Raw genomic sequence first — 72089 nt, 5'->3', positions numbered from 1 at the left:
GCACTGTACATTCAATCAGAGGCAATGACACGTCTCGTATACCACTGTACATTCAGTCAGATGGCATGACACGCCTTACATACAACTGTACATTTAATCAGAGGCCATGACACGTCTCGCAGACCACTGTACGCTCAGTCAGATGCCATGACACGCCTTGCATACCACTGTACACTCAGTCAGATGCCATGACACGTGTCGTATACCACTGTACACTCAGTCAGATGCCATGACACGTCTCGTATACCACTGTACATTCAGGCAGAGGCCATGACACGTCTCACATACCACTGTACACTCAGTCAGATGCCATGACACGTCTCACATACCACTGTACATTCAGTCAGATGCCATGACACGCCTCACATACCAATGTACACTCAGTCAGATGCCATGACACGTCTCACATACCACTGTACACTCAGTCAGATGTCATGACACGTCTCGTATACCACTGTACACTCAGTCAGACGCCATGACACGTCTCGTATACCACTGTACACTCAGTCAGACGCCATGACACGTCTCGTATACCACTGTACACTCAGGGAGAGGCCATGACACGTCTCACATACCACTGTACACTCAGTCAGATGCCATGACACGTCTCGTATACCACTGTACACTCAGTCAGATGCCATGACACGTCTCACATACCACTGTACACTCAGTCAGACGTCATGACACGTCTCGTATACCACTGTACACTCAGGCAGAGGCCATGACACGTCTCACATACCACTGTACACTCAGTCAGATGCCATGACACGTCTCGTATACCACTGTACACTCAGTCAGATGTCATGACACGTCTCGTATACCACTGTACATTCAGTCAGATGCCATGACACGTCTCACATACCACTGTACACTCAGTCAGATGCCATGACACATCTCGCAGACCACTGTACACTCAGTCAGATGCCATGACACGTCTCACATACCACTGTACACTCAGTCAGATGCCATGACACGTCTCACATACCACTGTACACTCAGTCAGATGCCATGACACGTCTCGCATACCACTGTACACTCAGGCAGAGGCCATGACACGTCTCACATACCACTGTACACTCAGTCAGATGCCATGACACGTCTCGTATACCACTGTACACTCAGTCAGATGTCATGACACGTCTCACATACCACTGTACACTCAGTAAGATGCCATGACACGTCTCGTATACCACTGTACACTCAGTCAGATGCCATGACACGTCTCACATACCACTGTACACTCAGTCAGATGTCATGACCCGTCTCTTATACCACAGTACATTCAGTCAGATGCCATGACACGTCTCGTATACCACTGTACACTCAGTCAGATGTCATGACACGTCTCGTATACCACTGTACACTCAGTCAGATGCCATGACACGTCTCACATACCACTGTGCACTCATTCAGATGTCATGACACGTCTCATATACCACTGTACACTCAGTCAGATGTCATGACACGTCTCGTATACCACTGTACACTCAGTCAGATGCCATGACACGTCTCACATACCACTGTACATTCAGTCAGATGCCATGACACGTCTCACATACCACTGTACACTCAGTCAGATGCCATGACACGTCTCACATACCACTGTACACTCAGTCAGAGGCCATGACACGTCTCGCAGACCAATGTACGCTCAGTCAGATGCCATGACACGCCTTGCATACCACTGTACACTCAGTCAGATGCCATGACACGTGTCGTATACCACTGTACACTCATTCAGATGCCATGACACGTCTCGTATACCACTGTACATTCAGTCAGATGCCATGACACGTCTCACATACCACTGTACACTCAGTCAGATGCCATGACACGTCTCACATACCACTGTACATTCAGTCAGATGCCATGACACGTCTCACATACCAATGTACACTCAGGCAGATGCCATGACACGCCTCACATACCAATGTACACTCAGTCAGATGCCATGACACGTCTCACATACCACTGTACACTCAGTAAGATGTCATGACACGTCTCGTATACCACTGTACACTCAGTCAGATGCCATGACACGTCTCGTATACCACTGTACACTCAGTCAGATGTCATGACACGTCTCACATACAAATGTACATTCAGTCAGATGCCATGACTCGTCTCGTATACCACTGTACACTCAGTCAGATGCCATGACACGTCTCACATACCACTGTACACTCAGTCAGATGCCATGACACGTCTCACATACCAATGTACACTCAGTCAGATGCCATGACACGTCTCACATACCACTGTACACTCAGTCAGATGCCATGACACGTCTCACATACCACTGTACACTCAGTCAGATGCCATGACACGTCTCACATACCACTGTACACTCAGTCAGATGCCATGACACGCCTTGAATACCACCGTACACTCAGTCAGAGGCCATGACATGTCTCGCAGACCACTGTACACTCAGTCAGATGTCATGACACGTCTCGTATACCACTGTACACTCAGTCAGATGCCATGACACGTCTCACATACCACTGTACATTCAGTCAGATGCCATGACACGTCTCACATACCACTGTACACTCAGTCAGATGCCATGACACGTCTCACATACCACTGTACACTCAGTCAGATGCCATGACACGTCTTACATACCACTGTACACTCAGTCAGATGCAATGACACGTCTCACATACCACTACATTCCAGTAAGTCATGGGATGAAGATATTGACAATCATTGATTAAGGATTGTTCAAGGATAACGCACCTGCATCCCTGTGGTCCCGACATTATCAGTGTCGTTTACTTGTGTATTTGTCGGCCTTTGCTTGTCAGGCGGATTTCCCCCGAATTGATATTAATATTTAATAACCTCCAATGGAAATATTTGATAGCCCTTGCCTCAGGACACATCTGCCCCTGTGCCTCATCCAACACGAGGTCTCAAAACGTACCTGTTGTCATGGAAATTTATTTCTCATATTTTTTTACATTTGTTTAACCTGTATTGGTCATGTGATGTTGCGTGGTGTAAAGTATTCACTGAATAACTAGTGATGGAATAATAAACATATCCTGATCAATATTGAATTAATTCAAGGGGGATGGGACAGGGATCTCACTAAAATCTTAAACTTAATTCAGTACACGTGACCAACAATGAGATAAGGGACTTTAAGGGAGAAAAATCACATTTTGACTTTTCATTATATTTTAAAACTACAGTGTCTTCGGAATACAAAATTATACTTCACAAACTTCAGTTTATACTAATATATAAAAATAATTGCAGTTTTTAGACATAATGTCTGACGAATTGAAAGTAGACATGTTTGCGGAAAGGTTTTGCAATAATGTTTATATTTCATTACGAACTAACAGTCCGCACACATGGCGATCTTCACTGAAGTAAGTTGACGTTAAATGTCTTCATGACAACTGTATCTGAGCACACGTAAGGTCCCATTTCTCCCGGTTGGTCACATAAATAGATTAATTTTTGAAATTATTTCCAAAGTTATGTTTTAAATCACTAAGGTTATTTCCGCAATATACCACGCCGTCGTAAAGGTGGGAGGGAAACGCTATAACAAACAGTTGTTCCTTCATAACACGTTATACCGTGTTATTGATAAACTGACCTTCACTCACAGAAATCAACCCCGCCTACAGTCTCTGGTACCATGCTATATGAAGACGGAGAATATTTTACCAGCTATAGTATCAGACGTTTTGCAAATATGTACGGGCGTCGGTACAAGTGGTATGTTCAGATTGTATTCATAAAATGTCTGGATTTCTAGTACAAAGGTGTGGACTAGTCCGTTCCATTAGGATATCTCCGCGACCAGGGCCGTGTTCGAGGCCCGTTGTGGTACTTACAGATCTGTTCACGTTATCAGTGTCACGCGGTTCACAATTAACAGGGTCTAGATACCCAAGGTTCAGAGTAATTGAGACCTTATTTATGGTGTCCACATTATCGAGTTTCGGATACACGAGATCAAACTTACGGGTCCAACTTACAGGATAAACGAACGGCGTGTTTTTTATTTCCGAAACGATCTTAGCGCTAAGAAGATCCATGATGCCAGTCACTGGATTGTCTGGTTCAGATTCGATTATTTACAGACCGCCGCCGCCGTTATTGTACATACAGCGACAAACCATGATATGATCTCGTATACCACTGTACATTCAATCAGAGGCTATGACACGTCTCACATACCACTGTACACTCAGTCAGAGGCTATGACACGTCTCGTATACCACTGTACACTCAGTCAGATGCCATGACACGTCTCGTATACCACTGTACACTCAGTCAGATGCAATGACTGGTCTCGCAGACCACTGTACACTCAGTCAGATGTCATGACACGTCTCGCAGACCACTGTACACTCAGTCAGATGCCATGACACATCTCACATACCACTGTACACTCAGACAGATGCCATGACACGTCTCACATACCACTGTACACTCAGTCAGAGGCCATGACACGTCTCACATACCAATGTACACTCAGGCAGAGGCCATGACACGTCTCACATACCACTGTACATTCAGTCAGATGCCATGACACGTCTCACATACCACTGTACATTCAGGCAGAGGCCATGACACGTCTCACATACCACTGTACACTCAGTCAGAGGCCATGACACGTCTCGTATACCACTGTACACTCAGTCAGATGTCATGACACGTCTCGTATACCACTGTACATTCAGACAGATGCCATGACACGTTTTGTATACCACTGTACACTCAGTCAGATGCCATGACACGTCTCGTATAACACTGTACACTCAGTCAGATGCCATGACACGTTTTGTATACCACTGAACATTCAGTCAGATGCCATGACACGCCTTGCATACCACTGTACATTCAGTCAGATGCCATGACACGTCTCGCAGACCACTGTACACTCAGTCAGATGCCATGACACGTCTCACATACCACTGTACACTCAGTCAGATGTCATGACATGTCTCACTTACCACTGTACACTCAGTCAGATGCCATGACACGTCTCGTATACCACTGTATACTCAGTCAGATGCCATGACACGTCTCACATACCACTGTACATTCAGGCAGATGCCATGACACGTCTCGTATACCACTGTACACTCAGTCAGATGTCATGACACGTCTCACATACCACTGTACATTCAGGCAGAGGCCATGACACGTCTCGTATACCACTGTACACTCAGTCAGATGCCAAGACACGTCTCACATACCATACCACTGTACACTCAGTCAGATGCCATGATACGTCTCGTATACCACTGTACACTCAGTCAGATGTCATGACACGTCTCACATACCACTGTAGATTCAGGCAGAGGCCATGACACGTCTCGTATACCACTGTACACTCAGTCAGATGTCATGACACGTCTCACATACCACTGTACACTCAGTCAGAGGCCATGACACGTCTCGTATACCACTGTACACTCAGTCAGATGTCATGACACGTCTTGTATACCACTGTATACTCAGTCAGATGTCATGACACGTCTCGTATACCACTGTACACTCAGTCAGATGCCATGACACGTCTCGTATACCACTGTACATTCAGTCAGAGGCCATGACACGTCTCACATACCAGTGTACATTCAGGCAGAGGCCATGACACGTCTCACATACCACTGTACACTCAGTCAGAGGCCATGACAGGTCTCGTATACCACTGTACACTCAGTCAGATGCCATGACACGTCTCGTATACCACTGTACACTCAGTCAGATGTCATGACACGTCTCGTATACCACTGTACATTCAGACAGATGCCATGACACGTTTTGTATACCACTGTACACTCAGTCAGATGCCATGACACGTCTCGTATACCACTGTCCACTCAGTCAGAGGCCATGACACGTTTTGTATACCATTGTACATTCAGTCAGATGCCACGACACACCTTGCATACCAATGTACATTCAGTCAGATGCCATGACACGTCTCACATACCACTGTACACTCAGTCAGATGCCATGACACGCCTTGCATACCACTGTACACTCAGTCAGATGTCATGATACGCCTTGCATACCACTGTACACTCAGTCAGACGCAATGACATGTCTCACATACCACTGTACATTCCAGTAAGTCATGGGATGAAGATATTGACAATCATTGATTAAGGATTGTTCAAAGATAACGCACCTGCATCCCTGTGGTCCCGACATTATCAGTATCGTTTACTTGTGTATTTGTCGGTCTTTGTTTGTCAGGCGGATTTCCCCCGAATTGATATTAATATTTAATAACCTCCAATGGTAATATTTGATAGTCCTTGCCTTAGGACACATCTGCCCCTGTGCCTCATCCAACACGAGGTCTCAAAACCTACCTGCTGTCATGGAAATTTATTTCTCATAAAATTATTACATTTGTTTAACCTGTATTGGTCATGTGATGTTGCGTGGTGTAAAGTATTCACTGAATAACTAGTGATGGAATAATAAACATATCCTGATCAATATTGAATTAATTCAAGGGGGATGGGACAGGGATCTCACTAACATCTTAAACTTAATTCAGGACATGTGACAACAATGAGATAAGGGACCTTAAGGGTGAAAAATCACATTTTGACTTTTCATTATATTTTAAAACTACAGTGTCTTCGGAATACAAAAGTACAATTCACAAACTTCAGTTTATATTTATTACAGAGACGCATGGCATCAAACATTAGGACTCATGTTTATTTTAATGTAATAATTGCAGTTTTTAGACATAATGTCTGACGAATTGAAAGTAGACATGTATGCTGAAAGGTTTTGAAATAATGTTTATATTTCATTACGAACTAACAGTCCGCACACATGGCGATCTTCACTGAAGTAAGTTGAAGTAAATGTCTTCAAGACAACTGTATCTGAGCACACGTAAGGTCCTTTTTCTCCCGGTGGGTCACATAAATAGATTAATTTTTGAAATTGTTTCCAAAGATTATGTTTGAAATCACTAAGGTTATTTCCGCAATATCCCACGCCGTCGTAAAGGTGGGAGGGACACGCTATAATAAACAGTTGTTCCTTCATAACACGTTATACCATGGTATTGATAAACTGACCTTCACTCACAGTAATCAACCCCGCGTACAGTCTCTGGTACCATGCTATGTGAAGACGGAGAATATTTTACCAGCTATAGTATCAGACGTTTTGCAAATATGTACGTGCGTCGCTACAAGTGGTATGTTCAGATTGTATTCATAAAATGTCTGGATTACTTGTACACAGGTGTGGACTAGTCCGTTCCATTAGGATATCTCCGCGACCAGGGCCGTGTTCGAGGCCCGTTGTGGTGCCAACAGATCTGTTCACGTTATCAGTGTCGCGTGGTTCAGATTAACTGGGTCTAGATACCCAAGGTTCAGATTAATTGAGACCTTATTTATGGTGTCCACATTATCGAGGTTCGGATACACGAGATCAAACGTACGGGTCCAACTTACAGAATAAACGAACGGCGTGTTTTTTTATTTCCGAAACGATCTTAGCGCTAAGAAGATCCAAACTCCAAAGATATTTTGTATTGATTCTATATTTATATGTACATGTAGACGTTGATGAACTGATTCTGTACCTCTACTACCGCTTATAGCAGCCTGAGTGTCAATGAAGGTTCAGATCAGTTCAAACTGTTTTGTTGAAAAGGGGCCCTCGGTCCTGTTGTAGAAAACAACCTTAGCGCTACAACTGTCGTAAGTCTATGTTAAGGTATGGGAGTTACGATCACCTTAACGCTACGATCGCTTTGTGCAACGGCACCCTGGTTTGTCCAAAATATGCCCTTCATTGTATACATGCCAGGGACATGATGGGACAGCACTAACCCTGACATAGCACTGATACAAGTCAACAGTTGAACCGGCTTCACACACGTGTGAAATGATGACGTCACGTGGTGATGCCGGGTTAGAACTGGTGCCCACCAACCTAAGCTTGTCGTCAGAGATGCCAAAATGAATCAGGTGGTGGGGGCTCGGTGACTCGGCTGATAGCGTATCGTTGCTCATAATATTAATCACGCGTGACGATCCGGGGTAGAATAGGTCTTCAGCATCCCATGCTTGCCGTAAAAGGCGACTATGCTTATGGTAAAAAGCGACTAACGGGATCGGGTGGTCAGGCTCGCTGTCTTGGTTGATGCATGTCATCGTATCCCAATTGCGTGGATCGATGCTCATGATGCAAATCACTGGATTGTCTGGTCCAGATTCGATTATTTACAGACCGCCGTCATATAGCTGGAATATTGCTGAGTGCGGCGTTAAACAACAAACAAAACAAGAAACAAAAACATAATATCAATCACTGGATTTTCCGGTCCAGGTTTGATTGTTTTCGGACGCCGTTACATACTTTGAATAGAGCTGAGTGTGGCGTTGAACAACAAGCAACATGACGTGACTCATGTCTTCATAAAATGTCACTGAGCACAACATGACCCAACTATGAGCCAAAGTGAGGAGCGTGACATGTTTTTATAGGAGTCCGGGCAACCGCTGGCATGTCCTATAAATCAAATATCATATACGCCTTGCTGTCTGCCTGGACCGTACGGAGGCTGTTGACACTGTCAGGCATGGAGTTGATACCTCTTAATACCTGTGTAACACGAAACAGGAATTACGTTAATCTGAATTTCGTTATAGTCACACCGCAGTAAGAGGACCGTTATAAATACGACGTGGCGACATGTCCCAACCCACGGCAACAAAACGTCACGTGTCCCGGGACGTCATAGCATGTTCACATTTTGCACTGCGGTGACCTTGAAAGGTATTCAATACTAAAGCTTCCATATCATTTTCTTTAACGCTTAAAAACTATGGCCAATTATTTAAACAAACTAAACAAATTATTTTGTAGTTTTGTTTAGATCAATTGTGAATAAATAAGTAAAGTGCGTATGAAATTTGATTGCATGCATGTACATATATATGTCATATTTTTGTGACATACTTTGAAAATATGTCAGCTAAATCATTCGAAGTACGATGGTTATGTTTAGTGTATGGTATTTACATAATCTGGGGATTTTACTTGTTTCAGAAAGGGTTTTGTCTCAAGTTTAAGCGAAAAACAAATATTTTTTTCCCCAGACAACATTATTTGTTGGTCACGACGCTATATTAAAACCCACGAACATCCCCGCTAACCTGGCAATGCAACAACAATCATCTGATGATGCGGACGGAGGCAAATTGTCACCACATTATCATCTGAAGCCGAAACTCGTTTTTCTTGACGACTAAGGCGTTGATGCATCACAACTTATTCATAGTAGTATTCAAAAGAAAGTGCGTTCTCCCATAGAAAAGTGCATTGCTACAAGTACCAGATGAACATACATTCAGGTGCCGTTATCTTGACAGGGTGTTTGTTCCGTGTGATATACCGTCCTCCAATACGGTGTCGGTCTTATCTCTGCTCAGCAACAATCTCTCCCTCCCTCTTGTCTCGGTCTGACTGTAGCTATAGTGTCACTCTACACAAACTGCGTGCCTTTGCTCAAAGTTCAGCAAGCCCATTTAGGATCAGGAATGTCAATATACGCTGTACTGATCTGAAGGACAGGCGCTGTAACGATGTCCTGTCTTGACTTTCTCATCTGTCACGCTATATGCGTGGATGGCCACTGTCATGTATTGATTGTCTTGTTACACACATGGTCTCACTAGTCACGACTTGATTATCTCACCTGTCACCCTCTGACTCACCTGTCACGTCTTGATTGTCTCACCTGTCACGTCTTGATTGTCTCACCTGTCACGTCTTGATTGTCTCACCTGTCACGTCTTGATTGTCTCTCCTGTCACGTCGTCATTGTCTCACCTGTCACATCTTGATTGTCTCTCCTGTCACGTCTTGATTGTCTCACCTGTCGCATCTTGACTCACCCGTCACGTCGCCATTGTCTCACCTGTCACATCTTGATTGTCTCACCTGTCACGTCTTGATTGTCTCACCTGTCACGTCTTGATTGTCTCACCTGTCGCATCTTGACTCACCCGTCACGTCGTCATTGTCTCACCTGTCACGTCTTGACTCACCCGTCTCGTCGTCATTGTCTCACCTGTCACGTCTTGACTCACCCTTCACGTCTTGATTGTCTCACCTATCACGTCTTGATTGTCTCAGCTGTCACGTCTTGACTCACCCTTCACGCCTTGATTGTCTCTCCTGTCACGTCTTGATTGTCTCACCGGTCGCATCTTGACTCACCCGTCACGTCGTCATTGTCTCACCTGTGACGTCTTGATTGTCTCGACTGTGACGTCGTCATTGTCTCACCCTTCACGTCTTGATTGTCTCACCTGTCACGTCTTGATTGTCTCACCTGTCGCATCTTGACTCACCCGTCACGTCGTCATTGTCTCACCTGTCACGTCTTGACTCACCCTTCACGTCTTGATTGTCTCACCTGTCACGTCTTGATTGTCTCAGCTGTCACGTCTTGACTCACCCGTCACCTCTTGATTGTCTCACTTGTCACGTCTTGATTGTCTCACCTGTCGCATCTTGACTCACCCGTCACGTCGTCATTGTCTCACCTGTCACGTCTTGACTCACCCTTCACGTCTTGATTGTCTCACCTGTCACGTCTTGACTCACCCTTCACGTCTTGATTGTCTCACCTATCACGTCTTGATTGTCTCACCTGTCACGTCTTGACTCACCCTTCACGCCTTGATTGTCTCACCTGTCACGTCTTGATTGTCTCTCCTGTCACGTCTTGATTGTCTCACCGGCCGCATCTTGACTCACCCGTCACGTCGTCATTGTCTCACCTGTGACGTCTTGATTGTCTCGACTGTGACGTCGTCATTGTCTCACCCTTCACGTCTTGATTGTCTCACCTGTTACGTCTTGATTGTCTCACCTGTCGCATCTTGACTCACCCGTCACGTCGTCATTGTCTCACCTGTCACGTCTTGACTCACCCTTCACGTCTTGATTGTCTCACCTGTCACGTCTTGATTGTCTCAGCTGTCACGTCTTGACTCACCCGTCACCTCTTGATTGTCTCACTTGTCACGTCTTGATTGTCTCACCTGTCGCATCTTGACTCACCCGTCACGACGTCATTGTCTCACCTGTCACGTCTTGACTCACCCTTCACGTCTTGATTGTCTCACCTGTCACGTCTTGATTGTCTCAGCTGTCACGTCTTGACTCACCCTTCACGTCTTGATTGTCTCACCTGTCACGTCTTGATTGTCTCACTTGTCACGTCTTGATGGTCTCGCCTGTCACGTCTTGACTCACCCGTCACGTCTTGATTGTCACACCTGTCACGTCTTGACTCACCCGTCACGTCTTGATTGACTCACCGGTCTCATCTTGACTGACTTTCTTGCCACACCTTGATTGTCTCACTTGTCACGTCTTGATTGCCTCACCTCTCACTTCTTGATTATCTCACCTGTCACGCCTTGATTGTCTCACCTGTCACGTCGTCATTGTCTCACCTGTTACGTCTTGATTGTCTCACCTGTCACGTCTTGATTGTCTCACCTGTCACGTCTTGATTGTCTCACCTGTCACGTCTTGACTCACCGGTCTCATCTTGACTGACTTTCTTGCCACACCTTGATTGTTTCACTTGTCACGTCTTGATTGTCTCGCCTGTCACGTCTTGACTCACCCGTCACGTCTTGATTGTCTCACCTGTCACGTCTTGACTCACCCGTCACGCCTTGATTGTGTCACCTGCCAAGTCTTGATAGCCTTACTTGTCACGTCTTGATTGTCTTTCTTGTCACGTCTTGATTGTCTTACTTGTCACGTCTTGATGGTCTTACCTGTCATATCTTGACTGACTCACTTGTCACGTCTTCACTGTCTCGCCAGTCACGTCTTGAATGCCTTACACTGCTCCTGATACAACGACCCCAAAGGATCTTCAAACGCACTAAGTTGTATCCACTGGTTCATTAAACTAATGGGGAGTCACGGTAAAAAATTATCGCCAGCCACACATGCTTGTGATAGGAGGCGACTAAATGGATCGGGTGGGGAGGCTCAGTGGCCGGCTTGATTGCATGACATCGTATCACAATTGTGTGGATCGATGTTCATGATGTCAATCAGTGGATTGTCTGGTCCAGACTGGAATGTTGACAGACCGCCATCATATAGATGGAACATTGTTCTCTGCGGCGTTTAACAGCAAACAAACATATCCAAATTCTTGGATTAATATATATGCAGACGTTGCCGTTATATCCGACCTCGACATAGCCGGTTTTGACTTATAAGTGTGTGGGACTTGTGATTATGAATAGTTATGAATGGCTGGACTATCGCGGTAATGCAACGTCACCACTACACAACAGCGCTACAGTGAGCTTGCCGGTTACACACAACCCCCGTTATACAGCACCGGAAGTACAGTGACCAGTCGACAGTCGGCGTTGTTTGTGAATGTCGAGGTTCGGTTATAACGAAGTGATCTTGTATCTCCCTTGGACCTCGTTTTATCTTCAGTCTCTATATATACATGTCTGTCTGTCACGCCGCTGATTTATGAGATTCCGTATGTCTGTGGACTCAACTTTATTCACTCTCTCCATAAATAAATCGTGACAAAAGCAGCGAGCGTCTCTCGTTTCCTACTCGCGAGGCCTCATATTACCGCAGTAGAATATATTACAATAAAACACATCTTTGTGATGTAAATTAAGAGTGTGTGTTGCATTGTAAAAAGCTGTTTAAATCGGAGGTCTATACATGTTGTGTTGTGTGTGTCGTGGTTTATTTCTCGCAATAAAATAGTTCATTTACAAAAGAGTTTTGTTACGCCCTGATCTATTAAGTGCACTGCTGGTGTCAGAACATACCGACACAATGAGACGCACGGTGTTGACGGAGAGAGACTGTGTGTGTGAGAGAGAGAGAGAGAGAGAGAGAGAGAGAGAGGGAGAGAGAGAGAGACTGTGTGTGTGTGTGAGAGAGAGAGAGAGGGGGAGAGAGAGAGAGAGGGAGAGAGAGAGGGAAAGAGAGAGAGACTGTGTGTGTGTGTGAGAGAGAGGGAGAGAGAGAGACTGTGTGTGTGTGAGAGAGAGAGAGAGGGAGAGAGAGAGACTGTGTGTGTGAGCGAGAGAGTGAGAGAGAGAGAAAAGAGTGAGAGTGTGCGTGAGTGACTGAGAGACAAACAGGCAGAGTGAGAGACACACACAGAGAGGCAGAGTGAGAGACACAGCAAGAGAGAGCTAGAGTGCGTGCGTGTGTGTGTGTGTGTGTGTGTGTGTGCGCGCGTGTGTGATGAGAAGGAATCAGATATTGTGACATAGTTAAACGTAGATGCAAGGTGAAAGAAGTTGAAATGGGGAAGATGAATCCCCTGTCTACCCGTATAACACATTCACACAAATATAGTGCGTCTTGTCAATGATGCGAAAGGGGGGCGAACAGAGGACGGATTGAGAGAGAAAACCACCAATCTGTAGGGAAGACAGGAGACGAGACGGAAGAAGGAAGACGGGAAAAGGAATGCAGAGAAGACACTTAAAGCAGTATGTAGAGAAAAATATATTTTGAAGGAAATGTAAATTACACTAAGGAAAGCGAAGAGGGGGAAATGTGTTGTAAGGAGGGGGTCACCGAGGATAGGCCTATTCAGTAAACGTGTAAGAAATTCACTTTACTTGGATATTGTTCCGAATGAATGAGCATGTACACTGTATAGACAGAAACCACACAGTCCCGGGTCTGTCACTATCTCTGACAACATGTAATTGCCAGCAACAGTGGAATGTGACCCAGTGTCAATCATGTAGTAAAGTGACTTCTGTAGATACCAAGTCAGTCACACCTGTTGTGCGGGGTACGCGTGATTATTACGCTGAAATACACACCGTCTCGCCCACATGCAACTGACAATCAAGCATATCATAATACAATATAATGTTTGTGAAACGACTTTGTCTCGCATGAGCTGCTATCTTAATCCAATAAGGCGGGCGTGTTTATATGGCGATGTGTATGCATGTGAATTTGATATACGACCCACTCACCTATATTTACGAGGCGGATTTGATCCTCTGCAATGGCTTCAAACGCTAGTTGAACATTCTGTAACATCTGGATTTTACTTCTGGGTTTGGTATAAACACGTCCAATCTTTCGAAACTGCAACGTTTCGATTAAAGCCACGAGTTTAACACCATCACAAAGATCGGTGGCCAAATTGTCCACTGTTCGGCCAGTGCTGGTCAATTGTTCGTTCACCCAGTTGGAGAAAGTCTTGTGCTGAATCTGAACCCAAGTATCCTCGGGGCCCTTGGAGGACAGGTTCCCCACCCCCAGGAGGGACGGGGAGGGGTCCTGGCGTTGCTTGTTAGACATGGTCCCGTGGGGAGGGGGCGTTGCGAGCGTCACCTGCCGCTGCTGGTATCGCCGTAGTTGGTTAGGACATCAATACCAACGCCAGTCCGTGAACAGGTAAAGTTACGCTCGGCCTAGCCAGGTAAATCCTTGGATCGATATATCTCTATAATGCTCTTCGTATCAAGGGCGGTAACTCGCAGTTGTCACCCGACCTGATAAAGAATCCGGGTTACGTTTGAACGAGATAAATTATGACAGGATCGTGAACACTGGGGAATAAATCTATTGCTGGTTCTCTTGTGCATTTGTTTTGATTAGAAAATCATTGATTTATTAACTCTGTAAACATTTCTCATCTGACAAGAAAATGCACTCACTTCAGAGCCGCATCATCAAAGAGTGCTTTAGTAATCGTGTGTTGTGTTAAACGGATACACGCATATCTCAAACTCATCAACTGGTTAAGATTTTTTATATTTTGAAAAATTGCTCTTTGATGAAATAATTCAATTGATTTCAAACAAGATTGTTTGTTAATGTTAGGCTAATAAGTAAATACACAAGTGAGACAGACACACAGAAGCTCGTGATTGTGTCAATACTACTACGGCTACGACTACGACTACTATTACTACTACTATTACGACTACTACTACGGCTACTACTACGGCTGCTACTACTACTACTACTACTACTACTACTAACACTACCAGTACTACCTCTCCATATCTTCTCCATAACTATACCCCTCCATAACTGTACCCCTCCATCACTGTACCCCTCCATAACCACCCCCCTCCATCACTGTACCCTTCCATAACTGTAAACCTCCATAACTGTACCCCTCCATAACCACACCCTCCATAACTGTACCCCTCCATAACCACCCCCCTCCATCACTGTACCCCTCCATAACCACACCCCTCCATAACTGTACCCCTCCATAACCACACCCTCCATAACCACACCCCTCCATAACCACACCCTCCATAACTGTACCCCTCCATAACCACCCCCCTCCATCACTGTACCCCTCCATAACCACACCCCTCCATCACTGTACCCCTCCATAACTGTACCCCTCAATAACCACACCCTCCATAACTGTACCCCTCCATAACCACACCCTCCATAACTGTACCCCTCCATAACCACACCCTCCATAACCACACCCTCCATAACTGTACCCCTCCATAACCACACCCTCCATAACTGTACCCTTCCATAACTGTACCCCTCCATAACTGTACCCCTCCATAACCACACCCCTCCATGACTGTACCCCTCCATAACCACACCCTCCATAACTGTACCCCTCCATAACCACACCCTCCATAACCACACCCTCCATAACTGTACCCCTCCATAACCACACCCTCCATAACTGTACCCCTCCATAACAACACCCTCCATAACTGTACCCTTCCATAACTGTACCCCTCCATAACTGTACCCCTCCATAACCACACCCCTCCATGACTGTACCCTTCCATAGCCAGGACCCTCCATAACTGTACCCCTCCATAACCACACCCTCCATAACCACACCCTCCATAACCACACCCCTCCATAACCACACCCCTCCATAACCAAACCCTCCATAACTGTACCCCTCCATAACTGTACCCCTCAATAACCACACCCCTCCATAACCACACCCCTCCATTACAACACCCCTCCATAACCAAACCCTCCATAACCAAACCCCTCCATAACCACACCCCTCCATAACCATACCCCTCCATAACCATACCCCTCCATAACCACGACCCTCCATAACTGTACCCCTGAATAACAATACCCCTCCATAACCATAACCCTACATAACAACACCCCTCCATAACCACACCCCTCCCTTACCATAACCCTCCATAAAAATACCCCTCCGTAACCACACACTTACATAACCACACCCCTCCATAACCACATCCCTCCATAACCATACCCCTCCATAACAATACCCCTCAATAACCATAACCCTCCATAACCACACCCCTCCATAACCACACCCCTCAACAACCATACCACTCAATAACCATACCCCTCCATAACCACATCCCTCAATAATCACACCCCTCCATAACAATACCCCTGCATAACCACACCCCTCCATAACAATACCCCTCCATAACCATAATCCTCCATAACAATATCCCTCCATAACCATACTCCTCCATAACAATACCCCTATATAACCTTACCCCTCCATAACCATAAGCCTCCATAACCATACCCCTCCATAACAATAACCCTCCATAACAATAACCCTCCATAACCATAACCCTCCATAACAATAACCCTTCATAACCACATCCCTCCATAACCACACCCCTCCATAACCACACCTCTCTATAACCACACCCCTCCTTAACCATACCCCTTCATCACTACACCCCTCCATAACCACAACCCTCCATAACCACACCCCTCCATAACCATACCCCTCCATCACTACATCCCTCCATAACAATACCCCTCCAAAACCATACCCCTCCCTAACCATACCCCTCTATAACAATACCCCTCCAAAACCATACCCCTCCATAACGATATCCCTCCATAATAATACCCCTCCATAACCACACCCCTCCATAACCACACCCCTCGATAACAATACCCCTCCAAAACCATGCCCCTCCATAACCACACGTCTTCATAACCACACCCCTCCATAACCACACCCCTCCATAACCATACCCCTCCATAACCAAACCCCTCCATAACAATACCCCTCCATAACCACACCCCTCCATAACAGCACCCCTCCATAACCACACCCCTCCATAACCACACCCCTCCATAACCAAACCCCTCCATAACCATACCCCTCCATAACCACACCCCTCCATAACCACGCCCGTCCATAACCACACCCCTCCATAACAATACGCCTCCATAACCATACCCCTCCATAACCACACCCCTCCATAACAATACCCCTACATCACTACACCCCTCCATAACCATACCCCTCCATCACTACACCCCTCCATAACCACACCCCTCCATAACTGTACCCCTCCATAACCACACCCCTCCATAACCACACCCTCCATAACTGTACCCCTCAATAACCACACCCTCCATAACCACACCCTCCATAACTGTACCCCTCCATAACCACACCCTCCATAACTGTACCCCTCCATAACCACACCCTCCATAACTGTACCCTTCCATAACTGTACCCCTCCATAACTGTACCCCTCCATAACCACACCCCTCCATGACTGTACCCTTCCATAGCCAGGACCCTCCATAACTGTACCCCTCCATAACCACACCCTCCATAACCACACCCTCCATAACCATACCCCTCCATAACCACACCCCTTCATAACCAAACCCTCCATAACTGTACCCCTCCATAACTGTACCCCTCAATAACCACACCCCTCCATAACCACACCCCTCCATTACAACACCCCTCCATAACCAAACCCTCCATAACCATACCCCTCCATAACCATACCCCTCCATAACCACGACCCTCCATAACTGTACCCCTGAATAACAATACCCCTCCATAACCATAACCCTACATAACAACACCCCTCCATAACCACACCCCTCCCTTACCATAACCCTCAAAAAAATACCCCTCCGTAACCACACACTTACATAACCACACCCCTCCATAACCACATCCCTCCATAACCATACCCCTCCATAACAATACCCCTCCATAACCATAACCCTCCATAACCACACCCCTCCATAACCACACCCCTCAACAACCATACCACTCAATAACCATACCCCTCCATAACCACATCCCTCAATAATCACACCCCTCCATAACAATACCCCTGCATAACCACACCCCTCCATAACAATACCCCTCCATAACCATAATCCTCCATAACAATATCCCTCCATAACCATACTCCTCCATAACAATACCCCTATATAACCTTACCCCTCCATAACCATAAGCCTCCATAACCATACCCCTCCATAACAATAACCCTCCATAACAATAACCCTCCATAACCATAACCCTCCATAACAATAACCCTTCATAACCACATCCCTCAATAATCACTCCCTAACCATACCCCTCTATAACAATACCCCTCCAAAACCATACCCCTCCATAACGATATCCCTCCATAACAATACCCCTCCATCACCACACCCCTCCATAACCACACCCCTCGATAACAATACCCCTCCAAAACCATGCCCCTCCATAACCACACGTCTTCATAATCACACCCCTCCATAACCACACCCCTCCATAACCATACCCCTCCATAACCAAACCCCTCCATAACAATACCCCTCCATAACCACACCCCTCCATAACAACACCCCTCCATAACCAAACCCCTCCATAACAATACCCCTCCATAACCACACCCCTCCATAACAACACCCCTCCATAACCACACCCCTCCATAACCACACCCCTCCATAACCAAACCCCTCCATAACCATACCCCTCCATAACCACACCCTTCCATAACCACGCCCGTCCATAACAGCACCCCTCCATAATTATACCCCTCCATAACCATACCCCTCCATAACCACGACCCTCCATAACAATACCCCTACATCACTACACCCCTCCATAACCATACCCCTCCATCACTACACCCCTCCATAACCACACCCCTCCATAACTGTACCCCTCCATAACCACACCCCTCCATAACCACACCCCTCCATAACCATACCCCTACATCACTACACCCCTCCATAACCACACCCCTCCATAACCACATCCCTCCTTAACCATACCCCTTCATCACTACACCCCTCCATAACCACAACCCTCCATAACCACACCCCTCCATAACCATACCCCTCCATCACTACACCCCTCCATAACAATACCCCTCCAAAACCATACCCCTCCCTAACCATACCCCTCTATAACAATACCCCTCCAAAACCATACCCCTCCATAACGATATCCCTCCATAACAATACCCCTCCATCACCACACCCCTCCATAACCACACCCCTCGATAACAATACCCCTCCAAAACCATGCCCCTCCATAACCACACGTCTTCATAACCACACCCCTCCATAACCACACCCCTCGATAACCATACCCCTCCATAACCAAACCCCTCCATAACAATACCCCTCCATAACCACACCCCTCCATAACAACACCCCTCCATAACCACACCCCTCCATAACCACACCCCTCCTTAACCAAACCCTTCCATAACCATACCCCTCCATAACCACACCCCTCCATAACCACGCCCGTCCATAACCACACCCCTCCATAACAATACCCCTCCATAACCATACCCCTCCATAACCACACCCCTCCATAACCATACCCCTACATCACTACACCTCTCCATAACCATACCCCTCCATCACTACACCCCTCCATAACCACACCCCTCCATAACTGTACCCCTCCATAACCACACCCCTCCATAACCACACCCCTCCATAACCATACCCCTACATCACTACACCCCTCCACAACCATACCCCTACATCACTACACCCCTCCATAACCACACGCCTCCATAACCACACCCCTCCATAACCACACCCCTCCATAACCATACCCCTCCATCACTACACCCCTCCACAACCATACCCCTACATCACTACACCCCTCCACAACCATACCCCTACATCACTACACCTTCATAACCATACCCCTACATCACTACACCCCTCCATAACAATACCCCTACATCACTACACCCCTCCATAACCATACCCCTACATCACTACACCCCTCCATAACAATACCCCTACATCACTACACCCCTCCACAACCATACCCCTACATCACTACACCTTCATAACCATACCCCTACATCACTACACCCCTCCATAACCACACCCCTCCATAACAATACCCCTACATCACTACACCCCTCCATAACCATACCCCTCCATCACTACACCCCTCCATAACCACACCCCTCCATAACTGTACCCCTCCATAACCACACCCCTCCATAACCACACGCTCCATAACTGTACCCCTCAATAACCACACCCTCCATAACCACACCCTCCATAACTGTACCCCTCCATAACCACACCCTCCATAACTGTACCCCTCCATAACCACACCCTCCATAACTGTACCCTCCATACCTGTACCCCTCCATAACTGTACCCCTCCATAACCACACCCCTCCATGACTGTACCCTTCCATAGCCAGGACCCTCCATAACTGTACCCCTCCATAACCACACCCTCCATAACCACACCCTCCATAACCACACCCCTCCATAACCACACCCCTTCATAACCAAACCCTCCATAACTGTACCCCTCCATAACTGTACCCCTCAATAACCACACCCCTCCATAACCACACCCCTCCATTACAACACCCCTCCATAACCAAACCCTCCATAACCATACCCCTCCATAACCATACCCCTCCATAACCACGACCCTCCATAACTGTACCCCTGAATAACAATACCCCTCCATAACCATAACCCTACATAACAACACCCCTCCATAACCACACCCCTCCCTTACCATAACCCTCAAAAAAATACCCCTCCGTAACCACACACTTACATAACCACACCCCTCCATAACCACATCCCTCCATAACCATACCCCTCCATAACAATACCCCTCCATAACCATAACCCTCCATAACCACACCCCTCCATAACCACACCCCTCAACAACCATACCACTCAATAACCATACCCCTCCATAACCACATCCCTCAATAATCACACCCCTCCATAACAATACCCCTGCATAACCACACCCCTCCATAACAATACCCCTCCATAACCATAATCCTCCATAACAATATCCCTCCATAACCATACTCCTCCATAACAATACCCCTATATAACCTTACCCCTCCATAACCATAAGCCTCCATAACCATACCCCTCCATAACAATAACCCTCCATAACAATAACCCTCCATAACCATAACCCTCCATAACAATAACCCTTCATAACCACATCCCTCAATAATCACTCCCTAACCATACCCCTCTATAACAATACCCCTCCAAAACCATACCCCTCCATAACGATATCCCTCCATAACAATACCCCTCCATCACCACACCCCTCCATAACCACACCCCTCGATAACAATACCCCTCCAAAACCATGCCCCTCCATAACCACACGTCTTCATAACCACACCCCTCCATAACCACACCCCTCGATAACCATACCCCTCCATAACCAAACCCCTCCATAACAATACCCCTCCATAACCACACCCCTCCATAACAACACCCCTCCATAACCACACCCCTCCATAACCACACCCCTCCTTAACCAAACCCTTCCATAACCATACCCCTCCATAACCACACCCCTCCATAACCACGCCCGTCCATAACCACACCCCTCCATAACAATACCCCTCCATAACCATACCCCTCCATAACCACACCCCTCCATAACAATACCCCTACATCACTACACCTCTCCATAACCATACCCCTCCATCACTACACCCCTCCATAACCACACCCCTCCATAACTGTACCCCTCCATAACCACACCCCTCCATAACCACACCCCTCCATAACCATACCCCTACATCACTACACCCCTCCACAACCATACCCCTACATCACTACACCCCTCCATAACCACACGCCTCCATAACCACACCCCTCCATAACCACACCCCTCCATAACCATACCCCTCCATCACTACACCCCTCCACAACCATACCCCTACATCACTACACCCCTCCACAACCATACCCCTACATCACTACACCTTCATAACCATACCCCTACATCACTACACCCCTCCATAACAATACCCTTACATCACTACACCCCTCCATAACCATACCCCTCCATCACTACACCCCTCCATAACAATACCCCTCCATCACTACACCCCTCCATAACAATACCCCTACATCACTACACCCCTCCATAACAATACCCCTACATCACTACACCCCTCCACAACCATACCCCTACATCACTACACCCCTCCATAACAATACCCCTACATCACTACACCTTCATAACCACACCCCTCGATAACAATACCCCTCCATCACCACACCCCTCCATAACCACACCCCTCGATAACAATACCCCTCCAAAACCATGCCCCTCCATAACCACACGTCTTCATAACCACACCCCTCCATAACCAAACCCCTCCATAACCATACCCCTCCATAACCACACCCCTCCATAACAATACCCCTACATCACTACACCCCTCCATAACCATACCCCTACATCACTACACCCATCCACAACCATACCCCTACATCACTACACCCCTCCATAACCATACCCCTACATCACTACACCCCTCCATAACAATACCCCTCAATCACCACACCCCTCCATAACCATACCCCTCCATCACTACACCCCTCCATAACAATACCCCTACATCACTACACCCCTCCATAATATACCCCTACATCACTACACCCCTCCATAACCATACCCCTACATCACTACACCCCTCCATAACAATACCCCTCCATCACCACACCCCTCCATAACCACACCCCTCGATAACAATACCCCTCCAAAACCATGCCCCTCCATAACCACACGTCTTCATAACCACACCCCTCCATAACCACACCCCTCCATAACCATACCCCTCCATAACCAAACCCCTCCATAACAATACCCCTCCATAACCACACCCCTCCATAACAACACCCCTCCATAACCACAACCCTCCATAACCACACCCCTCCATAACCAAACCCCTCCATTACCATACCCCTCCATAACCACACCCCTCCATAACCACATCCCTCCATAACCACACCCCTCCATAACAATACCCCTCCATAAACATAACCCTCTATAACCACACCCCTCCATAACCACACCCCTCAATAACCACACACCTCCAAAAGCATATCTCTCCAAAACAATACCCCACCATAACAATAACCCTCCATAACCATAACCCTCCATAACAATAACCCTCCATAACAATAACCCTCCATAAAAATAACCCTCCATAACCATAACCCTCCATGACCATACCCCTCCACCACAATACCCCTCCATAACCATAACCCTTCATAATCACATCCCTCCATAACCACACCCCTCCACAGCAATACCCCTCCATAACCATAACCCTTCATAATCACACCCCTCCATAACCACACCCCTCAATAACAGTACCCCTCCATTACCATATCCCTCCATAACCACACCCCTCAATAACCATACACCTCCAAAAGCATATCTCTCCAAAACAATAACCCTCCATAACCATAACCCTCCATTACCATAACCCTCCATGACAATAACCCTCCATAACCACACCCCTCCATAACAATATCCCTCCATATCCATTTCCCTCAATAACCATAACCCTCCATCACTACACCCCTACATCACTACACCCCTCCACAACCACACCCCTACATCACTACACCCCTCCATAACCATACCCCTCCATCACTACACCCCTCCATAACCACACCCCTCCATAACCACACCCCTCCAAAACCACACCCCTCCATAACTACACCCCTCCATAACAATAACCCCTCAATAACTACACCCCTCCAAAACCACACCCCTCCATAACCACACCCCTCCATCACTACACCCCTCAATAACTACACCCCTCCAAAACCACACCCCTCCATAACTACACCCCTCCAAAACTACACCCCTCCAAAACCACACCCCTCCATAACTACACCCCTCCAAAACTACACCCCTCCATAACCACACCCCTCCATCACTACACCCCTCCATAACTACACCCCTCCATAACAATACCCCTCCAAAATCTTACCCCTCAATCACCACACCCCTCAATAACAAAATCCCTCCATAACCATACCCCTCCATAACCACACCCCTCCATAACAATACCCCTCCAAAACCATACCCCTCCATCACCACACGTCTTCATAACCACACCCCTCCATCACCACACCCCTCCAAAACAACACCCCTCCATAACAATATCCCTCCATAACCACACCCCTCCATAACCACACCCCTCCATAACAATACCCCCCCCCCCCCATAACCACACCCCTCCATAACCATAACCCTCCATAACCACACCCCTCCATAACAATACCCCTCCAAAACCATACCCCTCCAAAACCACACCCCTCCATATCAATACCCCTCCATAACCATAACCCTCCATAACCATAACCCTCCATAACCATAACCATCCATAACCACACCCCTCCATAGCCACACCCCTCCATAACCACGCCCGGTGCAGATCACACCGCACTCCCTTGAAGACCTAGTGATAAATATTCCACCTTGTATCTGTTCTTGTCATAAGCAAGATGTATTGATGGACCCGTGCAACCCATGCTTGCTGTAAAAGGTGACTATGCTTGTCGCACGATCGGGTGGTCAGACTCGCAGACTTGGTTGATGCATTTTATCGTATCCCAATTGCGTGGATCGATGCTCATGATGTAAATCATTGGATTGTCTGGCCCAGACTTGTTTATTTACAGACCGCCGTCATATAGCTGGAATATTGCTGAGTGCGGCGTTAAACAACAAACAACCTGGTCGGACGGACAGTGGCTACAGCGCTGAGTGAAGATTTGGGTTGATTTACTAAATTAATACAGTCTGTGAAGCCCATTATCGTGTAACCTGCCGAGACGGCTTGACTTGTGCCGAAGGCGACGTCAAACACTCATTTCCCGTCACCGGCAAAGACACTTAAGTAACATTCATGTCAGTCTCGAAGTTTTATTCAACCATAGCAGAAATCTAAACACACACAATGCATCCGATTATATAATAAGCATATATATGTTACGTGGTTACTGTTCATTATAAACACAGGCAGTACAGTACAGTACACACAAGATAAATGGACACTGTCGTCTCGATTAGTCACAGCAGAGTTACATCCCTTAGATGCAGATTCCCGATGCTGATGAAGCAGCCACCCTGTGTGCATCACAGGGCGTAACGATGTCATCATGTGTCCCAGGTGATGTCCTAGTGTCAGCTACACATTATGGGGACAACCTGCCCCTCCAGACCCTAGAAATCGTCGCCCCCTCCCCCAAATGCTGCTGTCAATACTACGGGACAAATATCTTAGGAAACTCTATTTCATTATTTCCTTTCAACTTAATTATTTCAAACAATGAAGCTACAATTATTTATTCTAATTCATGATGAGAATAAAAAAGCAATTCCTCATTAACAGGTGAGTATGTGTTACTGTTTTAGATAAAAATGATAATTGAATCATTGCCTACAGCAGATTCCTGATAGCGGAAACTATTTAGCCCAAGACAGGGAGGATAGATAGATGCTACAAGGTGCTACATAGTATGTGCTGTATCTTCGCTTTAATTACAGTATAATACTATCGAGCGTTTTAACATACTGAAGCGCTGCTATGTACATAGCATTCCTCAGGGTAAGATGCAACATTATAATAGTTATCTATAAAGTATTGCCATTTGTACACATGTGTAAGATGCAACATTATAATAGTTATCTATAAAGTATTGCCATTTGTACACATGTGTAAGATGCAACATTATAATAGTTATCTATAAAGTATTGCCATTTGTACACATGTGTAAGATGCAACATTATAATAGTTATCTATAACGTATTGCCATTTGTACACATGTGTAAGATGCAACATTATAATAGTTATCTATAAAGTATTGCCATTTGTACACATGTGTAAGATGCAACGTTATAATAGTTATCTATAAAGTATTGCCATTTGTACACATGTGTAAGATGCAACGTTATAATAGTTATCTATAAAGTATTGCCATTTGTACACATGTGTAAGATGCAACATTATAATAGTTATCTATAACGTATTGCCATTTGTACACATGTGTATTGATACATCTGACATATGACCAACACTATAATGCTTTTATTTGGGCAGGACATCCTTCTGATATTCCATTTGCACTGTTTGTTCTGTTATCACAGAGTGGAGTTTGGAGTGAGTGAGTGAGTGAGTATGGTTTCACGCCGCTTTTAGCAATATTCCAGCAATATCACGGCGGGAGACACCAGAAATGGGCTTCACACATTGTACCCATTTCGGGAATCGAACCCGGATCAACGGCGTGTCGAGCCAACGCTTAAATTTAACCACTAGGCTACCCGACCGCCCCGTGTCGTTTGGATATAACGTATGGGATACAACAGCTTTTCTGACGGACATTTGCGAGGGGTTTTCAAGGTCATACGAAGGTTAACGCTTACTTCCTAAATAATTTTGTAGAACATATTAGTAGATCTAAATAAACAGAACAGATTTAATAGCCATAAAAAAAAAGAAAAAAGAAAATGCAAAAATTACATCCAGACTATTAAGAACATTTTGGAAGAAGAGTTCCTTTTATATTTTTATGTATGAATACGTATATGTAGACATCTAAACAGAATTATTTGTTATGATATGTATGCAAATAAAAACTCATTTCCATCTTATTTTAAAAATCAGGCTGTAAGTTATATTATATATATCGCTATGTACAATAACGACAACACCTATTAGCTTCTGCGAGTGTTACAGACACTGTCGATAAAAGCGATGTATTTTGTACAAAACTGATGTGACGAAGTTGTCCTCCCTACCCATGACCCCATCACATAACAATGACGTGACGTAGTTTGCGACCTCCGGATTCCGCACAGCTTTGGGACGTCCGGTAATAAAACTGCCACCTCACATCGTCACCTTCGTGTACTGGTAGCGACATCGCAAGTTCTCACAAGGAAGTATTAATTCCACCATTGCTTCATCCTTAAGCGTTTTCAGCCTTTTTGTCTAGCGCCTAGTTTTTTTAAACACTGAGTGATCCATATTGACGTCTTAAGCAGCACTCGGAGGGAAAACAGCCATTAGGGTCATAATTGAACTTAAGGAACAAAGAGTTCATATATTTGAGTGAGTGAGTGAGTGAGTGAGTATGGTTTTACGCCGCTTTTAGCAATATTCCAGCAATATCACGGTCGGGGACACCAGAACTGGCTTCACGAATTGTACCCATGTCGGGAATCGAACCAATGTCTTAAGTGTGACGAGCGAACGCTTTAACCACTAGGCTACCCGACCGCCCCTCATATATTTGACATAAATGAGTGACCTGTGTTGAACACGCCGAATTGATCAGGGTTTCAGGTATATGACGGCGTGTCAGTTTGATGCGGAGAAACTTAGAATGTGACATTGGATGTGACGTCAGTATGGTGCCAGAAGCCAAGCTTCAATGTAAGGGAGAATGCCATCTTCTACTTGACATAATGTCGCCATTTGAACCACTGGACACACATCTGCCCAGTTCACCAAGACAAGGTTCATGTTCAGCAAGTATCAGGTCAATATTCAGAATGAGGTGCCGACGTTACGCAAGACTAAGGCCCGTGAAACCCGTGAAACCCGTGAAACCAAATGATATGTTAGTGTTTGTTTTATAACTATCATATTCTTCGCAGTAACAGAAGCGATAAAGCTGGCCACACAATCAAGAGTTTGAATGACAGCATTGCACCAGCAGTCTCCCACTCAATGTGATGTAGATATAAAACGTCAAGGCCAGAGCATAACCAGTCTCGATTATCCGCCGAAACAGATTCCATTAGGTGTAACAGGCAAAATGGTGAAAATTTGTTGAATGGCTCTCTGACCATCGGTAAAACCTTGTCGCGCTAAGTCTATCTTCTTCAGTTGAAGCTGACACATTCCCCAACTCAATATGGGGGCGCGGGTGGCCCAATCGTCCAAGGCGCCGCAATTCGATGTGCAGAGTTGCGTCCCTTGGACACGTCAGGAACCTATGATTGTGGGTTCGAATCCCGGTTCGCCCCGATTATGTTTCTAGATTTGTCAGCACCATACCCGTGCTCATTGCTTTCACCGAAGTGGTAAACGTCTAAGACCTGCATCACTTCGGGCTTTCCTCCCACATTACGCTGACACGCCGTGATATAACTGGAATACTGTTAAAAGCGGCGATAACTAAACTCGCTCACTCCCTCACTCACTCCATATACTGTATGTGATGAAAGTAAACCTGGTCCCGACGTCTTGTTTTATCACTCGAAGCTAGAACAATCTTCAGGAGTGACTGAGTTGAGGGGACGCCATTCTGACGCAAAGAGGGGCGGTCGGGTAGCCTAGTGGTTAAAGCGTTCGCTCGTTACGCCGAAGACCCGGGTTCGATTCCCGACATAGGTACAATGTGTGAAGCCCATTTCTGGTATCCCCCGCCGTGATATTGCTGGAATATTGCTAAAAGCGGCGTAAAACCATACTCACTGATCACTGACGCAATGATGAAGGACACCGACAAGTACTGATCCCTGCAAACAAGAGGACATCGGCGGACGTTCTAACAAATACATTACTTTGTGATCACTGAAAGGTCACTTCATGCACGTGCATGTGGTTCCATTGTTCCTGATGATCATGTGGGGAGACGTTGTTCATGACTATCCCACATGATCAGATTCTTTGACACACGTCTCGGGGTCAAGGTCAAAGCAGAGGTTAGAAGGACAAACGAACACCAAAACGTCGTTGTCAATGCACCTAATAAACTTGTGGCAGGTGTACGGATGTTTGATGAACGTCCCGTTACTTGAACCGTGACACACATCAGCTGAAACAGAAAATGTTTATATTTTTTAAATCTACATGTTATTTAATGCATTGTATCTTCAGCCTCGTGGGGATCCTGGGGTAATATAGATGTCCAGTTGTCTAAGCGTGCCATAATGATCGACTGATGGGTTACCATGGTAACAATAACTGCAGCCTGTGGGAAATACGTTCAAGCAGTTTGACTGTTTTCTTGTGGCCGTTTACTTTTCACATAATAATAAAAACATTAAAAATGCCTCTTTAAACAAATGGGATGCACTTCAAGTACAAATGCTAGGGTATAATTTGGGAAACAGTATACGTTTGTTGCCCCAAAATTAGTAAATACTATTTTGTTGAAAACCATCTGATTTAATTCTCTCTGCATCTGCGTGCAAACACAAACAGTACCTGGCACGACCAGTATTTCCTCGTGTTGAGATTCCAGAGTAACATTGGCCGCTGTGTCCGCCGTGTCGGTGAACGAAGGGGTGGGAATAACATTGGCCCTGATAGTTGTCGCATTCCACGACAGTTTCGGTGTGACTAGGAACTGGCTCTCAATGATAGTTGAGCAGTTAGCTCGAGTCTGTGTTTGTTGGTAGTCTGTGTAGGCCAACTCAGACCAGGTGTCCTTATCCAGAAGTTCCCATTCTAGAATTCCATTGAATTCTGGATGTCCCGCATCCCACGTGGTCTTCAGGCGGGTCGGTTTGGCCTCCACTATCTCGTTTGGCACGTGCAGAACGGGACCTTGGGACGGAGCTATTAGAGAAAATTAGACCTGTTCAGATGACTATAACGCGGTATTTGAGCAGCGTATCATATGTTGGAGGAAGGACCAAGTGTTGTTGTTGTTTGTTGTTTAACGCCGCACTCAGCAATATTCCAGCTAAATGACGGCGGTCTGAAAATAATCGAGTCTGGGCCACCTTCCAGTGATTGACATCATGAGCATCGATTCACGCAACTGGGACACGATGACGTGCATCAACAAAGTCAGTGAGCTTGACCACCTGATCCCGTTAGTCACCTCTTACGACAAGCGCAGTCGCCTTTTACCGCAAGCATTGGTTGCTGAAGAACTATTCTACCCCGGATCTTCACAGGTCAAGTGATGGAAACTTCAGATAATTAGACATACAACCCCTCCACACACAGAGAGACACAAAACCCCTCCACACACAGAGAGACATACAACCCCTCCACACACACAGACAGATACACAACCCCTCCACACACACAGAGACATACACCCCCTCCACACACAGAGACATACAACCCCTCCACACACAGAGAGACATACAACCCCACCACATACAGAGAGACACACAACCCCTCCACACACAGAGAGACGTACAACCCCTCCACACACAGAGAGACATACACCCCCTCCACACAGAGAGACACACAACCCCTCCACACACAGAGAGACATACACCCCCTCCACACACACAGAGACATACAACCCCTCCACACGCAGAGAGACATACAACCCCTCCACACACAGAGAGACATACAACCCCTCCACACACAGAGACATACAATCCCTCCACACACAGAGAGACATACAACCCCTCCACACACACAGAGACACACAACCCCTCCACACAGAGAGACACCCAACCCCTCCACACACAGAGAGACATACAACCCCACCACACACAGAGAGACACACAACCCCTCCACACACAGAGAGACGTACAACCCCTCCACACACAGAGAGACATACAACCCCTCCACACGCAGAGAGACACACAACCCCTTCACACACAGAGAGACATACACCCCCTCTACACACAGAGAGACATACACCCCCTCCACACACAGAGAGACACACAACCCCTCCACACACAGAGAGACATACACCCCCTCCACTCACAGAGACACACAACCCCTCCACACACACAGAGACATACACCCCCTCCACACACAGAGACATACAACCCCTCCACACACAGAGAGACATATACCCCCTCCACACACAGAGACATACAACCCCTCCACACACAGAGAGACATACAACCCCACTACATACAGAGAGACACACAACCCCTCCACACACAGAGAGACGTACAACCCCTCCACACACAGAGAGACATAAACCCCCTCCACACAGAGAGACACACAACCCCTCCACACACAGAGAGACATACACCCCCTCCACACACACAGAGACATACAACCCCTCCACACACACAGAGACATACAACCCCTCCACACGCAGAGAGACATACAACCCCTCCACACACAGAGAGACATACAACCCCTCCACACACACAGACAGACACACAACCCCTCCACACACACAGAGACATACACCCCCTCAACACACAGAGACATACAACCCCTCCACACACAGAGAGACATACAACCCCACCACATACAGAGAGACACACAACCCCTCCACACACAGAGAGACGTACAACCCCTCCACACACAGAGAGACATACACCCCCTCCACACAGAGAGACACACAACCCCTCCACACACAGAGAGACATACACCCCCTCCACACACACAGAGACATACAACCCCTCCACACGCAGAGAGACATACAACCCCTCCACCCACAGAGAGACATACAACCCCTCCACACACAGAGACATACAATCCCTCCACACACAGAGAGACATACAACCCCTCCACACACACAGTGGCACACAACCCCTCCACACAGAGACACCCAACCCCTCCACACACAGAGAGACATACAACCCCACCACACACAGAGAGACACACAACCCCTCCACACACAGAGAGACGTACATCCCCTCCACACACAGAGAGACACATAACCCCTCCACACACAGACACACAACCCCTCCACACACAGAGAGACATACACCCCCTCCACACACAGAGAGACACACAACCCCTCCACACACAGAGAGACATACACCCCCTCCACTCACAGAGACACACAACCCCTCCACACACACAGAGACATACACCCCCTCCACACAAAGAGAGACGTACAACCCCTCCACACACAGAGAGACATACAACCCCTCCACACACAGAGACATACAACCCCTCCACACACAGAGAGACACACAACCCCTCCACACACAGAGAGACATACACCCCCTCCACACACAGAGAGACACACAACCCCTCCACACACAGAGAGACATACACCCCCTCCACTCACAGAGACACACAACCCCTCCACACACACAGAGAGACATACACCCCCTCCACACAAAGAGAGACGTACAACCCCTCCACACACAGAGAGACATACAACCCCTCCACACACAGAGACATACAACCCCTCCACACACAGAGAGACACACAACCCCTCCACACACAGAGAGACATACACCCCCTCCACACACAGAGAGACACACAACCCCTCCACACACAGACACACAACCCCTCCACACACAGACAGACACACAACCACTCCACACACAGAGAGACACACAACCCCTCCACACACAGAGAGACACACAACCCCTTCACACACAGAGAGACATACACCCCCTCCACACACAGAGAGACATACACCCCCTCCACACACACAGAGACACACAACCCCTCCACACACAGAGAGACATACAACCCCTCCACACACACAGAGAGACATACAACCCCTCCACACACAGAGAGACATACATCCCCTCCACACACAGAGAGACACATAACCCCTCCACACACAGACACACAACCCCTCCACACACAGAGAGACGTACAACCCCTCCACACACAGAGAGACACACCCACCTAAGACACTCACCCACACACTCAATTTTAACATTTGCCTCAGGTATTGTGAGTCATTCTCCTTCTGCTTCACACTATTTTGTGTTGCGCTATTTCTGTACATGCGTATTCAGTACTTACACGTGATTGCGACCCTGAACCTTGAGGTCATCACGGTACCCGGGGTCAAGGTAACCACACACTGGTAATAGCCATGATCGCTGCATACGGGGTGGGAAATCTTCACAATGAATTTGACGTCATTTCCGGACTTGATGACGTCATATTTTACTCTCCGGTCGGTTCTTGTTGCAGATGCTGGATCAGGTTTGGTAGAAAACTTTGCCACCTCCTGCGCATCCGTCGGCCCCGACTCCCCCAGCTTGACGATGGCGACACTCTGCCAGTCCGCCTCCCCCTTGATCAGACAATCCAGCTGCAGCTCCCGCTCCAACATCGTCGACAGGACGTTGGGGGCGGTGACGGTGATGGGAGCTGTGCGGACGGAGACACACTCGATTACCCAGTTACCCAGTGCACTATGTGAAGGTTAAAGCATGACTCCGATGTCATGGTTGGTGGAGTATTATTATGAATCAGAATTTCTGGTCGGATTGGCAAAGTCAAAACAAGATAATTTGGCCAAGATGTTTAACTGAAACTTCAGGTATATCGATGATCTGGTATCGATAATCGTTCAATTACCATCAAATAGCCTTCCACTGATTTACCCACCTGAACTAGAAATAAAGGAGAGCAGTGAGACCGTCTCATCTGTTTCATGTTTGGATCTCAGCATAAAAATTCACAGTGACAAACAACTCTCCACACGACTGAATAACAAGAGGTATGACTTCAACTTTTCATAGTCAACTTTCCCGTTCAACGATTGTTGCTCAAAAGCTGTTTGATCAGAAATACAACTTTTGAGGTCTCAGTAAAGCTTTCAAAACGTTTTATGGTAGACAAGTGGAGAACAATACCAAATATGACGCATCCGTGACAAGTGTGATGCCCGATGCAATTCCCTATTGTGACTTGGTAGCAAACCCGGGTACTCTCCCAATGTCAGTCAATAGATTGGGAGGTACCAAAACTAAGGCACCGAGAACAGTGGGGAGCCGGACAACTTGGTACTTGGGGCGCAAGCGTGACAATTCGAAAGCGAGGTCCGCATATTTGCCATGTTTTCACTGAATCTTGTCAATCTCATTGGAGTCAAAAGGGACAGAAAATTCAATAATTTAAATGATGTCATTGGGTTGTCCAAAAAGGACAAGATCAGATTTGTTGGCCAGGATACGTCTGAGGCTGTATACGGGCCTATTCCGATGAGTTTTGTATGTATCATTTTCCATGACGCTCTCTACATATTCCGGGTCGTACCATAGATGGATCTCTGTGTCAAAACCACAAGCATGGCGAAGACGGTAATAAAATGATCGAGCCACTCCATTATGTCGCTTAAGATATTCTGTTTGTGCCAAAGCTGGGCATCCACTGACAATGTGTTGGACGGTCTCATTAAATTCATTACATAATCTACATTTCATATTTACATTTTGATGCAAAATCACACATTGACGGTTTCGAGTGAGAAGTGATTGGTCCTGAACAGCGAACAGAAAGCATTCAGTTTCACTTTTCAGGCCAGACGACTTCATCCAAGCAAAGGACTCTGCAGGATTGCTGATCTTCACTGCACATAAACTCGATGCAGTGGTCGTTCAGACAGCCTCTCCTTCAAAAACTGAGTCTGGGCCGACTTGATATGGCACTTCAAGCAGTACAGAATTCGAACCATCAACAAAATCAACATTGAGATTATGTCCCACATCCTTGGCTCGTTTACGATAACTGTAGAATGCCTTGTTTTCGTCATGAGTCTTCACATGCTTCACGAGAGAATCATCAGGCAAATAAATGTTATCATTATTATCATTATACATTGATATACCGCAGGAATCCAAGTACTAGTATCTGCTCAAATGCGGTTTTATTTCTTTCCCGACCAGTGTTCCCGTGTGTTTTACGCTTTTGAATCTGCTTTTAGCATACATGTGGTTCAAAGTATGCTGCTGCTATTTATGCTCTAAAGGAAATATAACACCCTGGATAATAGAGGATAGGCGGCGATGGAAGTTTTCACCTCATGTCACCATGGCGTGATCTAGTATTCATAAACACATTTATTATAATCTCGTTGTATAACGAAAATGTATCTTACATCATTTCGAGTGCAATCGTGAAGTTAACAGTCTGTGTCGTGATATTGGTGTACAACTCTCAGTACCGGTTACCGTGACAACAAAAGCTTGTAAAATGACGACTTTGTGGTTGGTATTACATGGTTTTGAGCTAATCAAATACTTCAACGACTTTACCTGGCCTTAAGCCGAAAATGGAAGCCTCGATTCCAGATGTAGGGATCATAGTGACGTCATTGAGGAACTTGGCAGGCTCAAAGGGAGGTAAGTCGCCGATAACTTTGTTGCCATCCCGGGATATCGTTTTCAAAAAATTAGGATCGGGATGATGGAAAAAAGCTGAGGAAGAAAATAACCAAAAAACAGGGTCAGTGATGAAGATAACAGTGTCAGTGATAAATATAACAGTGTCAGTGATGAAGGTAACAGTGTCAGTGATGAAGGTAACAGTGTCAGTAATGAAGGTAACAGTGTCAGTGATGAAGATAACAGTGTCAGTAATGAAGGTAACAGTGTCAGTGATGAAGGTAACAGTGTCAGTGATGAAGGTAACAGTGTCAGTGATGAAGGTAACAGTGTCAGTGATGAAGGTAACAGTGTCAGTGATGAAGGTAACAGTGTCAGTGATGAAGGTAACAGTGTCAGTGAAGAAGGTAACAGTGTCAGTGATGAAGGTAACAGTGTCAGTGATAAAGATAACAGTGACAGTGATGAAGATAACAGTGTCAGTGATGAAGGTAACAGTGTCAGTGATGAAGATAACAGTGTCAGTGATGAAGACACCAGTGTCAGTGATGAAGGTAACAGTGTCAGTGATGAAGATAACAGTGTCAGTGATGAAGGTAACAGTGTCAGTGATGAAGGTAACAGTGTCAGTGATGAAGGTAACAGTGTCAGTGATGAAGGTAACAGTGTCAGTGATGAAGGTAACAGTGTCAGTGATGAAGATAACAGTGCCAGTGATGAAGACAACAGTGTCAGTGATGAAGACAACAGTGTCAGTGATGAAGATAACAGTGTCAGTGATGAAGGTAACAGTGTCAGTGATGAAGATAACAGTGTCAGTGATGAAGACAACAGTGTCAGTAATGAAGATAACAGTGTCAGTGATGAAGACAACAGTGTCAGTGATGAAGGTAACAGTGTCAGTGATGAAGATAACAGTGTCAGTGATGAAGACAACAGTGTCAGTGATGAAGGTAACAGTGTCAGTGATGAAGGTAACAGTGTCAGTGATGAAGATAACAGTGTCAGTGATGAAGGTAACAGTGTCAGTGATGAAGATTACAGTGTTAGTGATGAAGATAACAGTGTCAGTGATGAAGACAACAGTGTCAGTGATGAAGGTAACAGTGTCAGTGATGAAGGTAACAGTGTCAGTAATGAAGGTAACAGTGTCAGTGATGAAGATTACAGTGTCAGTGATGAAGATAACAGTGTCAGTGATAAATATAACAGTGTCAGTGATGAAGGTAACAGTGTCAGTGATGAAGATAATAGTGTAAGTGATGAAGGTAACAGTGTCAGTGATGAAGGTAACAGTGTCAGTGATGAAGATAACAGTGACAGTGATGAAGACAACTGTGTCAGTAATGAAGGTAACAGTGTCAGTGATGAAGGTAACAGTGTCAGTGATGAAGATAACAGTATCAGTGATGAAGGTAACAGTGTCAGTGATGAAGATTACAGTGTTAGTGATGAAGATAACAGTGTCAGTGATGAAGACAACAGTGTCAGTGATGAAGATAACAGTGTCAGTGATGAAGATAACAGTGTCAGTGATGAAGGTAACAGTGTCAGTGATGAAGGTAACAGTGTCAGTGATGAAGGTAACAGTGTCAGTGATGAAGATAACAGTGTCAGTAATGAACATAACAGTGTCAGTGATGAAGACAACAGTGTCAGTGATAAAGATAACAGTGTCAGTAATGAAGGTAACAGTGTCAGTGATGAAGGTAACAGTGTCAGTGATGAAGATAACAGTGTCAGTAATGAAGGTTACAGTGTCAGTGATGAAGGTAACAGTGTCAGTGATGAAGGTAACAGTGTCAGTGATAAAGATAACAGTGTCAGTAATGGAGGTAACAGTGTCAGTGATGAAGGTAACAGTGCCAGTGATGAAGGTAACAGTGTCAGTGATGAAGATAACAGTGTCAGTAATGAACATAACAGTGTCAGTGATGAAGACAACTGTGTCAGTGATAAAGACAACAGTGTCAGTGATGAAGGTAACAGTGTCAGTGATGAAGGTAACAGTGTCAGTGAAGAAGATAACAGTGTCAGTAATGAAGGTAACAGTGTCAGTGATGAAGGTAACAGTGTCAGTAATGAAGACAACAGTGTCAGTGATAAAGATAACAGTGTCAGTAATGAAGACAACAGTGTCAGTAATGAAGGTAACAGTGTCAGTGATGAAGGTAACAGTGTCAGTGATGAAGGTAACAGTGTCAGTGATGAAGACAACAGTGTCAGTGATGAAGGTAACAGTGTCAGTGATGAAGACAACAGTGTCAGTGATGAAGACAACAGTGTCAGTGATGAAGACAACAGTGTCAGTGATGAAGGTAACAGTGTCAGTGATGAAGATAACAGTGTCAGTAATGAAGACAACAGTGTCAGTGATGAAGGTAACAGTGTCAGTGATGAAGACAACAGTGTCAGTGATGAAGACAACAGTGTCAGTGATGAAAACAACAGTGTCAGTGATGAAGGTAACAGTGTCAGTGATGAAGGTAACAGTGTCAGTGATGAAGGTAACAGTGTCAGTGATGAAGGTAACAGTGTCAGTGATGAAGATAACAGTGTCAGTGATGAAGACACCAGTGTCAGTGATGAAGACAACAGTGTCAGTGATGAAGACAACAGTGTCAGTGATGAAGACAACAGTGTCAGTGATGAAGGTAACAGTGTCAGTGATGAAGGTAACAGTGTCAGTGATGAAGATAACAGTGTCAGTGATGAAGACACCAGTGTCAGTGATGAAGGTAACAGTGTCAGTGATGAAGACAACAGTGTCAGTGATGAAGGTAACAGTGTCAGTACTCCTACCAATGTTACTACTGCTTGTTCTACTACCAATGTTACTGCTGCTTGTACTACTACCAATGTTACTACTGCTTGAACTACTACCAATGTTACTACTGCTTGTACTACTACCAATGTTACTACTGCTTGTTCTACTACCAATGTTACTTCTGCTTGTACTACTACCAATGTTACTTCTGCTTGTACTACTACCAATGTTACTACTACTTGAACTACTACCAATGTTACTACTGCTTGTACTACTACCAATGTTACTGCTGCTTGTACTACCAATGTTACTACTGCTTGTTCTACTACCAATGTTACTACTGCTTGTACTGCTACCAATGTTACTACTGCTTGAACTACTACCAATGTTACTACTGCTTGTACTACTACCAGTGTTACTACTGCTTGTACTACTACCAATGTTACTACTGATTGTACTACTACCAATGTTACTACTGCTTGTACTACCACCAATGTTACTACTGCTTGTACTACCAGTGTTACTACTGCTTGAACTACTACCAATGTAACTGCTGATGTTGCTACCACTTCAGCTACTGAGACTTACTTTCATTCTTCACGTTTGCTCCAGATCTGTCAGTTGACCTGATGTTGGGCGTGGTCTGAAAGGGGTTGATGCTCGCAAAGCCTGGGGCAGGGGAGGTTGTGGCGGCACCCATGCGGGACGCGCTACCAAACAGAGCTGTGGGAGAACATTTCAACCTTTTATATCACAAGTACCAGCATATGAGACAGTTGACGTTGTACATGTACGAGTGAGTGAGTGAGTGAGTGAGTGAGTGAGTGAGTGAGTGAGTGAGTGAGTGAGTGAGTGAGTTCGAATCCCGGTTGGCCAGATTATGTTTCTAGGTTTGTCAGCACCATATCCATGCTTGTGGGTTTCACCGAAGTGGTAAACGTCTGAGACCTGCATCATTTCGGGCTTTCCTCCCACATTAAGCTGAAACGCCGCGATATGACTGGAATGCTGTTAAAAGCAGCGTTAAACACAACTCACTCACTCACATAATTTATTGTCATGGCACAGTGAAACAGCATCCGAAATTGTCTCGTACAACACAAGATTTCCATATATTGCGCAATTCCTTTTGTGGGAGATACAGAACCTATCACCCAACCGTCCGATATTTATGGTGTTTATATTAATATGTGCAAGTATTGCACCATGGCGTGTTTATTGTGCACATATTGTCTTTATTCATGTGTTATGTAAAGTACTTCTATTTCAGGATCTGAGGCTAGCATGTTGTATCTGGTTGGAAAGCAAGACACCCTGCATCACGACTGATAGACTGCAATATTATATTAAATGTTAACGTGACCTTCCCAGCCTATAATGTCTCACAATGTGCATACACGACAGCCGGAGACAACATGCTCATAAATGTCACGAGTGCCACAGCCGAAACAGCGGTGTGTAAAGGGCGCTGAGGTCACTCCACAAAGTCAAGGTCACAAAAAACGGCTGCTCGTCGGCATCAGCCAGACACGCCATGTACCTCAATCAACTACAACGTCACACAGCATGAACAACAACACCCGTGACGTTGACATCTTGCTCTTCGGGCGTTAACGTCTTGGGAATAATACAAACATTGAATTGACATTTTCGAGAAAGTGATGCTTTGTACACTCACACTTTTGAAGATGAAAGTGAAGTAGCAAGGCCACTAACATGGCGACCAAGGACATGACCAGGATGCCGAGAAGGACGTATGTCCGAGTTCGCTTTCTCCGAGCCTTCGCTTCCTCTGCTGAGGGGAAGATGACATCAGGTGGGAGTGCCCTGTCAGCGGGAATCTCCGAGTATTCTGCATCCGGGTTTGAGATTGGGTCATCGGCTGGGTGTGACGTCATTTCCTGTTGCGGCCATGTTTTGAGATCCTGAAGCTGGGATTTATCTTCCGCTCTTTGGCTTTGGAGGATCTGCGGGTACAGAATAAAGACGATCGGTTCGTTTATGCTTAAATCTTTCAATAAGTTTCATTGTTCCTTTATGTTCATACATCCTTACCATGACGTAACAGAGCATTCAATAAACTGTTTTTAAAGTGTAAATAAGGTTACCGACATGTCTTTTTTGAAAGAATATCTGAACAGAATACACTAGGAGAAATGGAAATATGAATAAAAACAGTTGCATGTTTTTTATTGTTTGTTTTTCGTTAAGAATAAAGATTTTGTTTGTTGCATGAAAGGATTTTCTGAATGAGTGTCCTATGTCGGTTCTTCATGATCAGACAGCAGATGGTTGAACCAATAGGTCTATATTCATCACAAATTACCACTTTCAAGTTTAGTAGTGTTAAAAACCAATCTTATAAAATGTTCTTATCTACCCTAGACTGATCATTGAGATGTAATACTAGCTTATGTTTCACATTTTTTGTGTTCTATAATACCCTTTATTGTATATTGAACCTGTATTGAAGTGCATGTTTGTTTGTTTTGTTTATTCGTTGTTTAACGCCGCACCCATCAGTATTGTATATGACGGCGGTCTGTAAATAATCGAGCCTGGATCACACAATCCAGTCAATGATATTATGAGCACCGATCCACGCAATTGGGATACGATGACACAGAGCACTTATGCACAGTGAATGCTGCGCTATACAAATGCATAAATTATTATTATTATTATTATGACATTCATCAACCAAGGCAGCGACCCTGACCACGCGATTCTATTAGCCGCCTCTTACAAGCATAGTCGCCTCTTACGACAATCATGGGTTACTGAAGATCTCTTCTAACCCGGATCTTCACGGGTGTAACTGAATGTGTCTAAAGTTTTCAACAATAAAAATTCATAAAATGTCTGGAGCACGTTTTCGTGAACCCAAAGAGTAACTCTGTCTGTAACAGATAACTAATGGCAGATCCGCTGTCTGAGGTACATCACTTTTTATTTTATAATGTTGTGACGCTTTCACCTTGGAAACTCGAATGCAGACGGGAAGGCTATCCTGTAGAACCCGTAGATGTTCCATGGCTCACAAATAGGAGATATTTTCTGTGCGATGAGGGTGTCTTAGACGGACCAACCTGTGAAACTATGCTTCACACGCCGGAGGTAAATGCTGTGTTGTGAGAGTGTATCCCAGACGGCCAGACCGACGACGACGCCATGAGAGCGTTCCCCAAACGGCCAGGGCGGTGGAGACACCATGCCACTCAATCGGGAGGTGTACCCTGAGTGTCACACACGACTAGACAAAGCATCTGTAGTTGCCATAGTAACCCTTCTGTTGGCATTTATATTGGTGGTAGCTGTCTATCATGTACCCTGGGCCGAGAGATCACATCAACACGTGACATGACAAGGGCGGCACGTCAGGGTGTGGGAGACCCGTGTACCACACAAGCAGCAGTTGATAGAAATGTCAGACGCCCTCTGGCCAGTACAGCTCACGCTACAGTGTTTGTGGAGATTTATAGCCGCGTTAAGTGTGAAGACGGAAAGTTGTGCCCATTCTAGGAGAATCACAAATGTTCATGCGGCATAGCTGGGATATTTGTATTTTTCTACAAAGTATATTTGAAACATCAGCGTCATCCACATGTTTACCATCAAACTATTATATATAATGAAGACAGAGGTCTTGAAAAGTATTTCAAAATACATCTTGTGAGTGAGGGAGTGAATTGTATTCAGATACACCACGCCGGCTGTTTATAGTGGACTCTGGACTAGGAGTAATTGAGTGAATATGGTTTTACGCCGCTTTTAGCAATATTCCAGCAATATCACGGCGGGAGACACCAGAAATGGGCTTCACAGATTGTACCCATGTGGGGAATCGAACCTGTGTCTTAGGCGTGTCGAGCGAACGCCTTAACCACTAGGCTACCCCAACGCCCCTCTGGACTAGGACAGCTCGTGACTGAAACCATCGGTGTTGATGCCTTGTCGGCATGTCTCCCAGCATGCGTTATAACGAGCAAGTGGTGTCAGCTGATTGTTTTGTTCTCTCTATGTCTGCTGAATATAACTTCAACGCAATGTGTTGTGAAACATAATTAAATTGTTCTGCTCCACCTTACTTACTGCATAACTCAACATATATATATTCTATGTCTTGTCACAGTTAGACATCCCGAAACTGAAAATGATGGACAATCAATATGAACCAAATACATGTTCGTCATGCTGTGGCAATGATCATCATTGTTATGATGAATTCTGAATGACTCTGATCGCCTAATCACAAGGTTGGATTAAAAGAAGTCAAATTGGTAACAATCTCTGTCAGTCAGTCAGTCCTTGTACACAAAACAGCACTTATTGTATCACGTGATTACAACAGCCGGCAGTAGACTTCAACAATCATACACATTACTAAAACAGACATTAGTCTCAACTGCCGTCGGTTCCATCCGTTCATGCATAATCCACATAATATGCATACTCCCCAGGAAGTTGAGAATATTTTTGGGATCCACACAGACCCGTTGTATTTGGTAATATATAGCGTGGCGGCTTACTCTTCATGCACAAATATCTGTGTTATATATATACACCACCATCTTTGAAGTGTAACTGTGAGTTCATTTGAAATGTAGAGATTCACAAATGGTACACTGTGTATTGACACATCAATCATCTGCCTGAAGAATGGTAGCCACCTTAACTGCCAACCTTGTGGGTGTGATTGTGCGAGCCATATGCACACCTAAGGGGTTCCTATAGAGAAATTCCTGTTTATTGACAGAAATTTGTTCAGTCTTTCTTGCTATTAATTCGTTGGAACGGTTGTACCTGAGATGCCTCAGCGTACTATCACAGAAAAATAAACATAGCAAATCAAAGGCATGCAAACTGACATGTCATGTCGGGTTGTTGCGACCGGGTCGAACATTATATCATACGATAATCAGTCGACTCATTAGAAAACACACACTGACTGGACATGCGAGGGACTTGCCGAGATCAGGACGTCCACGGGAGACCAGTGCCAGAGAAGACAGTCGACTCATTAGAAAACACACTGACTGGACATGCGAGGGACTTGCCGAGATCAGGACGTCCACGGGAGACCAGTGCCAGAGAAGACAGTCGACTCATTAGAAAACACACTGACTGGACATGCGAGGGACTTGCCGAGATCAGGACGTCCACGGGAGACCAGTGCCAGAGAAGACAGTCGACTCATTAGAAAACACACTGACTGGACATGCGAGGGACTTGCCGAGATCAGGACGTCCAGGGGAGATCAGTGCCAGAGAAGACAGTCGACTCATTAGAAAACACACACTGACTGGACATGCGAGGGACTTGCCGAGATCAGGACGTCCAGGGGAGACCAGTGCCAGAGAATACAGTCGACTCATTAGAAAACACACACTGACTGGACATGCGAGGGACTTGCCGAGATCAGGACGTCCAGGGGAGACCAGTGCCAGAGAAGACAGGGTCCTTGTACAAAGGCAAAACGGCTGCCAGCTTCAACTTGCACTGTTCTTCGTCACCATTGGTATACAAATACAATGTCTCGAAGAGCTTCAGACGTCGACAGAATGCAGCAGGATGAAGGACTAAAAGACTAATCAGATGCCCACTCCTCTCACCCCAACACATTGACGACAATGCCCGACCCCCACTCCTCTCACATCAGCACATTGACGACAATGCCCGACCCCACCGAGCACGAGTTGAGACTTACGTCTCTAGAACAACGCATTTGAGACTCTGCCTTGGCCTTCTGGGAAGCCCTGACCTGAATCCAATCCAGCATCTGTAGGATCAGTTGGGACGTAGTGTTATATCCAGGGACCATCCAGTACAGAATCTTCGAGAATTGACCAGGCATTGCATCAGGATAGCAACACATCCCTCAATTGAGGATCAGGCGTCTGAGATGTCTTGTGAAATATATACAGTGTAGCAAGAGAGACGACTTCACCTTTCAAATAGCCAACTGTCGAGCAATATTCTTGCAGCTCCAGCCTTTGGTGTCAACATTTTACATCGTTTGAGGTAAAGTCGAGTATGCTATTTCTATCAAGATTTCAAAGAACGTCATACAACTCTTGCTACAATGTTTTTGTATCAGGTTTACAACATTCAAGGCCTCAGTGGGCTTTAAAAAACATTTATGGCAGCGATGGGGAGGAAATTTCCAAATTTGATGCACCAGTGACAAAATTGATATCCGATGCAATTCCCTATTACAGTTTGATGTACATGTTAGTAGTTTAGTGGATTTAGTCGGACAGGCGCATCTAAACGATGCAGCAGGAAAAGAAGACGGTGAACTTATGGCGGGTGCCACCGGTGGGGCAGGATTCGATCACCTTTTCGCGAACACCTGGTATCATCACTATTTGGACTACACTGAGTATGCCTTCGGAAGGGTATTTAACTACCTCGTACAAGCATACACGTACCTGAAAGAATTTCAGAAAGATCAATGTCGTGTTCATGAAATGTTAATCCGTATTATTATACCTCAATGAAAACAAATACACATTGAAGTCAATTCTCACCAATAAATACGAACAGAGGCCCCGCCATTTATATTATCAGCCATTCAGGAAACAGTACTCCGTTCGTGGACGTGGCCAAGCATGGACACATAAACAAATACATCGCTTAAACAGAGTTAAACATTCTAATGAAAAGTGACCCCCTTTACTCGAAATGGTGCAATTGAAGACACATCCATCCATCATATCTGTCCTCGAAATTTTAGAGAGGTTGGTTTAGATGAGAGGTTCAAGGTGCTGCAACCACTACTCCTGCTTATCAACAAGACATCCCCACTACCTGCATAAATACACATAATAAACGAGGATGGAGCTATAAACTTGAATCGCATCTTCCGTGAACTACATCATCAATCCTACACGCTTATATCCAATGGGCAGACTTGTGGACAGTCAGTGTTCCAATCATGAGCGAGGCAACTCACTCACGGAGTCATTCAAGAGCTCACTGGATGAAATGATACACAGCATCACACGAGCGTTCTAACACCTGGATACAACATGTGGATCTTTAGAGTTAAGCAAGCTTTGTTCTGAAGGACCTGAATCAAAGATAATAAGTGTCAAATACCATTTGTGATTGTACATGTTGTTTTCCGAGGCTTTCTAATAAATCATCATTTCAATACTTTGGTGTTCTTCTGTCGCACTGATAGCAAGCTCTAAATGACACTGAAGAACAAATATATATATGCTAGATTAAAAATAAATCTAACTTACCACAACGCGACATCAAACAATACAAACTACACGATTTAAACATAAAGTGACATAAAGCAGAGTAGATTGTACACTTCCGACTATATCATGAGCACGTGAAACTGCAAACGTACATGTGGGGGTATGAGGTTATGTGAACAGTGTGCTGAAGACATGACATCTGAAGTCCAGCATTAACTACAGGAGGTATATCAGCTGGTACATGGGCCGTGTGCGGTGTGCAATGATCTCCATACCTCCTGCAGTGTATCCTGACGAGACAATCGCCTCCGTGGTCTAGTGGTAGAGCGTCCGCCCGGAGAGCGGAAGGTTGGGGGTTCGATACCCAGCCGCGTCATACAGAAATATTGAGTGAATATGGTGTTACGCCGCTTTTAGCAATATTCCAGCAATATCACGGCGGGGGACACCAGAAATGGGCTTCACACATTGTACCCATGTCGGGAATCGAACCCGGGTCTTCGCCGTGACGAGCGAACGCTTTAACCACTAGGCTACCCGACCGCCCCTCATACAGAAATATGTTAAAAGATGGTACTTGTTGTTACCCTGCCTGGAGTTCGGCATTAAGGTGCTAAAACAAGGACTGGTCGGTTCGGAGTCAGTATACTGTGTCTGAGTGGGATATTCATGTTAAACTTCGGCATGGTATCTCAGTGGGCTAGCACTGTAAACTCGGCATAAGTCCGGACAAGTACAAGCAGCAACACACACACACGTGCATGCACGTCGCTATATAAGTGCAGTAATCTTGGGCGCGACGTTAAACACCATTTCACCTCACCTCGCCTGACGAGACATCTCGGGGTACATGCAGGTGTGCGCATTAGACACATTACATCCGGTGTGCTCCGGAGTCCGTCGTTGATGCCGTGAGGAATACCTTCACAACAAAGCATCTGTTCTGCACACTGCCTCTGTTCCGTTAGAGATACCATAATGGCGTGTCTCATCCGAATGTACGAGGCACTCAGAGAATACACACCGACTCTACAGCATCATATTGAACAGAACATGGGGCTTCGGTGTTATTGCCTTTGTCATTTGAGAGTATTTAGGAACATGTAAATGAACATATTACCTTTGTAAAATCCCTTGTTTTCACAAAAGACTGGTACTGGTGATATACTTCCCCGTCAAAGAAGTTAATCCATGTTGGCTTAACGGTTGGGTGGTCCATTGTGTCGGACATACAGTCCAGCCTGTTAGGTGCTGAAGGCGACACTCGTCGCCCAAGGATTGTCTGGGTATTTCATACTTTGTGTTAACTGTTAGTTTTTTCCCTGTCACGCGAGATATATAGTCTTTACCGGGCTGGGAACCCGGCGATGCGAGTATGGATCATATAGCCTGGGGCTGGGTATGAAAAAGGCTACATCGCAACTTGGAGTATCCCACGTGACACATTGAGTGATTGTTTACGAGTGGGCCATTGCGTGATGTGTAAAAAGCTAGTTATAAACACACATTTCTCAACTTCATCGGATAGAGTTCAAAGGACTATCTTTTATGTACATTTACATGTGTTTGTAACAACGGCGCGATGTAGCGAGGTGTAAACGTCAGGAACGACGCACACAGGCAATCCGTAACATGTGCACGAGCTTGCGAACAAGGAACTTTAATCTGTTACAGCAACCATGCATGTAGCTGGATAATCCGCACCACTGGCGATTTTCAACCCATCAGTTTTAAACACTCGTCGCTTGTCATATAATTTGCGTATTCTAGAAAATAAACTTGAAGGATGACGAAACATTGAGGTAGTGAAAAAATATTTTACACCGCAGTTTGTAATATTCCAGCTACATGCACATGGTGGCCGAGTGTAGAGGAATGGTCCAGACACACAAGTGGTTGAGCGAGTGAGTGAGTGGTTGAGTGAGTTGTTGAGTGAGTGAGTGAGTATGGTTTTACGCCGCTTTTAGCAATATTCCAGCAATATCACGGCGGGGGACACCAGAAATAGGCTTCACACATTGTACCCATGACGGGAATCGAACCCGGGTCCTCGGCGTGACGAGCGAACGCTTTAACCACTAGGCTACCCGACCGCCCCCACAAGTGGTTGAAGCTATTAGCATCGATACGTGCCAACGATATACGATGACGGTATTGTAGCCAGCTTTTGTCACAATAACAGGGTCTCGGGGAGTCCGGACTTATTCTGTTACCGAGTCTAAAATATTACAAATTTTATAATACCAAACTCTCCCTTACCCCATATCCTCTGCCAATTCATACTTTATTTCATCGGGGCGGTCGGGTAGCCTAGTGGTTAAAGCGTTCGCTCGTCACGCCGAGGACCAGGGTTCGATTCCTGACATGGGTACAATGTGTGAAGCCCATTTCTGGTGTCCCCCGCCGTGATATTGCTGGAATTATTGCTAAAAGCAGCGTAAAACCATACTCACTCACTCACTTTATTTCATCATAAGTAAAACTTCAAAAAACAAATTTTATCGAAAAAATAACGGGAAGTGATGCCTTGTGGATTGTCAGCTTGCTTTCCCAAGCTCTTCGTGTTGAGTTTTCGAACAGAAATCCATAGTTATGAAAGGAAGAGATTGGCATCCATACCCTGTATGTAACAAAAGGGTTTAGATCCCAAACACAAACCTAAACACGCTCCTTGACACCTTACTGTGACATGTTTAGGACTGTGGGTGGGGCGGATCTAGGTGGTAACGAAAACAGTTGAGGGTCTATTGTAGTAGACAGATAAAGCAAAGCTTTCATTATCAGCTTCCCGAATGAAGCAACAGCAACAACACATTTAAGAAGTCTTGAAATGTCGAACTCGACGGGATACGACCCTGCAACCTCTTAACTTCCTGCCCGTCACGTTACCACCTGTGCTACGGAGACAGATGCCATCCATTTTCCTTGACACCATTTACGGAGCGTGTTCTTGTACATCTCTATGTTAGTATTGTGCCAGGTGTGTTGCAAGTCCTGGTGGCTATGTGTTATGCAAGTGCCTGTCAATCTGATTTGGACATCTAATTTCAATATATATTATACATCTTATCCATATTGGACATTTTACCTAATGATATGAATTTTACTTGAACAAGTTTAAATTTTTAACATGTTTAAATGTGTTTAAGTTCTTACCATGTTTAAACTTTAAACACGTTCAAATTCATTTCATGTTTAAACGTGTTTTAGTTCCAAACATGTTCAACCTTTTAAATTTTAATTATTTTTAAACGTGTTTAAATTCTAAACATGTTTAGGTTTTGGGGGGTGTTGTGTTTAAGTGGTATTTATACTGTTAGACGATAGCTCACATCGTGTGTTTAGATCCTGAGGTGATTAGATGGAACACACCGAGTGTGTATTCCGTATAGGATATAAACACGTTCCTAAATATGTTCAGATCTAAACATGTCTTGCTTGTGTTTACATTCTAAACACATTTTACAGTGTATATGTTCAAATGATGATTTTATACATGAAACCGTTTAAACAATAGAGATATGACGCCAAGGTAGGGAATTCATACCATTAATGCACTCGGGGCAGATAACTCGAAATTACTCGTTGCTCGTAGTATCCCATTGTTCAAGATATACAATATTACACACATCTATCACTTAACGTTTTGTACTCTCATCACGAAATCATGACATAGAAAAATAAACAAAGAACAACTACCAACAAAACTTTGATACAAATATATTTATTTCAATGTCCCAATTACTATTTTTTACGAGTGTTGGCATTCCATGAAATCCCAGCAACATACACGAGCACTGTACACGGAACACAGCCATTCTGTGTGATACAATACACAAAAATCAAATCGTCTTTAAAAAGATAAATAACCCTCAAGCGACATTACATGAACGTAGCCCATCCAGATAATGAGAATGATAATTGAGATACATTGGCTAAGGGGCCAGCCATTTGCTCTATTAAGGGCTCGTAGGGCGTTGGCTTGTGTTTTGCAGAACAGTTTTTACACAAAAAAAGTATCAACTTAAAATATACTGATTCTGGTCCCAATCGCTCGTCTTTCAAGAAGTGACAGAATATACCCTGCCGGGATTTCATTCCTGCCAGAATGTTACCATGGACAGGTTACATGAACTGTGTATCAAGATACACTTTACACCAGTAAATAAGGATACCGAATGAGATCCACATTTCAGTAAAAATACAAGACAATGCTGAACTACATCATCAGCCCAGCGGCAGTTCGGATATGTCCGTGCATAGACAGTGGACAGAACATGTAATAAATATACACGTCAAAACATAACGTGCAACAATCTGGCTCACGCGTGACACTACCTGCCACACTGCACGTGCGTGACACCCCAGGACATGACACCACATGACATGCACCTTCGCAGTAACCTGAAAGGCAGGGGGTCCCGCGACGCCAAACACATCAGCTCCATCTGTGCACAGAGTTAGAAATCTGGGCGTGTTTGCGACGCAATTAATTTGTGAAGATCGTCGGACCGAGTCGTCCCAGGTACATCTGCTGGTTGGGTGAAGCTTTGGTATCACGTGACCTGGCATTCTGCAGCAAATCCTTAATCACGAAAACTTCGCTCTACATACAGTAAGCTACGGTTATAACGAACTGAACGGGACCACAAATTGTAGTTCGTCATAACCGAAGTTCGTTATATGCATGTAAACAACAAAATGGCCGGGATAAAAAAATAAGTTCGTTACATCCGTTAGTTCGTTACAGGCGTGATTGTTATAAACGTTTACTGTACACTGTACACGCGACGCAACATACTATGACGGCGCGAGCCAACATCATCAGCCAGCATCACCACAACTCCTTGTCACAGCCTCATCATGCGTCCATATATTTCCATTGAGTAGGGCGTCTTCACGGAATCATTGCAAACACTGTACAATATATACAACCTCTCGTATCGGCATGCACTCATTGTGTGCACTCGTTGTATGCACTCAATGTATGCACTCGTCGTATGCACTCCTTGTATGCACTCCTTGTATGCACTCGTTGTATAAACTGGGGCGGTCGGGTAGTCTAGTGGTCAAAGCGTTCGCTCGTCACGCCGAAGACCCGGTTCGATTACCGACATGAGTACAATGTGTGAAGACCATTTCTTGTGTCCGCCGCCGTGATATTGCTGGGATATTGCTAAAAGCGGCGTAAAACCACACTCACTCGCTAATTGTATGAACTAGCATCAACAAATACGTCAGCTCGGCGTCCACAACGTGGAGACACCCGCTAAGTACAACACGTCCCGTAGGCCAGCCCTGTGTTACGTGTGAGGACTGTTTGTTTGTTGTTTAACGCTGCACTCAGAGCGATAGGGGATAAATTCACAGCCAATTGAAGATCGTTACATTTGGATCCCGCGGATAACTCAGGTCATGAAAGTGGTGAGATATCAGTCATGCCTGTCCTTTCTGACATTACACAGATAATCACCAAGACATTCCACCAGGACGCTAGTTGGCCATGCCATTAACATCAAAATGGCGTCTGAATGGTACTTTGGTTATATGGATTTCAACAAAGTCTGTTACATAGATCAGAAGGCACGTATGAATAGGAACATGTACAGTCGACATGTCTTAAGTTGACATGCGCTTTATGAAAGTCAAGACACCAGAACCACTGTCACTATCCCACTAGTTGGGATTCATCACAAAAAGCCGATACTTTGTCAAATGTACAAGGTCCTACGAATTGAGTATAAAAGGTTCCCGTTGCGCATGTCTGTTCAATCGGTTGTCCATTGACGCACCATGCGTATTTCGTACACGAGTCCCGCCAGGGAATGTAGGCGCCGTTGGTCTTCCCGTCACAGCTGAAGGGGTCGTCGTCCGCCGTTCCTGCACAGAGGGAAGAAAACTGTTAGCATCATGCACATTTAAATACTGAATAATGTGAGTGAGTGAGTGAGTTGGGTTTAACGCCGCTTTTAACAATATTCCAGTTATATCGCGCTATTGAGTTATCATTATGCCAATATAATAATAATAATAATAATAATAATAATAAAAATAATAATAAAAAATCATTATCATCATTAGTCATTACTACAAAATCATAGAAAAACACAATGCTTCTATTATATATCATTGTATCTCTTGACAGACATGACCCTGGATGCCTCAACTAACAGGAACTCAGTAATGAAAACAAATGTTCATGCTAAAAACATTTGGCAAACTAATCCATGTCAAATTATATACATAAAATGCATTTTACGTATTCTTCTGAAACGTAAGTACAGTGCAGTTGTAAACATGATCAGCGCTTTATTACACGTATGTACTATTGTATAAAACACATAGTAAATATACATCTAATGTCCAGTGACAAGGCGCTCTCATTGGACCCTCCGTATTCACAATAGGAGTGGAAGAGTAACTTCCCTTTATACACAAGGAGGGAGGACACGAGTCAGCATGTTCTCCTTGTATGTCCAATCTTTAGCTCACGTTTCAACTGATTGCATTCTAATAAGGTTAGTATGACTGCAAACTATAATGTTTTAATGTCTATTCTAACACATCTAGATCTGTTCTGTACTACACTAACAGTTAACCTATCGATCTATCTATATTACAGACATATGGAAGAGAGCGACAGATTAGGAACAGATGAATTGCAGTCTACTGATTTAGCACTATCCATCGTTACTGGGAAAGATCACGTGTAACAGAGGTACTCTGGTCGTCTCAAAGATAAGGGAGTACTTGTTGGGTCAAAAGGGATGTATTTTCAATGGGCGTAGAGTTGGCTATCTGTGATGGACCACGTTTTGACTATCATCTCCTGACACTGAAATGACCAGGCTCCATCTGCAACCAACTTGTCAGTCTTATAAATGTGCAGACTTTTTTCATGATTAACGACTTTTCCTGAGTGGAAATGAGAGTATTCCCCATCACAGGCCTGGTGATGTCATTCCAGAAAGCCTATGGGGTGAGTGAGTGAGTATGGTTTTACGCCACTTTTAGCAATATTCCAGCAATATCACGGCAGGGGACACCAGAAATGGGCTTCACACATTGTACCCATGTCGGGAATCGAACCCGGGTCTTCGGCGTGACGAGCGAACGCTTTCACCACTAGGCTACCCGACTGCCTCCGGGAAAATCTATGGTTGACACTGGTAGAGGGATGTGCTGAATATGACCCGTCACTTGTCAACATAATGCACGATGCTGTACCATGGTATGATCTGTACACGGAGTTCTCAGACCTACTTACTGACAGGCATGTACTTTTGTAATTGATATTGTGTGATTGGCGGGATTGGTGTAAAAGCTGAACATGGTTACCATTTTCCGAAAACCTCATATCATCACTGATTTACATCCCTGTTTATGCAATGCATAATCTGTTTCCGCAGTTAATCGAGACTGGTTCTTCTCTGGCGTTGACTTTTTTAAATTTGAGTGCATGACATGGCGGCGGTCGGAGTCAGAGAACGGGCTTTGCAAAGTGTACCCTCACAACAGGAGAGAACCTTCATCTATATGCATCCTGAACACCATGTCCTCACCACCCATGTGGATAATTAGCAGTATGTAACTAAAGGCAACGTAAGTTCAGTCTAATAAGCTTGACAAAGATTGAGATCAGCGCGGCGAACAATACTCACGTGATTATCCTGAAAGACAGCCAGAAGTGTTAATATCACATGAACATGTTTAAGTGCATCGTCTTAGCGTTCACTGATACCAAGAGACCCAGCACAGAGGGGTTTATTTGACAGACTCGAACCCGTTTAAGTTTCATCGTAGAACCTATGTTATGTAGATCGCTATACAGCTAACAATCTGCTGGTTTGATGGATAAAAAGAACTTATTACTCTGGAAGGGACGTGATGCGAGTTTCTGTCAGATGACCTCACCCCTGAGTGTTGGGTATAGGCTGGGGAGAGGATGGTGACGTCATTATTCGCTTCATGAAAGGTTAGTATCATATATATCGAGCGACTACCTGTGTTGAACACCAAAGTGTTAAATCCCATGGGTGTGGCCAGTACATGATAAGAGGACATAGGGACTTATAGTGAAACGCGGTTTCACAAACACTTGACACTTGATAGATCCATGAAGCGAATAAGAAATAACGTACCTCACTGTGTTAGCAACGCAAACGTTATAATATCTCATCTTGAATAAAAAAATATTATTTTATTAGAAACGGTGTAATATGAAAGAAATAGTGATTTCCAAAGCTCCATTTGAATGCGTGCACCCACTCGCTACCCTCTACACTGAGGGTTCGAACATAGCATGTCGCTGCAGGGAGACTCCAAAACTCTCAATCCCGCATGCACAAACTGAAAGAAGTTTCATACGTTACCTTGGTTATTTGTATTTTCCACACATTGCTGTATGTCCTGATCAAAGCATAGCGTGCCCGGGCAGTTCTGGGTTAGCCGTGCGCCGGGTATACAGATGATATATTTGTTACAGTCATAGGGATGAGTAACAAGAGAGTTAGCAGGGTAGGGATCGCACAAGTTAGCTGAAGCGAAATGGAGTTTACACGTTAAGAAGGAATATATCTAAAGGGAGATAACTACGAATGAGTTTACCCCAGATATGGTGACTATATTAGAAATATACTCACTGTGTTATACAGAATATATATTTTAAACAAATGCGTCCGATACGTATACTATAAAAAAGTGCCAGTATAAATATGCACGTGAATAGATGGTTAGTGTGCTGCTGTCAATGCAAATGCAATAGTGACCACATTCTGTGGTTAATAGCTAAAACATGATTCAACTGATGTGAATCCAGAATGCGTATTATTCATTTACATTATTATGTTCATAATATAACTTATTCGTTTTTAATTCATTGTTCCATAATGATAATATATATGTTTTAGACCCTATTCGTATCATGTAATATTCCAAATAATCAAAATTACATGATAATCAGATGAATATGAACATAAGCGTTAGACAGTTTTGCAAAATAATTATTTAGAAATTGTGCAAACATCTTTGAAATTTGTTGAAAAATAATATCCCTGATATATATATATATATATATATATATACAAGTTACAACAAGTTCACGCCCCCAAACGTGCGATCAGGAATATTATATTTCAACACATTGCAAAGATGTTTGAACAATTTCGAAATAAACATTTTGCAAAACTGTATTTATATATGTCTTCCTGTTTCATAATGTAAGTGAAAGATAACAAGCTTTCAATTAATGTTTTACATTAATACAAAACTCAAATAAATCCAGTTATCAGGCAATGTACTGTTAGTGCAATATGTGCAATACTTACACGGAACGATCAACAATGTCTTCGAGGAAGACACGTCATCGGGATAAGAAGATTGGCATCGAACCTCGGTGCCATTAAAACTCGTATTAAACGTTGTTGTTAATGTGTGAGTGATGGTCTTTGTGCAATCCCCCAACGATTCTACCCTGGTGTCATCGGGGAAGTCATGACGAAGGAAGGTTGTCTCCCCTGGTCGCTTGATAGCCCAGTAGAGGTCGCCGTCTGTTGCTATGACGGTTGCCTCACAAGTCAGAGTTACTTCGGCGTTTTCTTGAATATCTCCTGGGTACGTCACGATCGGGGGCTCCGGGGGCACTGAAACAGTCGGATATGTAGATGATGTTAGTAGGGAGTACTTGTCGTGCAGGCGTATGCAAGTTGGGTATGTCATTCGCCGATTTGCAGATTGCTTGCCCAGTGCATACTGTTTGTTTGTTTGTTGGTTGGTTGGTTGGTCGGTCAACGCCGCACTAAGCAATATTCCAGTAATATGACAGCGGTGTGAAAAAAAATCGAGACCAGACAATCCAGTGAGTGACATCATGAGCATCGAGCACGCAACTGGGATACGCGGACATGCATTAACCAAGTCAGCGAGGCTGACCACCCGATACCGTTTGTCGCCTCTTTCGACAAGCATAGTCACCTTTTATGGCAAGCATGGGTTGCTGAAGACCTATTCTACCCCGGATCTTCAGGGGTGCACACTGACTGTATATCAAGCCTGCTATATCAGTAAGTTAATATTATTTCCTCGTGAAAGGACTGACTAAATGGTTTCTTGTTTGTTGTTTTGTTGTTGTTTTTTCTTTTTAAATCATTTCTTCGCAAACATATTTTTCCTAAGACTTTACCCAAAGAAAATTGTTGCTAGACACACTAGTCGTACTGAAAAAATGTGTTTGGGCAAATATTCGGCTCCACCTTTCCAAGAAGTAAAGCTTTGTCTTTCAGCAGCTACTGGCATACACACTCGCCTCGTTCCAAGACGCCAAGGAATCACTCAGATGTCGCTCTTAACTTTGAAGACTGTAATTTGGAGTTTCGACTCTCAATGTAGGCATTAATGTTTTAATCCGTTCTGATGATGCTTCAACCGACAATGCACTACATTTGCTCCACTAACAAGCAACAGACTTCCAATACACACATCTCTGAGGACATCCAGTACACACATCTCTGAGGACATCCAATACACGTATATATGACATTCAACGTGTTCATGATCACGATTAACTTTCAATAGTTGTGTATCAAATATGACTAATAAAACACTCATCATCAACCTAGGAATTGAAAGTGGTCTAAATGGCATTGTATGTTCATAGATTTCGACCATAGGAGCCGTGCCAATCTACAATCTACACTTGTCAGAGGGGTACGTACACATCTAGACTATAAGTACGTGATCTAGACTACCAGTTGTCGGACCCTCATTTTGTGGAAGCCTCGGTGGCTGAGTGAGTTAGCTGACTTTGTGTGCTGGCGATTAGGTGCCTCACTCTAGCAGTGTTGGTTCGAATCCCGGATGTGTTATTCCATATAAACGTTGGAATTATAAACATCAAGTACTTACAAGTGACCTTAAGCCTCCCGAAGTCGTTTATACTGGCTGTAGCGAAATTAGCAGCACAGAGATAGGTCGTGTCCTGCTGGCAGGTGATGTTGTCAAATGTGATGATGAATGTGGTGCTGTTGGTGTCGTTGTACCGACTGGAGGAGAGACCTTGACTCAGGAAGACGTTGTTGTTGCCGTCAGAGGTGAAGCCGGCAATGGCACGGAACTGTCCTTGGAAAAACTGGAAGAACCCTACCAAATTCCACCCTTCGCCTTCCAGGGTGCAGGACACTGAGGTCTCCGTGTGGAGCAGAGCAGGCGGGTTGTCCATCGTGATCACTACAAACACAGCATCGTCAGTTACATGCATCAATAATACACACTCCTACCAGCTATGATGTTTAACGTAAACCAACCGGGGATTCTAGGAAGAGAAGGTCTCCTGCTATCCATGCTTGTTTGATTGTGTGTTGGTTGTTTAACGTCGCACTCAGCAATATTCCAGCTATATGACGGCGGTCTGTACATAATCGAGTCTGGACTGTCCAGTGATTGACATCATGAGCATCGATCAACGCAACTGGGAAATGATGACATGCATCAACCAAGTCAGTGACCCTGACAATCCGATTCCGTTAGTCGCCTCTTACGACAAGCATAGTCGCCTTTTTAACTCATTACTCATGACGTGTGCTCCAGATAGGGCGGGACATGATTGCCCTCTTCGCTGACACCTTGTGTCATCACTGGTTCTCAGTGATTTATTCATAATAGTTTCACGGCCATTCGACCCTTTTCACCCAATGGATTCCGTCTCGGCGAATAATCAACACTGGTTATTCTCGGACGTTGAATTTAAGATATATACAGACCGCCATCATACAGCTTGAATATTGCTGAGTGCGGCGTAAAATAATATTTTATAAACCCAAACTAACACATAAACCAAACACCTTCTGATTCTAAAATGTACATACTGTATATCATGTAGCAGCACCAACGACGTTGATACGTTGACATCGCCAACTGTATACTGTTATTCTTACAGAGAGGGGATGTAAAACTTTGGAACTGTTTGAACTAGTGTATATATAAACAGGCATGTCTGTCCCTGCAGAACTCACCCGGCGCTCGAGTAGTTGTTGTAGTCGTTGTTAGACTTGTCGTGGCCGTTGTTGTTGTCGAAGTAGTTGATATGACTGCTGAGGAGGCTTCTAAACATCAGTAACATGAGTTTAGTGATAACCCATTTATCTGATGGGGACCGACAGAGTGATATGTGTTTTTTCCAACATAGATTTTTACAATTTTCTTGAACATTTGATTTCTCAAAATTTTAACAGATTAGTCCAATGAAATGCACCTAAATCGATTACGGTTGTCCTTTTCTGTGAACAAATTAAACATTACGGATGCATATCCTGTTTGAGAACCATGTACAATTTCAGTATATTATCAAAACGTACTCACCTACAGCCTGAGTAGATGAAGGAGCGACTGTAGCTGTTGTCAACGACGCTTGCATGCCTCCGCCTGTAGTAAGTCCCACAATAGACGCTGCTACAGTTGAAGGAAGTATACCTGTCGATGCTGAAGTTGACAACCCGTCAGTTGCCAAACTGCTGTCTGATGACACAGATGGGATGACAGTGTTGGTGCTATCTGCTGCAGGAGAGGTCGTAGCATCCACAAATCCACTCGTGGACGTCATCACCATGCTGTTGACAACAGTGCCACCTCCCAGGCCAGAAGCCATGCTGGCACTTACAGACATCTCTGTGGTCAACGTTGCAGCTCCAGATCCACCAAGAGAAGCCGTTCCTGTAGATGCTCCAACTGATCCGTCCATGCCGTTGAGCGCTGTAGCGAGAGTAGATGATGCATCCATCGTGATGAACTGGGTATCCCCAGACGTCGTAGAAGCCATGCCACCATCCACCATGCTTGTCTGTGCGTCTCCAGTAACCATAGTAACCACACTCACACTCTGGCTGTTGAATGGCGTGCTGGTACTGGCAGTCGCACCTGTCAAGCCTGTTTGTGCGTCTACAGTTGCCATGCTTCCGTCCATGCTGCTAAATGCCGTATTTGAAGCATGTATCATGCTTGCCTGTGCGTCTCCGGTAGCCATAGTAACCATGCTTCCATCCATGCTGTTGTATGGTGTAGATATAGTAGCAGAAGCACCTAACATGCTTGTATATGCGTCACCGGTAGCCATAGTAACCATGCTGTCATCCATGCTACTAACTGCCACACCAATTGTCTCTGATGTGACAACCGCGGTTGTTTGTACACTGCTAGAAACCATGCTTGCATGCAGGCCATTCGGGACACTGGTTGACGTAAGCAAACTAAGGCCTGACATGCTTGGTAACACACTACCTGTCATCATGCTATTTACAGACATCACGAACACAGAACTGACACCATCTGTAGCCGATATGCTGGACAGGCTTGCACCGACACTAGAATGCATGCTGTGGTTGATGTTGCTGTCTAACGTCTGCCCATCTGAGTGTGTTGTCACAGACGGTGTGCCTACTACGCCGGAGCTTGACACAATATTCGTGTCTACCACTACAATGCTCGACCTTAAGTTCATGCTATCTAACAAATCACTGCTCGACACTAAGTTCATGCTGCCTAACACATTACTGCTCGACACTAAGTTCATGCTGTCTAACACATTACTGCTCGACACTAAGTTCATGCTGTCTAACACATTACTGCTCGACACTAAGTTCATGCCGCCTAACACATTACTGCTCGACACTAAGTTCATGCTGTCTAACACATTACTGCTCGACACAAAGTTCATGCTGTCTAACACATTACTGCTCGACACAAAGCTCATGCTGTCTAACACATTACTGCTCGACACAAAGTTCATGCTGTCTAACACATTACTACCACCGAGACCTGTTGACAAGCTTCTATCACTGACATGTACATCATACATAGACACGGTATTTGTAGATACTGTTGTGTGTGTTGAATGGGTATTGGAATCTGTGAGTGTTGGATTTGTAATGGTGGCGCCATCTGTATTGATGTCGGTACTTCCAGTAAACGCTTGACTTGATGTCATTAAAGAATCAAGCACGCCATTACTCAAAGCACTGTTTACAACTGACCCTGTCTGAAGATGTGCTGATGCGGTCTGCATGTTGCTGAAACCGTTTTGAGAACCCACCCTACTTGTAAAAACATCGCCATCAGAGCCCACCAGGAGAGTAGCCGATGCGCCGCCATACACCGAGGTCATCATAGCCTGGCCACTACCGTGCAGTGTAGATGATTGCAATACGACACTGTTGCCATCCACACTGCTACTACCGAGATTCAGAGTACCTCCCTGCCCATTGCTTCCACTGTTGAGTAAGGACATCTCCCCCGCAGTATTAAACACAGCAGATGATGATACTAATCCACCAACGGTCTCTAGAGAACTCAGTATATTAGCTGTGTCTTGAGCACCTGCTGTTGGTGTGTGTGTATACTCGTCTGTTCCACTGGGTGAGAATGATGCACCAGCATTACCTGTTTGCGAATCCAGCCCACCAATACTTACGGAAGCTGTTTGAGATATTACACTGTTACGCTGACTAGACACTGAAGCAGTATTTACACTAGAAGAAGCAGAAAGGCTTGCGTCACCCGGAGTAGATGGACTAGCTGAAGCAAATGCAGATGTGGCCCCGAGAGTCATTGTTTGCAGTGGAGTATTGGTAGATGAGAGGGGACCTTCAGTTAAGGAGGTCTCAGCATTTGGACTGATGGAAGCTGAATCACTATGGACACTAGAAGCTGATGCAACGATACTTTCCGTTCCGCCAAGCGAGGGAGAATATGTAGCTGCTGCAGCTGGTAGAGTGTTTAGGCTATTTGAGACAAGCATGTTAGATGCAGAACCATACAGGTCTGAAGCAACAGTCCTTGTTCCACTATCTGATCCCGAGCTAACACCATCGGACCCTGAACCCACACTTCCTTCTACAGTACCTGGCGTAAAAACAAAAGCTGTTAACGTGTTGTCAAAAACAGACAATGTTTGCTCAGGGGAGATATACGAGTCAGGAAGGGAGGTTAACGCTGTTGGATATATATTTCCATCACCACTCTCTCTAATGAGACCGTCACTTGCTCTGGACGAGACGACGCTAGCAGCATCAAACAAGCCGGTTGTTGACATTAGTGTGCTGGCTGACATACTTCCTTCACTACCTGAACTACTAGCAGCTGACACAGAGCCATGGGTTCCACCTAACCCAGCATTGGCAGGGCTTAGAGTATTTGAAGGTGTCAAGGTGGCTGTTCCACCCGACACACCTGTTCCACTACCACCAGCGCTAGAACCACCTAATCCACCTAAAGTAGAACTTGCATCAGCGCCTAGAGTATTTGAAGGTGCCAAAGTGGCTGTTCCACCCGACACACCTGTTCCACTACCACCAGCGCTAGAACCACCCGGTCCACCTAAAGTAGAACTTGCATCACTGCCTAGAGTATTTGAAGGTGTCAAGGTGGCTGTTCCACCCGACACACCTGTTCCACTACCACCAGCGCTAGAACCACCCGGTCCACCTAAAGTAGATCTTGCATCACCGCCTAGAGTATTTGAAGGTGCCAAGGTGGCTGTTCCACCCGACACACCTGTTCCACTACCACCAGCGCTAGAACCACCTAATCCACCTAAAGTAGAACTTGCATCACCGCCTAAAGTATTTGAAGGTGCCAAAGTGGCTGTTCCACCCGACACACCTGTTCCACTACCACCAGCGCTAGAACCACCTAATCCACCTAAAGTGGAACTTGCATCAGCGCCTAGAGTATTTGAAGGTGTCAAAGTGGCTGTTCCACCCGACACACCTGTTCCACTACCACCAGCGCTAGAACCACCTAATCCACCTAAAGTAGAACTTGCATCACCGCCTAGAGTATTTGAAGGTGTCAAGGTGGCTGTTCCACCCGACACACCTGTTCCACTACCACCAGCGCTAGAACCACCTAATCCACCGAAAGTAGAACTTGCATCACCGCCTAGAGTATTTGAAGGTGCCAAGGTGGCTGTTCCACTCGACACACCTGTTCCACTACCACCAGCGCTAGAACCACCTAATCCACCTAAAGTAGAACTTGCATCACCGCCTAGAGTATTTGAAGGTGCCAAAGTGGCTGTTCCACCCGACACACCTGTTCCACCACCACCAGCGCTAGAACCACCTAATCCACCTAAAGTAGAACTTGCATCACCGCCTAGAGTATTTGAAGGTGCCAAAGTGGCTGTTCCACTCGACACACCTGTACCACTACCACCAGCGCTAGAACCACCTAATCCACCTAAAGTAGAACTTGCATCAGCGCCTAGAGTATTTGAAGGTGCCAAAGTGGCTGTTCCACTCGACACACCTGTTCCACTACCACCAGCGCTAGAACCACCTAATCCACCTAAAGTAGAACTTGCATCACCGCCTAGAGTATTTGAAGGTGCCAAAGTGGCTGTTCCACTCGACACACCTGTTCCACTACCACCAGCGCTAGAACCACCTAATCCACCTAAAGTAGAACTTGCATCACCGCCTAGAGTATTTGAAGGTGCCAAAGTGGCTGTTCCACCCGACACACCTGTTCCACTACCACCAGCGCTAGAACCACCCGATCCACCAAAAGTAGAACTTGCATCACCGCCAAAAGTATTTGAAGGTGCCAAAGTGGCTGTTCCACCCGACACACCTGTTCCACTACCACCAGCGCTAGAACCACCTAATCCACCTAAAGTAGATCTTGCATCACCGCCTAGAGTATTTGAAGGTGTTAAGGTGGCTGTTCCACCCGACACACCTGTTCCACTACCACCAGCGCTAGAACCACCCGGTCCACCTAAAGTAGAACTTGCATCACCGCCTAGAGTATTTGAAGGTGCCAAGGTGGCTGTTCCACCCGACACACCTGTTCCACTACCACCAGCGCTAGAACCCCCCGGTCCACCTAAAGTAGAACTTGCATCACCGCCTAAAGTATTTGAAGGTGCCAAAGTGGCTGTTCCACCCGACACACCTGTTCCACTACCACCAGCGCTAGAACCACCTAATCCACCGAAAGTAGAACTTGCATCACCGCCTAGAGTATTTGAAGGTGTCAAGGTGGCTGTTCCACCCGACACACCTGTTCCACTACCACCAGCGCTAGAACCACCTAATCCACCGAAAGTAGAACTTGCATCACCGCCTAGAGTATTTGAAGGTGTCAAGGTGGCTGTTCCACCCGACACACCTGTTCCACTACCACCAGCGCTAGAACCACCTAATCCACCGAAAGTAGAACTTGCATCAGCGCCTAGAGTATTTGAAGGTGCCAAGGTGGCTGTTCCACCCGACACACCTGTTCCACTACCACCAGCGCTAGAACCACCCGGTCCACCTAAAGTAGAACTTGCATCAGCGCCTAGAGTATTTGAAGGTGTCAAGGTGGCTGTTCCACCCGACACACCTGTTCCACTACCACCAGCGCTAGAACCACCTAATCCACCTAAAGTAGAACTTGCATCACCGCCTAGAGTATTTGAAGGTGTCAAGGTGGCTGTTCCACCCGACACACCTGTTCCACTACCACCAGCGCTAGAACCACCTAATCCACCGAAAGTAGAACTTGCATCAGCGCCTAGAGTATTTGAAGGTGCCAAGGTGGCTGTTCCACCCGACACACCTGTTCCACTACCACCAGCGCTAGAACCACCCGATCCACCTAAAGTAGAACTTGCATCACCGCCTAGAGTATTTGAAGGTGCCAAGGTGGCTGTTCCACTCGACACACCTGTTCCACTACCACCAGCGCTAGAACCACCTAATCCACCTAAAGTAGAACTTGCATCACCGCCTAGAGTATTTGAAGGTGCCAAAGTGGCTGTTCCACTCGACACACCTGTTCCACTACCACCAGCGCTAGAACCACCTAATCCACCTAAAGTAGAACTTGCATCAGCGCCTAGAGTATTTGAAGGTGCCAAAGTGGCTGTTCCACCCGACACACCTGTTCCACTACCACCAGCGCTAGAACCACCCGGTCCACCTAAAGTAGAACTTGCATCAGCGCCTAGAGTATTTGAAGGTGCCAAAGTGGCTGTTCCACCCGACACACCTGTTCCACTACCAACAGCGCTAGAACCACTTGATCCACCTAAAGTAGAACTTGCATCACCGCCTAGAGTATTTGAAGGTGTCAAGGTGGCTGATCCACCCGACACACCTGTTCCACTACCACCAGCGCTAGAACCACCCGATCCACCTAAAGTAGAACTTGCATCACCGCCTAGAGTATTTGAAGGTGCCAAAGTGGCTGTTCCACCCGACACACCGGTTCCACTACCACCAGCGCTAGAACCACCCGATCCACCTAAAGTAGAACTTGCATCAGCGCCTAGAGTATTTGAAGGTGCCAAAGTGGCTGTTCCACCCGACACACCTGTTCCACTACCACCAGCGCTAGAACCACCCGGTCCACCAAAAGTAGAACTTGCATCACCGCCTAGAGTATTTAAAGGTGTCAAGGTGGCTGTTCCACCCGACACACCTGTTCCACTACCACCAGCGCTAGAACCACTTGATCCAACTAAAGTAGAACTTGCATCAGCGCCTAGAGTATTTGAAGGTGTCAAGGTGGCTGTTCCACCCGACACACCTGTTCCACTACCACCAGCGCTAGAACCACCCGGTCCACCAAAAGTAGAACTTGCATCACCGCCTAGAGTATTTAAAGGTGTCAAGGTGGCTGTTCCACCCGACACACCTGTTCCACTACCTCCAGCGCTAGAACCACTCGATCCAACTAAAGTAGAACTTGCATCAGCGCCTAGAGTATTTGAAGGTGCCAAGGTGGCTGTTCCACCCGACACACCTGTTCCACTACCACCAGCGCTAGAACCACCTAATCCACCTAAAGTAGAACTTGCATCACCGCCTAGAGTATTTGAAGGTGTCAAGGTGGCTGTTCCACCCGACACACCTGTTCCACTACCACCAGCGCTAGAACCACCTAATCCACCTAAAGTAGAACTTGCATCACCGCCTAGAGTATTTGAAGGTGTTAAGGTGGCTGTTCCACCCGACACACCTGTTCCACTACCACCAGTGCTAGAACCACCTAATCCACCTAAAGTAGAACTTGCATCAGCGCCTAGAGTATTTGAAGGTGCCAAGGTGTCTGTTCCACCCGACACACCTGTTCCACTACCACCAGCGCTAGAACCACCCGGTCCACCTAAAGTAGAACTTGCATCACCGCCTAGAGTATTTGAAGGTGCCAAAGTGGCTGTTCCACCCGACACACCTGTTCCACTACCACCAGCGCTAGAACCACCCGGTCCACCTAAAGTAGAACTTGCATCACCGCCTAGAGTATTTGAAGGTGCCAAGGTGGCTGTTCCACCCGACACACCTGTTCCACTACCACCAGCGCTAGAACCACCTAATCCACCTAAAGTAGAACTTGCATCAGCGCCTAGAGTATTTGAAGGTGTCAAGGTGGCTGATCCACCCGACACACCTGTTCCACTACCAACAGCGCTAGAACCACTTGATCCACCTAAAGTAGAACTTGCATCAGCGCCTAGAGTATTTGAAGGTGTCAAGGTGGCTGATCCACCCGACACACCTGTTCCACTACCACCAGCGCTAGAACCACCCGATCCACCTAAAGTAGAACTTGCCTCACCGCCTAGAGTATTTGAAGGTGCCAAGGTGGCTGTTCCACCCGACACACCTGTTCCACTACCACCAGCGCTAGAACCACCCGGTCCAGCTAAAGTAGAACTTGCATCAGCGCCTAGAGTATTTGAAGGTGCCAAAGTGGCTGTTCCACCCGACACACCTGTTCCACTACCACCAGCGCTAGAACCACTTGATCCACCTAAAGTAGAACTTGCATCAGCGCCTAGAGTATTTGAAGGTGTCAAGGTGGCTGATCCGCCCGACACACCTGTTCCACTACCACCAGCGCTAGAACCACCCGATCCACCTAAAGTAGAACTTGCATCACCGCCTAGAGTATTTGAAGGTGCCAAGGTGGCTGTTCCACCCGACACACCTGTTCCACTACCACCAGCGCTAGAACCACCCGGTCCAGCTAAAGTAGAACTTGCATCAGCGCCTAGAGTATTTGAAGGTGCCAAAGTGGCTGTTCCACCCGACACACCTGTTCCACTACCACCAGCGCTAGAACCACTTGATCCACCTAAAGTAGAACTTGCATCAGCGCCTAGAGTATTTGAAGGTGTCAAGGTGGCTGATCCGCCCGACACACCTGTTCCACTACCACCAGCGCTAGAACCACCCGATCCACCTAAAGTAGAACTTGCATCACCGCCTAGAGTATTTGAAGGTGCCAAGGTGGCTGTTCCACCCGACACACCTGTTCCACTACCACCAGCGCTAGAACCACCCGATCCACCTAAAGTAGAACTTGCATCAGCGCCTAGAGTATTTGAAGGTGTCAAGGTGGCTGTTCCACCCGACACACCTGTTCCACTACCACCAGCGCTAGAACCACCCGATCCACCTAAAGTAGAACTTGCATCAGCGCCTAGAGTATTTGAAGGTGTCAAGGTGGCTGTTCCACCCGACACACCTGTTCCACTACCACCAGCGCTAGAACCCCCTAACCCACCAACACTTGCGCTAGAACCACTTGATCCACCTAAAACAGTACTTGCATCACCCCCAAAGCCTGGAGTATTTGAGGGAACCACGGTGGCTGTTCCGCCTCGTCCACTTTCACCAGCACTAGACCCAGGCCCAATACTGACGTCAGAGCTTGGAGGTAGAGAGGAGGTAAGTGGGAGGTTAGAAAGAGTCACGGGTTGAGTCACGGGTTGAGTCACGGGGTGAGTCACGGGGTGAGTCACAGTGAGTAGAGTATTATTCATCAGAGGCGTTATCGTTGCAGTGGGTGACATAAGGTTGTGTTGAGTTAGGGAACTTGGTGTGCTGTGTGGGGACTGTGCGGGACTCATATGTGATATGCTGTATGTGCCACCATTCATCAAGGATTCAGATTGCTGTGTCAATGATATGTTGGAATTCATTTGCGAATCTAAACTAGGTGACTGATATATATTTGTTAAAGAACTAGCTAAAGTATTCCTACCAGATAGTTGGTCAGTCGAGGGTTGACCAGTACCAGTGACCACTGGATTGTGTATAGGTGATGTAGACAAGACATTTACGCTAGACACCGGAGGGGTTGCATCCACCCCAGATGTTACTGACAAGGATGAGGATGCACTTGAACCAAAGGAAGTCATTCGGTCGATGTTGGAAGACGTGGGTGATGAGGACAATCCGGTCCCGTCAACAATATGTCCGGTTGTCGATTCGCCTTGTGTCGATGGAAGAACAGTGGGCGTTCCTGTTGCCATGACTACTGTATTTGTAGTCGTGGTTCCCTCAGAAGAGTGAGCCCCTCCTCCCAGGGGATTCCCCAGACGTCCCGACACAGCACCTGGAGACAGGGAAGATGTAGTGTACGGCAGTTAGCAGTCATCATGTGCTGTATCTGACAATATGGTTTCGGTAAACTTTGCTTGTTTTTTTTCAGAGCCGCACTCAGCAATGGTCCAGCTATATGACGGTGGCCTGTGAATAATCGAGTCAGGACCAGACAATCCAGTGATTGACATGAGCATCGATCTATGGAATCAACCAGGTCAGCGAGCCTGACCAAACGATTGTGGGCTTCAAGCCACTGACGTTTGTATCTTAAACAGATAACCAAAATGGTCTGGGTGCAATGATATGTCTCGTAAAGTAACAAAATGACAATTCCCCATTTAGTACTATATATAAAGCGTGGAAAAATCTATATTGAATAATAAATATATATCTTACCCTAAATCCCTAAAACTTCGTCAAAGGATTTGTTTGGTTTGTTTGTTGTTTAACACCGCACTAAGCAATATTTGAGCTGCATGGACCAGACAATCCAGTGATTGACATCGTGAGCATCGATCAAAGCAATCGGGATACGATGACATCTATCAACTAAATCAGCCAGCCTGACCACCTCATCCCGTTAGTCGCATTTTACGGCAAGCATGGGTTACTGAAGACCTATTCTACCCCGGATCTTCACGGGTGTCGTTGAAGGATATTTTGAAAATGATTTTCTTTATTAAGAACGCCAACAGATGTTCCTCTTACCGTTGGGCTGGCCGATGATGGTCCACAGAGTAGCGACAGTGATGATCACTATCACCCCCAGCAGCAGCAGCAGCAGCAGCACAAGGAAGATTGTGTTCCGTCGTCGTGTGCTCCTCTTGTCCTTGTACGACTGTAAGGAGTCGTCGCTGTTGCAGTTGAAGTAGGGCTCCAGCCCTTCCTTGTAGGGGTCGCTGAGGCTGATGTCGCGGCTGCTGAGGGCCTTGCCGTCGAGGTTGGAGGACGTGAAGAACCCACTCTGGTTGGGCTGGCCGGCATAGCGTACCGCCGGCTGGAACACGGACGTAAGTCAAAGTGTGCTTGTTGATCATTTGTTGTTTGTTTGTTCTTTAACGCTGCGATAACCCATCTATATGACGACGGTCTGTAAATATTCCAGTCTGGACCAGATAATCTTGAGACTGATATTATGAGTCGGGACATAACGTCGGGCAATCAACTACGTCACCGAGTCTATGAAGTCGCTTCTCACGACCAGCAGCGCTTACAGCATACGTGCGTGTTGGCAAAGACACACAAGATCAACGGCTTAATGTTCAAGATAAAAAACACAGGTCTGGAATAAGAAATTAATTAAATCTTTAGTAACGCATTTTCGTCAAATTCTCTACCTGTATGTTGATACTCCTTCTCCCACCCCTGTGTCAAAGTCCCTTTCTCTCCTCACCACCCAAAAGTCCCCCACTCCCCAACACACACGCGCCACCTCCTCTCCTATCTCCCATTCCTTATTTCAGTAACGCTATGTTCATGGTCAATGTGTTTCGTCTATTCGTCCCGTATTCTTGTCTTACCGTCTACTGGCCAAACCTCTACGTAAATTAGTTCATGGGTTCTTCAAGTAGAGGAGGGCATTCCGTTTATAAGTTGTAAATTTAAACAACGTGCAAATAATGCTGCTAATGATGACAATACTAATTATGATGATGATGATGACGACGACGACGACGATGATGATGATGATGATGATGTATTTATATAACGCCTAAATCCAACACTTACTTGTTATATATGTTTATCTTTAAAAAAATATGCACACGAAGTCAAACAGTTATATAAAATATATAGAATTTAAATTTTTAGTAGGTCCGACCGTATGTTGCTTGTAGATCGCCGTTCACTCTGAAGGAGGTTATCAACGAGTTAGCAGCCATGTATTTGGGTTAAAAAAATATGTAAAATTGAAACATCATTGTGGTATCATATCCATCTGGGAGCGTCGCAATTGTGGAAACATTGTGTGTGCAGAAATCTATGATTGTGGGTTCGAATCCCGCTCGCTCCAATTATGTTTCTAGGTTTGTCGGCACCATTCCCGTGCTCGTTGGTTTCACCAAAGTAGTAAACGTTTGAGACCTGCATCACTTCGGGCTTTCCTCTCACATTAAACTGACACGCCGTGAAATACTATTAAAGCAACGTGGAGCCAACTCACTCAACTCATAGTCATCTAAAACACTACTCAGAAACGTGAATCCTCCGCTAGATAGCAGCGGGCATTAGTGGCTAAACGAGTCATGGGTCCGCTCGGCTTGCGACTGTGAAGTTGAAGTCCAGTGTCCCACTGCCTGTCTGATAGTACAGCACTACCTCCCTGTGGAGGGCCTCCTGCTATTCAATACCAATGATCATGATCATACTTAGATACATTCGACCGCCTCCGTGGTCTAGTGGTAGAGCGTCCGCCCGGAGAGCGGAAGGTCGGGGGTTCGATCCCCGGCCGCGTCATACCAAAAGACGTTAAAAGATGGTACTTGTTGTTACCCTGTCTGGCGCTCGGCATTAAGGGGCTAAAACAAGGACTGGTCGGCTCGGAGTCGGTATACTGTGTCTGAGTGGGGTATTCATGTTAAACTGCGGAATGGTATCTCAGTGAGCTAGCGCTATAAATCGGCATCAGTCCGGACTAGTACAAGCAGCCACACAAACACACACACGTACATGCACGTCGCTATATAAGTGCAATAATCTTGGACGTGACGTTAAATCCCATTTCACCTCACCTCACCTTAGATACATTCTTTGTTGATGACAGTTTTATCCCTGTTCGTGCTGCAAAGTTAGTATCTATTGTGTCATCATCACACCAACTTACGTCAGGATAGTTGAACAATTACGTGTTATATGTTTAGGCGTAAGATAACCATATACCAGGCAATGCTAGAACTGACCGCTGTGAACATACATATACCTTTAACCGTGCCAATAACCTTGATGGAGTAACTTCGTAAATACCAGTGGTCATGACATTAACAACTGAAACTCATACATTTCGACAGATTGCCAATATTATGTGATACTGTAAATGATATTATATATTATACTGTGCTTATCATACATAGCAATGTTTACCTCAAAATCCATCCAGGGGGCACGGGTGGCCCAGTCGTCTAAGGCGCCGCGATTCGTTGTGCAGAGTTGCGTCCCTTGGGCACGCCAGAAACCTATGATTGTGGGTTCGAATCCCGGTTCGCCCCGATTATGTTTCGAGGTTTGTCAGCACCATACCCGTGCTCGTGGGTTTTACCGAAGTGGTAAACGTCTGAGACCTGCATCACTTCGGGCTTTCCTCCCACATTAAGCTGACATGCCGTGATATAACTGGAATACTGTTAAAAGCGGCGTAAAACCCAACTCAAAAATTAATCCATCCCTTCTCCAAACTCAATCATAACAATTATTGACAATAATGTCACGTTACCTATGAAAACACCTCTTTACCTCTTTCCCATTGCCATGCAGTCGATTCAGCTCAACGATTACCATATTTATTTATTTTCTTTAAAACCTCTAACCAGTTCGTTGACAAACCTGGACTTTGTAAAGAAAACTACAACTACTGGTTCATACAGTGCAGCGTTTGAATCTGAAATCTACAAACGGAACGTCTGATAGTGAAGGGCCAATCCCATCCACCGACTCTTTACGTACAGTACAATGCGATCTTTTCCTCACTTTGAGACCTTCTGATGTGCTAGACATTGCCAGCCGCATATCACTCTGCATTGGATTCAGACATCGTGAGAATTATTTGAATATTGAGTAAACTTTAACTGTGTATATAAATATTTTAAAAAGTCTACCGGCAATGACTAAAAATAAGTACTGAATAAATGAGACTCATCACTGGAACAGTTCATTGTCATTGTAATATTTCATGCTGCTACAACAGAGCGGAGGGGGTGTATTCTGATTATTCTATTAAGCAGGATGGGTTTTCTGTTCCGATTGTGAAATTGCTCGCTGGGACATCGCTCAATCACAAATCATTGTGACATCTGTCAGTAATACCCTGTCATGGTCGTGAGTTGATTTAATTTGGAGGCGCAAGAGGATACAGACGAAGTGAGATTGATTAGGAATTAAATGTCCGTCAGTGTTATTGCAATACGATGTGAGAATTATTTGAATATTGAGTAACGCAACTTTAATTGAACGTATGCATATTTTAAAAAGTCCACCGCCAATGACTAAAAAATAAGTACTTTTCTATAAACATTCGCTTTCGCGGTTAAATCGGCTGTTTCAAAAAGGTGTTTATTCTGATTTGATTAACTCAGGGACGAATAACATACCAGCTTTGAATTCTCACAGTGGAGTGTTATATACACCTGAAGAATACCTGTTCACACGTGATGACGCTCTTCACGCATTATATGGACAGGTATCGGTCATTCGTACTCGGTCCCATACTCTACATGTAACGTAGATCTACATTGACAAAACAGTATGTGTGTCTTCCAGTTTACTGTACGCAATCTAAGACATGAAAAAATAAATAACCATTGCTTACCATACAGCTAATTGTCGTTGTTCATAAACAAGTGCTGTGTGAAGATGGCGGAACATGTTTAACAAGCCATATCGGGACATATACAAGGCAACTGTTACGTCGGAAATCATAAAGGAAATTGACACTAACAGATGCAGACACTCAACGAATTCACCCTATCAACGAATTCACCCAATCAACGAATTCATACAATCAACGAATTCACACACTCAACAAATTCACACAATCAACACCAATGCACTCTACGCAAGAACAACACTAATATTTAGTTACATTGCGATGATGGAGGATGTCTTATCTCGGCAGAGGTGACTGTATGTGAGGATCACAAATTTTTTCAGATGACAGAAACTTAACAGACAAACCTTGAGCGTCACCCGTGGCAGCTTGAAGGTATCCCAAGTCATGGCGAAAGAAAGCTAAGATTCCTTGTCGCTAGTTATATATTATGCTGACATTCTCTCCAATATGGTATTTACTCTTAAAATAGTATTACGAATACCTTAAGCCTTGTACGTGTTTATCTGTACATCATGCATGCCGTCGGGCCAGGACACCACTTACATTTGTACAAAGGTGTGTCGCTGAAACACCTGATTAACTTTGATGCGAAACAGATAAAGCCTCACCTAACATACTTGATTGAGTGAATTATTTCAAGACGAAGATATCTTTTGTGAGAATTGGTGCTAATTGATTACTCTTCGTCCTGTCACGCTGGTACTGCCGTTACAGGAGCTGTCAGCGTGCCAGTGATAATGCGTTCTGGATGGGTACCTCCATTCCTTGCGTTAATGTGTATCTGTCAGTCCGGCCATCTGACATCACTACAATGAATCATCACGACGCTGTCTCGTTGACGTTATAATTGATTCGAAATTGTCTTCATAACCGAGATTTAATATATTAATCCATTCCAAAATGCATAATGGTTTTTACAGGAAAGCTACAAAATAGCCTCTCTACATATATTGCTCGCTGGACGGATGGCCGAAAATATGTGTGGTGAAAAAACGTGTTCGGCAAATGCATGTCTTGAAGCATAGTCTCTAACCCAAGTCCCGGCCCCTAAACCACTACACAGGGGCCACATGAGTCCCAACTGACATTCAGAGGATAGTTTCATTACAAGTTCCTCACA

General features: G+C 45.4%; 4 protein-coding genes across 6 annotated transcripts in view; 1 reads left to right on the top strand and 3 right to left on the bottom strand.

Annotated features, from left to right (window-relative positions):
• LOC124149971 (filamin-C-like) overlaps positions 1-14526 on the bottom strand; it is a 53221-nt gene extending 38695 nt beyond the window's left edge. Inside the window, exon 1 of the mRNA XM_046521839.2 lies at positions 14037-14526. Within this exon, the coding sequence (XP_046377795.2) occupies positions 14037-14367 (331 nt within the window). The 5' untranslated portion in view covers positions 14368-14526. The remainder of the gene's footprint in view (positions 1-14036) is intronic.
• Positions 14527-25019: 10493 nt separating this feature from the next.
• On the bottom strand, positions 25020-46430 carry LOC124149969. 2 transcript variants are annotated; one of them, XM_046521830.2, is made up of 7 exons: positions 46179-46430; positions 39526-39814; positions 38436-38570; positions 35012-35173; positions 32769-33122; positions 29331-29684; positions 25020-28938 (listed from the first exon to the last, which is right to left on the bottom strand). In XM_046521830.2, exons 1-7 carry the CDS (start codon positions 46287-46289, stop codon positions 28769-28771), a joined length of 1575 nt encoding a protein of 524 aa, XP_046377786.1. In that variant the 5' UTR covers positions 46290-46430; the 3' UTR covers positions 25020-28768. The 2 variants fall into 2 exon arrangements, with proteins under 2 accessions (XP_046377786.1, XP_048247221.1); XM_048391264.1 differs by lacking the exon at positions 46179-46430 and adding an exon at positions 40825-40918.
• Positions 46431-50375: 3945 nt separating this feature from the next.
• On the bottom strand, positions 50376-58930 carry LOC124149931 (mucin-21-like). 2 transcript variants are annotated; one of them, XM_048390466.1, is made up of 6 exons: positions 57413-58930; positions 57067-57156; positions 55961-56281; positions 54385-54699; positions 53431-53595; positions 50376-50938 (listed from the first exon to the last, which is right to left on the bottom strand). In XM_048390466.1, exons 1-6 carry the CDS (start codon positions 58902-58904, stop codon positions 50727-50729), a joined length of 2595 nt encoding a protein of 864 aa, XP_048246423.1. In that variant the 5' UTR covers positions 58905-58930; the 3' UTR covers positions 50376-50726. The 2 variants fall into 2 exon arrangements, with proteins under 2 accessions (XP_048246423.1, XP_046377733.2); XM_046521777.2 differs by lacking the exon at positions 53431-53595 and having other exon boundaries at positions 50823-50938.
• A 791-nt stretch (positions 58931-59721) lies between these two features.
• LOC124149997 (titin-like) lies at positions 59722-65802 on the top strand. The gene has a single exon (XM_048390450.1). It carries the CDS (start codon positions 59722-59724, stop codon positions 65800-65802), a length of 6081 nt encoding a protein of 2026 aa, XP_048246407.1.
• The last annotated feature ends 6287 nt before the right edge of the window (positions 65803-72089 follow it).

This window comes from Haliotis rufescens, unplaced genomic scaffold, assembly GCF_023055435.1.
Source record: "Haliotis rufescens isolate VD_foot unplaced genomic scaffold, xgHalRufe1.0.p SCAF_9, whole genome shotgun sequence".
NCBI classification, from domain to species: domain Eukaryota; kingdom Metazoa; phylum Mollusca; class Gastropoda; order Lepetellida; family Haliotidae; genus Haliotis; species Haliotis rufescens.
The sequence above is the reverse complement of the archived record's forward strand: the minus strand, read 5'-3'. Positions and strand labels throughout refer to the sequence as shown.

Bases quoted from the DNA above. Each gene is read 5' to 3' on its own strand.
- LOC124149969 (XM_046521830.2), bottom strand. From the start codon at position 46,289: ATGTCCGACACAATGGACCACCCAACCGTTAAGCCAACATGGATTAAC. The intron at 39,815-46,178 runs GTAATATGTTCA...CTGTACCCGCAG, and splicing joins AAACAAGGGATTTTACAAAG to ATCCTCCAAAGCCAAAGAGC. The intron at 29,685-32,768 runs GTAAGTACTGAA...TTTCTCTAATAG, and splicing joins GTTCAGGGTCGCAATCACGT to CTCCGTCCCAAGGTCCCGTT.
- LOC124149931 (XM_048390466.1), bottom strand. From the start codon at position 58,904: ATGTATGATGTACATGTCAGTGATAGAAGCTTGTCAACAGGTCTCGGT. The intron at 57,157-57,412 runs GTGAGTACGTTT...ACTGATGTTTAG, and splicing joins TTCATCTACTCAGGCTGTAG to AAGCCTCCTCAGCAGTCATA. The intron at 50,939-53,430 runs GTAACGTATGAA...CCCTCTGTGCAG, and splicing joins GGAAAATACAAATAACCAAG to GAACGGCGGACGACGACCCC.
- LOC124149997 (XM_048390450.1), top strand. From the start codon at position 59,722: ATGGAAGCTGAATCACTATGGACACTAGAAGCTGATGCAACGATACTT.